General features: G+C 46.6%; 1 long non-coding RNA gene across 2 annotated transcripts; it reads left to right on the top strand.

Moving 5' to 3' along the window:
* Positions 1 to 33,286: 33,286 nt before the first annotated feature.
* On the top strand, positions 33,287 to 42,951 carry LOC112963255. 2 transcript variants are annotated; one of them, XR_003252548.1, is made up of 3 exons: positions 33,287 to 33,483; positions 34,031 to 34,301; positions 34,618 to 42,951. It is a non-coding gene; the product is annotated as an uncharacterized LOC112963255 (long non-coding RNA). The 2 variants fall into 2 exon arrangements; XR_003252549.1 differs by having other exon boundaries at positions 34,031 to 41,833; positions 41,922 to 42,951.
* Positions 42,952 to 54,975: the final 12,024 nt, after the last annotated feature.

The following is a 54,975-nucleotide window of genomic DNA, read 5'->3' as shown; positions in this document are numbered from 1 at the left end:
CGGGAGCGCTCTCGCATAACAGGGCGAGCGGCGCGGCGCGGCGCGGCGGCCCTCACTTCCTGCCGCCCCGGCGCTTGTTCCCGCTGCCCGGCACCTTCTCCGCGGGAACGGTGGTGGCGGGGCGAGGGGGCGGCCGGAGCGCACCGGCGGGCGCACCGAGGCAAGGCGCACCGAGGCAAGGCGCACGGCTCCCGGCGCTTCCGGCGGGGCCGCGGGGGGGCCGTGGCGGGGCCGTGGCGGCTCCGGCCTGGCGCCGTCCGGAGCGCCGCGCGGCCGGTAGCGCGCAGCTCTGTGCCCAGAGCCGGCTGGCCGCCCCCGGTGCCCGGCGCTGCGCAAAGGGCCTTGCGCCCCCGTCTCGGGCTCCAAGGCGGTACTCGTGTTTTGGGTGCTCGTGGGCCAGCCCCCCACCGCGGTATGGGCTCTGCTGATACGGGAGGGAGGACGAGCCCCCCCGACAAACTTAGTCTGCCCTGAGGAAAATAGACCATGTTTGGATAAGGGGAGGCCGATGAAAGAGCATAAGGAAGAAATGAAACAATATAAACCTGAGGGGTAGGTGGGCATCTCAGCGTACCAGCTGCCCAAGGGTTACCACGGTTCTTGTCAGCATCCTGGCAAAGGAAGGATTTGAAGGAACGGGGTCGTTTTGTGGGTGGTTGCTGGGTGTGCCTTCAGAACAAAAAGGACAGCATGGAAAAGAGTTCATAGGATCTTTGCCTTGGCAGAGATAGTCTAGCAGAAGCTGGAGGGCTYGGGCCAGATCTGATGCTCCGTTCCATCAGCTCAGATTTTTCTTTGTCTTACGGCATATTAAGTCAGACTGATAATGTCGAAGGTTGAGGCTCTCTCCCTAATGRTCCAGGATATGTGTGGAGATGGACAGAGGTTCACTGCCAGGGAGCAGACACCACAGCCTGTGCCTATGCTCTTGCCTGAATGCTGCTGTCCTGCGAGGGACTCTTGTCCTGAGGAGGAACTGCCAGATTAGGATCACCACCTCTGGAAATAGGGCAGTGCCCATYTGACTTTTGAAAGACAGCTGAAGACACTGTGACATTTGCAAACCCACAGTTTAGAAATGAACAGAGCAAAATAACAGAGGTGGATCTGTGCCATCTGCCTGTCGTCAGGGRTGTGTGTGCACGGGGGGACTTCCCCAGGCATGGTCTGCCCAAGTCCAGCCACCTTGACTTCATTCAGTGTCAAAGGCTGTGACCCCAGGAGCGCCAGGCGGCCTGCCCTCTCCGCTCCGTGAGCGCATCGCTGAGCAGAGCACCAGGGCTTATTTAAACATCTCGGAAACAAGCTGTCTGACAAGCTATCAGAGGTTTGCAAGAATTGCCCCTCGGGCTGCATGTCTTCTGACAGGCCAATGTCTGATCAACTACTGGCAGACCAATTTAGTTACTTGTCTAGCAGCTGAAAGGAAAGACTAAACTAATTTGTGTATCCTCTTGGAACATAAAATGAGATTTATAAGTTTCCTGGATTTTTAAATAAAATTTAAAATACTTTTGCAGCTGTTGATTTATTGGATAGTTAAGAGAGTTGCTTATGTTTTTAATGATCCATAAATTATCCATTGCATTTTTAATGTAATTGTTTTTGATCTATTTTATTTTCTTCATAACTTGATTCTATTTTAAGTTACTGGAATAAGCACAAATAATCATAGCAACCAAAACAACAATAATAGTTTTAAATATTTGTAATTAGGCCATCAATACATGGACAGGAGTAAAACAAATGACTGTGCAGTTATGCTGCAAATTTTGCTCTTCAGTGTTCCTCCTAGCTGCTGTTTGATACAGTATCATGTTACATTTTTTGTGCAGCTACACTTTTCTACTAACACTCTAGCATGTGTTTGAATTCAGTAGAACTACATGTGCACATAAGGTTAATTACATGCATAAATGTACATATAACAGAGAAAGGGGGGAAAGAAAACCCCTAACCTGCTCCCTTGTTTTTCATTTTTTCCCAAGGTTTTTTGTGGAAAAATTGCAAATTTGAAGGAAGGAGAACTGTAAATCATCTTTCATGCAAGTTTCTTTCTCTCAGAATGAGTAGACTGAAATAATTTTTAAGAGTAATATTGAAAGTGTTACTACTGCTGTACTTAAATCTTCCAAAATGCTTTTTATAATCAATATTATATGAAAGTTACTTCATTTGACAGCTTATTATGTGCCCTAAACATTGTGTTGTAATACATTAAAATGAATAAATGTACAGATGTTGTGTTCTTTTTCCAAGCTTCTTCTATTCAAACATGCATCATGTATCTGCATTATCGCATTAGTTCTCTACTTTTGTATTATTTCTAAGCTCTACAGACATAACTTTTCATCTTGTTTACAAGTCCATGATATTGATGCTTTCTATTTTAACAATATTTTTTCTCTGTTTTAGAGATGTCATGAGGCAAAAAATACACAAATGTACCTCAGTAGAAAGCACTACTACTGGGCATATCTGTCATTATTCAGAAGCAAAGAATGCATACTTTTTTATTTCATAAATATTCTAAGTCATAATTTCTGTCTGTTAAAGAAATTAAATATTTCACATGTCTAAAAAAGTTTGTAAAGTTTAATTTCAATAATCAGGTAAATACTGTGGATATTTCACCTTTTCTGCTAATTTCAGCCTTTTGGGTTCAATTTTCTAGCTTCTAACTTATGGTTCTGTATTATCAGTATGCCAATTTTTTGCTTATTTTTATTTTTTCAGACCCTTCCCCTCCCCAAAGTTGTATTTGTTCTACTGGGATTTAAAAATTATTACCTGCATAAGTGTTTGTGGGACTAAGGTTTTGCGCTGTGCTCTGTGTAGGGCAGTTATCATTTATGTTTCCTTGTCCTGCAGATGTCTAGTATATATAACCAAAAAGGAGTTGAATAAAAAATCCTACATCTTCCCATCTGTTATGGGACATAAGGAAATAAGTGTGGGGAAAAGGAGGGATAATGACAATATGTAACCAATGCTTAAAACTGGAATTAAGCAGTCAGAGAATTAAAGTGCACAAAAAGAGATGCAAGCTGCACAGAACTCGTGTGCTTCCAGGGCGTTCTCTTGCTCTGTGTCTGTCTCCCCCTTGGTACCCAACACGGTAAGAAGGATTGGGACAACAAATTGTCAGGGTGGGCAATTCCTCCTGAAAGTATTAGGTGCTCTTCCATAATGTGTTGCTTATATGTAACGGCAAAAGGCCTTTTTATTAACTAGAAGAAAAGTATCTTTGGAACCCGTCTCCTTTACATTTGCACAAAGTATACCTCACACCCCCTAAAAAAAAATTCTTTTCATGAGAGAGCCCCTGAATATCATATATAACCTTTCAGATTTTTCCACCTGTTGAATTCTCTTCCTACTTTATCTCAGTGCAGCTTCCAGTGCTTTTGATCCTTTTAGGTCTCGCCTTCCTCACACAAGATATAAGTGAGTCAGATTCTACTGTCATCTGCTTCATTGTAAAGTGTGGTTAATATCTGTTAAATCAATAGAGCTGATTTAGATTTGCACCAGAGAAACTGAGTAAGGCACGTGGAAACGTGTTTCTGACTCTGTTCTTTTTTTTTTCTTGAATCCTGTAGTAGTAAATCTCTGTTTTGAATTCCGCTGGGGCCCTGGTATTTTTTTCTTATCCCTTCTATCATCTCCCTCAAATCAGAAAACACTACTGATGTGATTACCTAGACTACCTTCCTCCTTTTCTCCTGCATGTTTTCTATCCTGCCTCTTATACTTTTATTTACTATTTCTTAGGTAGTTTTCCAATACCATCCTTGAAACAGCATGAGACCCTACACATTCATTTTCTTTACTTTGTCCCATTACCTCTAATGCTTCCCTGTAATCTAGAGCTACCTCGTAAATCAGTCTGTGTTTAGACTTGTCTGGTGCTGTGCAGCCTCTTCTCCTGTCCATTTTTTGTTCTCCTTCCCTCTAACAACCCTATAGACTTCTCCATCCTTTTTTCTACCACCTTAGATAACTCTAACCCTTCTTTGTGTTTTCACCCTCCAAAAATGCATTGATCATTATCACAATTGCCTTTATCTGACCTGTAATTTTCTGTATTAGTTTTTCTCTTTTCATCTTTCTTCATAAGTTCAAGCCACGTCAGCTGGCTAATTGCTTGTATTGCTCTTATTTTGAGCTCGCTGTGGTTGGCCAAGGTTGTTCTGCCCAGAACCAAGGAACTGACTAGGACAGTCTGGCTGCTGCCCGACCAGATTGCCACGGGAAATGAGTCTCTCCACGGCTTTTGCATATGTGCCCCCAAATTGCACTGGCCTTTTTGGCTGGTAATTGCAAGCCCAAATGTCTGCAAAGCACTAAATCAGTAGTTAAGTTGTGGTAAAGGATTAAGGGAGAAAAACATAATGCATACGTACATACTTATATATTTATTTATCTATTTCAGCCTGTCCCCTTCCCTTTAGTGATGAGTTGCTTCCTGTACCGTTTCCCCCTCTCTTCTTGATCTAGTTCTTGTTTGTGTCTTAGTGAGATCTACAGGGCAGCAGCCTGACCCTTATATTTGTAAAACACTCAGCATATTATGTGCCTGGCCAGAAATAACTGTAAGGGAATGTAACTGGCTTGTACCAGCCTTGCCCTCAGCTTGGCCTCCGCTCTCTGAGGAGGTCCAGTGCTTTGCCATTGCCACTCTTCTTTCCTGTACTCCTTCTTCTCTCCAGGCTGCCACTTTGCGTTTTGCCCAAGGATCAGCCCTTTGAGGTAGGTGACTCACCGCTCAGCACTTCCTTTGACTCATGCTTTGCCACCTAGGACATTGGTCAGCTCTTACTAAAATGCAATTTTTTTGTTGCTTATGACAACACTCCTTGCAGCTCATGTCTCAGATTCACTATCACTTCTTTTGGATCAGAGCTGGACTTTTTGTTTTACAGTTGGTCAAAGCTGCATTTTTCGTGTGATTTTTTTCTGAAATTCCTGTCCTCCCTCCCTAGGGTAAGACGGCTTTGCTTTTTCAGCCATGTCCTGCAGAATTCAGAGCCTGGCAGCTCTCTTGTCCCCGGAGGCTGGCTGATGGGGCTGCCTCTCCGAGGATGAGGGGCTGCTCGCTGCAGCCCGTCCTGCTGGCATGGAGAGGCAGCCTGGCCCTTTGCCCTCCCAGGCAGCATCGTCACCACTAATCAGCTGCTTGTCCGAGAGCGACGTGGCCTCTGCGGCTCCCAGTGGCATCCCCTGTGACACTCGTGTGATGACAGTGCGGTTGGTGGCATCGCACAGGTGTTGCTGATGAGAACGTAGCAAACATTTTGGCTGGTGCAAAACAAGTGCCAGAATCCAGGTCACTTCCCAGTAGCTGTGTTGTCTCCGCAGGGCAGGGCTCGCATGACTGGAAGTTACTAAAACCCCGTCCTTGGCACCAACATCAGCAGAAATGATTGAGCACATACAGGAAGTAGCTCTTGAGATATCGTGCTTGCCTTTTTTCACATAAGTATTTTTCAGAGAAGTGGTGCAGTGCAATCTTTAATGCATTCATGCATTAGTATCCTATTAAATATACTAGTCAGGCACATTTCCTTGGCTGAATGCAGTGTCTCAAACACTTACCCTATGCCCTTGGCCTGTCAGGCCATATTTACTGCTGGCAGAAGGAGGGGCGATATCATTGCTTTTGATGGGTTTCCAGCTTTAAACAGGAATGAGTTTGGCCTGGTGTTTGAAGATTATAAATCAGTAATGCAACTAATAACCCTAACGCTAAGGAGARACTAGGTCCCTCCTCAAGATCTGCGTCCAGTGTTATTAAAACGTCTTGGACTCGAGCAGCTCTCTGCAGCTGGTGCTGCTTTTCAGTGGAGCGAGTAGAAATAGACTTCAGCATGGGCAAAACACAGTCCACCCAGGCAGGTTGGCTGTAGCTATTACTGAGCTGCCGCCCTGTTTGTTATGTGCTAGAATTTCCTAGACAGTGGGAAAAGAAGCGGATCGGACTCTGTGCAGTTCCTAGCAGGGGCAGCTTCCACCTGGGATTTGGATTGTGAACTCTGAGGCAGCTCCGAAATCCCAGCTGCAGTTTTCTGAGCAGCAGAAGTAGGTCATACAGTTAGTTATGGCAAAGTACGAGTCCTGTTCAGTACTCCGGGAAGGGCAGTCCTGTTCTCTTCACTGTGCTCTCCTTGACTCATGGTTGGCATCGCTGCGCTTTGACATCATTCCCAGAACTGATACTCCCCAAACCAAGYGTTGTGCGAATTAAATTGCAGCATTGAAATTATTACTTTTACTGGCCCCTCCATCACCCTGTGTAACTGCTTTTATGAGACACAGCACATTATGAAAAAAGCATGGAACAAATAGATCTACCAAGTAAGCAGGACATGCATCACTTTATGATTATGCATAACTATACTGTTACATAAGTGCTTTTCTTGGGGAATCACCATTGACGAAAGCAGCTTTGCCTATCCTGTTTGGGCTAGCTAAGGCATTGGTTCATAATACTTTGTTTCCTGCTTCTTGTACAGTAAATGGATTACTGCCTACCATTTCTATAGTAATTAATGAAGATGAGAGACTGATGCAGTGATAAAACTGGGTCTTCTGAAGTAGAGGTCTGACAGACAGGACTGCTTTGCCCCGCATGTCAAAGCTCACAGTGCTACTGGAGTATTACCAGCTCGTTTGCAAACTGACTCGCTTCCTCACAGGCACATTGCTATCAGCTGGGGTAGCAGATCAAAGCGTACAAGCCATGATTTAGCTATTTTGTTCCTCCTCCATCTGAAGTCTCCACGTTTCTATTTGTGCCATTCTCCTCTGACTCATTTTTGCGATTCCATATTTCTTCTCCAACAGCCCCACCAACCTTCTCTGCTGACCTGATATGCATAAAGTTTATCAAAACTTGAGTACTGAAAGCACYGCAGCTGTGTTACTGCAATGCTCACTGTAGCTGAATTTACTTTCTGCTTCTGGCTAAAGTAGCCATATCACTTCTGGTACCTACGATAGCTTGTTTAGCTCATTCAGGGTGCTCTAGATAACACCACATTGTGTTGAATAAATGTACTTAGAGATGGGAGCAAAAGGGAGCAATGCCACTGAAGGGACAAGCCGGCTAGGCGGGGATCTCAGTTTATTCCATTCAAAAAGAAGCTGTGGAGGAGATGCCTACACTGATTTTTTTTAAAGCACAGTGTGATCCCCAGAGGAAAGGCTCTATATCAGTGCAAGTTATTTATTGTCAGTGGTATTAYAACTGGTGTTATTATGGCTCTTACTGTAATATCTTATTATAATACTTACAGAGGAGGCAAGAAATATACTTTGGCAGGTGGAGGGAGAGAAAAAAAGCTTGGGTTTGTTCAAGCAAAAAATGGCTAAACTTGACATTCAATCTGAATATAGTGATCTCAAAACAAAAACAGGTTCTTTGCTTCCTTGTGAATCTTTCTGGGTGTTTTTGAATTGACTATGCAAGTACTTTTTGCAGAGGTAAAAGGCATCCTGGATGGTAGGTGGATTAGTGATCTGTCATTAATGAGTAATTTATGAGGAGATTTTGTATAAGTTCGGACGAGCAAACATCTTTCTTGTTGGTGCATATTGCTAGTGAAAGTGCTGAATATTTATAGTGTTTCTCTGACAGGAGAATCTTGAGAAATGAAGCTTTGTGGCTGAGCTTAGTGGTCTGTGCTGCTTTTCCTGCATACATCAATGCTGGAGTCATTTGCTGAATCTCCTTCCCAGGTTTACGTAACTTTGAACTTACAGATGAAGAGTTCGGTCCTGCCCTAGGAATTGCAGAAGGAATGATGTTTGTTGACAAGAGGCAGATAATACCTTCCTTTTCGGGGAGACTGGATGTCAACAGTGATGGCTTGGACAGGAGTTGACAGGAAATTTAGGCTGAGTCCTTGAACTCTTCATTTTTGGCAGAGATATGAAGGAGTGAAACAGAGACAGAGAGGGAACCTGGATTCCCTCCCAGAGAGAAAGTTTACTTGAATTGCTTGGTCATGGGCTAGGTTATTTGTTTCATTCTTAGAAAACATTATGGATAGTATCATGAGAGACAACAGTATTCATCCCATAGACATTAGGGACCCGAGAAGGAGCAATCACATAATCCTTCCCTGGAATACTTCAGGAGGGTATAATTAATCTCTGTTGGGGCCAAATTGGGTTTTACTGAAGTCAAATAATCCCACAAATATCATTGAAACTTCTCTGGTGAGTTTTGTAAACAGGATTTTGCTATAAAGTAAAACCAAATATATATTATGAGTAGTCAGAACATCAGTTCATTTTATACTGAAACAATTTCTTATGATAGAGTTTAAACTTTCATTAGTTTAAAGAATGGACTTTTGTTTCATGTCTTCCAGATGTGCAGGGCTGCAAATCAATAGCCAGTCTCCTACAATAAATTTTTTGTTTTAGACAGTTCATAGCCAGGGTAAAGAGTACCTCTGTGAGTGGGCAGAAAGCAGACAGACTGCTAGAACACTAGCGTTGCTGCCTTTCCTTAGCAGGGCTAACAGAAGAATTACTTTGCRGGTACTACATTTGCTTCCAGAGTTTGGAACAAAGTGAGGAAAAGTCTTTTCCTCCCTAATCCTCCTTGCCCCCATTTTTTTGCGTTGGCATTTAGAGAAATACTGAACTGAATCCAAGCCAGGGTGTACGTCGTTTAACTCTGCTGAGCTGCTATGAGCAGCAGCGTGCTTATGAGACCAGTCCCGGGAAATTTTGGCTGCCATTTGTGCCCTCAATAGGATGGCAGCTGAGGGAGTTCGGGACATTATGAGAACAGAGTCTAAATTAAGGCAGACTCTGGCATGTGCAGTTGTGGAGAAATGCAATTTATTAAGAGAGTGAGGCTCGGAGGTGAGTGAACGCCACCTACGCCACTCCCAGGAGGTTCCAGTTTCTTGGAAATGTTATGGCAACATGTTGTAACATTGATATTACTTGTACTTGCCCATCTCCTTTGTCATTTTGATCAGTAACTTTCAGACTGTAACGAAACATACTAATACGTTGTGATATAATCGGATTAATACAAGCCTGTGTTCTCAGGAACACTGATTTGAAATAGGTGGGTAGCGTTCCTGCGCGCCCCCGTTCGGCTTCCAGATTTGATTGTGACAAACAGTTCTTACACTAAATGCTGGATTTCAACCATTATGAATAAATGATTCTTAGTAAACACAAAATTGTTCAAAGCACCGGTAATATGTACCACATTTCCATCGCTTTAGATGCACAGAAAACATCATGACTCATCACTCACCCATCAGGTTCAAAGGTAAATAAGCAACGCAAGCAAATTCGGATAGAAAAATCCTACTTTCTCTGCACTGCCCCATGGATGTTTTTTGCTTTGAAAAGTGCTCAGCTATGAGGCAGATACTCTCACTCACAGTGGCCCTTCTGAGCAGACGGGTGTTGGAAGGCTTATTTATAGCTCACATATACATAAGATGTTGCCCTCTCGTTTGCCAGCCCTCTGCTGCTCTTGTTTGACCTCATCTCTAGAAGGCTGAAACTTTATTGCTGTAATGAATCTTTGTTTCTCATTCCCTGCACCTGGGGGATTTAAACGTGCTTGTGCCAAGATGCTGTCTCCTGGCTTGGCAGTGTGTAAGCTGGGGTGCCTGAGAGCTGATTTCACCTGGGAATTACGTAGGATAGAAGAGATTGGTCGTGAAACATTTCCAACCCCTCTTGCATCAACCCTTATGAAGACAGAATATCAGCAAAAGATAGAGGCTTACCCGGTGATCATTAGCATCAATAAACAATGCTTTTAATAAACGCGGAGCTGGGGGTCAGGTTAGGGGCCTGAAATGCTGCAGTCATTTGGGACACTGAATCGTCGTATTTATCCGCACACAGGTTAAGGGTGGCGAAGGACAGGACTCCCTTCCTGACTGAGCACCTGTCCCAGCGCCGTCCGAGATGCCCCTCTCCGACGCCGCCTTTGTGGGAGAACTTCAGCCTCCTTTGAATCCTGGGTAGCCGACAAATTGCAGCAACTCGCCTCCTTTGTATTAGGCTGTTCAGTGCAGAGTTAGCTAATTTTCTGCTCCTTTCTCTTACGTTCCTACGAGTGCCTGCTTTTGATTTCACACTGCTTTATTGCGTTATTGGCTCCTGTCATGCTCGATCTGAGGCCCCGTGGCAGTGATAGCAACATCTGTGCATTTTGCGGGGAAGGACAGCAGACCCCTTCCTTCCTTCACTCTTACCAATGCTGTTTTATAAAGCTGGGTCACTTAAAACACGACACAAATGAATGTTTCCGTCCTGTTTTTGGAACTCAATTTAAATGCTTTTCGTTGGAGGTCCCCAGTGCAATCCTGTTTCTGCTTCGGTTGTTCTGGTTCCTCTTTTTTCCTTTAGGGCCGAACAGTTCAGCACGGTGTAACCCCAGGAAAACCAGGAAAAGCGAGTTAACCGGGGCAGGAAAAGAGGTGGGATTCCTCTCGCCTATCCTCAGCCCCCCAAAAGCTCGGCGTGCAGCTGGGGCCAGTGGTCCCCCTGCAGCTGGCGGAAAGAGGTGCAAGAAGCGTAACGCAGCTCGACAGCAGCAGGCACACAGGAGAGACGGAGGAGGAAAGGAGGCTGGAGAACGTGGCTAGTCTAGCATGTTGTCAACAGAGGGGTCCACAAAACTTCTGTTAACATCCTCTTGATAGTTTATTTTATACGTAATTATTAATTATATTTTATTACAATCTAGTTTTTAATATAGAACATTATAACTTTTAATATAAATTTTCTTTCCTTTAAGCTAGCATTTAAGTTTTGTTTGAGACCCGTCTTTCATTTTTTCCAAAGAAACCTCTTTTGTCTCTTTTCAATTAAAAAAGTGTTGAATCACGACTTTACCAACAAGACCCAGAAAAACTCCCAACAAAACTAACAGTTAAATCCATACAGCTCCCTCTGCATCCCAAAAGCCTTCAACATCCAGAGTCCAGTACGTCCACCTCCAGCTGTAGCCCTTTTCACGCAATATTAACTCTCGTCCTTTTCAAAACACATCACTGCACGTTTATTGTATGTAAATACAGACTTCGCTTCTTATTTATTTCACATATTGCAGAGTAAAAGAGCTTTTAAAGTACGTGTGTATTAAACATAGTTCTTAAGAAAATTACTTAGTTTATGTTTAAAAATCCAAACCAAACAGGACTTTTTATAATGTAGATCCTATATCACAATTGTTAATTGCTATTTGACCTCATAATTTATTTACTCATATAGCGCAATAAAAACCATGCACAGATTAACATTTTCAGTGGTTCTGCTTCTCTTGACATCTAAAACTTTCTATGTTTGTTTTGATTTTTTTAAACTTATATTCCAGAAGTCATGTGCCTGAGGAAGAATCTCAGTTATCTTTTTATTTTTGCTTTGTWTTGTTTTGATTTAAAAAAAAAAAAGCAAACTCCCAGCCTTTGTGATCAGACAGAAACTTGGAAACATAAAGACTCAAAACACTGAAGGCAAATGTGTACCCAAAACATTACTGTTTTTTAAAGAATACCATGACTTCCAAGTTAATGTCCTGATCTGCGATTTGTTAGTGTGTGGATGACTCCATGCTATGCGGTAATTTATGAAAACCATACTGCCATGTGAGTAACCAAAGAATCGGGATTCTTTGTAATTCCTGATCACGTTGAAACTCCTGATGGCTTTGTACAAGCAATGAGGATTTGGGGTGCAGACGGTGGGCTGCTTTGTGTGAGGGCCAGCCACTGTAGCCGAGGTGCCCCACGGTGTCTGTGCAGGAGCAGGATGCTCAGGGCTCGTCCGGGCGAGGGGCTGCTCCATGCCGGAGCAACGCTGTCCCATGCGGTGCCGGGCTGGCGGCAAGGACGGTGCTGCCAAAGGAGGGAGCGTCGTACATTGCACACTCCCCCGACGTTTAAATCATCCGCTARTGTCTGAAACATCAATAGCTGCTTTGTTAGTGGAAAGAAAGAAAATGAGCACAATAACATTGGAGCTGTAAATTAAAAGCCTGCTGCAGATGTGGATTTCATGAGTGAAGTTATTAAGAGCATTAGGGTGYGCATTATAAGTAATTGAAAACAAGCAAGCAGGAAGAAAGCCAGGCAGGAGCATGCAGGTTGAAGGAGAATCTGCCACTCAATTACACAAGTGCAAATGAATATCCTGTAAATGGATCCACCATGATTTCCATGGATGAAGTTACAATCATGCTGTTTATAAGTAGCCTAACCGTAAGTGTTTGGAAACCAGAACAACATCATACCAGTTTACGATAATGTGCAGACGAAAACTAAGTAGAGAGCAAAACAAGGGTGGCCGGCTCTTCCCAGCAGTGGCCTGGAAATGAGGTTATCCTCGCTGACGGTGCTGATCATTTGCCAAAGTCGCTGCAGCATTGSGACCCGGCTGATTTTTCTGAGTAATGTAATAACTGATCAGTCGCTTTAAGATATTTGAGAACCATTTTCTGACCTGGCTCACTGCTAACATTTTTGAAACAGCATTTACAATTATAGTCGCTCATCCAATTTTATTGATGAATTTCTTCCCCTTTGAGCGTACATAGCGGTCCCTGTTTTCTCCACACAGATTCATTACTTGCAAGTGCTCTGCCATGGCTGAGGATAACTTTTCATGTGACGTTTCAAATTTCTTTACTCCTTGTCGCTTGCATTTTATAGCTGATCTGTAAAGCGCGTCATTGCCCTTGCTCCTGACTGCAAAACGAAGCACTTTTAAAACCAGATATAATCAACAGCAATGCTCTTTTGATTAAATTAAATAAAGGGTGATTAAAATAAGTAAAGGGTTTAGAAGTAGTTTCATTACTATCTTAAAGTGGCCTGACTAGTCAAATAAAATATGACCCATAGATCATACTAGGAAAAAGTATTTGTCTTATTTACCCAAATGCCAGCCAATTTTTTAATACTATTCRGATTATTTTACTCATGTGAGAACGATAGATATTTCAAGGTGCTCCAGTATCTGTGAGAGCAAATAAGGTAATAACCGGGATGCACTGTACTTGACTTTTACCTTCCACCAGGTTCCCCAAGACATTTCAAATGGTCTGCAGTGAATAAGGGAAACAGGGACAGGTAAAAAGCCAAGCGCCTTGGCTCATCTGCTGCCGAGAACATTTCTGAAATGCGCCTGGTCCAGTCCTGCTAGGGGAGTAAATCTGACCTGCCGCTCTCGCCAGGTCGGAGAGCGCCTGCAACGCCCTGATGGYACGCAGCGTGCCACGGCGTCGGCTGTGGTGCCGGAGCCGCAAGCACGGATAGGCTGCGAAGACAAGTGCTCGGAAGTTCAGAAACACGAGAATTAAGGCAGAATTAAGGCAGATTACTCAACTGTGACTTGTCTCCCCGCGCGGATTATTTATGGTGCAATCCTTGGCCGCGGGATCGCCCGCCGGTGTTTCCCCCGCTCCTGTGCGCAGGACGAGCAGCTGGCCCAGCGTGTGCCCAGCCCTTACTTACCGCACGCGGCTCAGACCCTGCTTGGGAAACGGCACTGCTTGTTCTCACGCGGCGTTTCCGCAGGACGGTGCCTGTGGCCGGGACGTGGGAGAGGCGCAGGGAATCCCAGGCACGCTCCGGTCGTGCCGTCCCTGGCTCTGCGCCATTGCCATGGTGATCGCAGTAATGTTGCTGGGAGACCAAAGCGGCGGCAGTTCCCGGCCAAGCCCCCGACCCACCGGCAAAGCCGGAGACCTCCTGCACGTGCAGCCCGGCTCCGTGGGCAGCTCCTTGCCCCATGTCATGCTCCCTCCCGCGGATTACCTGCCCGTCTCCCACAAACCAGGCGCCAGGCTGCCCGCCGCCGGGCGGCCGCGCGAGCCCAGCGCCCCTTCCCACGGCGCCAGCACCTCGCGGCGCTGCTCGCCCCGGGCGCCAGTGACGGCCCGCCAGCCGCCCGCTCCACGCACCCCGCGCGCGGGAAGGGGCTGGCTGACCTCTCTTTCTCCCAGACTACAATATTTACCAGCTTTCCCTGGTTTTCATGCGTGATTGAGAAAAGCACCTCACTGGGAAGCAAGAGCGCTGCCACGACAGGCTTCTGGGTATAAAGGCATCAGACTTGCTCAAAGAAAAAGTTGCTGGTGTCTATTTTAACAAGGCAAAATGATAGTTTTCTTTCGCCTCACAGCTGGACACAGCTGAGCTGGTCTGGCTGAAATTTTCCACAATCATTCAGCAGGAGACAGAGATTTGGAATGAAAAAATTCAGCCCAGACAGTTAAAGTTTGACAAGACCATAAGCAACAGAAAACAAAGCTTCTAACAGGACACGCTGGAGACCTTAGTAACAGATGAAGTCGGCAGCCCTGCTTATAATAACCCTTGGGAACCGATGGTGTTCATTTTCAAATCACTTTGGCATTTAAATTTTGATGGGACTCATTGGCCAGGCACCGTGTGCCAGGCAGATAAAGCAAATAGCGTCGCTAAGCCGCCGCCAATCCCGCGGGAGGGTTTCAGACCGAGCTCCTGTGCGCTTAGCAGGAGGACGGGCTTTGCCTCTGTCCTAGCGGCAGATGCAGGGCACCTGAGTCTGTCTTCTCACGGGACTGTCCAAGCGGCTCCCCAGAAAGGCCAGTGCGGTGCTCCAGGGCTCACGGGATGGGCTTGCTCCGTGGGCTCGCGCCTCCTCCGGGCGCCAGTGGCCAAGGGGCCAGTGAGGAAGCCCCAGCATCCCAACGACAGTCACGGATTTGCACTTTCCCGGTGCCGGCTAGGCACGGCCAGGCTTCTCCTCAATGGCTGGAAGAGGGTTGTAAACCATTAGGAAGTGACCTCAGCTGACAAGTATATCATGTTCCTTCATTCTCCTCACTTACAGCGTTTACAACATCTCCCCATTATCGTTTAGACTTTTACAACTCTTAATGACCCTTTTATCAGAGCAGCAGTAACCAATAAATCCACTTTGGCATTTATTGCCCTGTCTCTAATACATAAAAGCCCCAATTTATAGCATCTCATGAATGCTGAAGATTATTTTTCAAACTGCTGGCACTGTAAAACTTCAAATCTTGTGACAAAAATAACGAGTGTGCTCTGGTAAAGGCCCCGTTGCTGTGGTTTGCCCAGCGTCAGTCCCAAGTGACATTCGGCAGTGACCCACAGGGAGCCCTGTGGGCTGGATGTGGCAGGGCAGAGAGGAGCCAGGAGGCCAAAACGCTGCTGCCCAAAGACTGTGCTCGCAGGGCGCGTACGGCGCGTCGGCAGGAAACCCCATACCCGGGAACCCTCTACGGGTCTGTGGCAGCGGCGCCTGGTCCTCAGCGTCCTCCTCAGGCTGCTGCTGCTCCTGCTGGGGAGGGAGGCAGGAGCTGAAGAGGTGGCTGAAACGGCGACACTCGCTTGGCAAAACCCACAGCCACGAGCCTCGTCCCGTGGATATCAGGGTTTGCCCAGCCCTTTGCTGGTGTGTTGCAGCCAGCCCGAGCTGGCAGGGCTGTGCTGGCCTGCGTGGCAGTCGGGGTTCCCTCCCAGAGGCGTCAGAGCTGAATTTGGGGACATGCAATATGATGCAGTGCTGCGTACAGCCACTGTGCGCGTCTCACCGAGAAAACTGAAAAAGCGGCTTTGTGTCCCGGCTGGCGGCATTGAAAGGCTTTGGAAAAGAAGATTCTGAAGAATTTTAAACACGAGGAAGAGCTGCTTGCCTGCGAGGAGGCCCCTGTCCAGCTCGCAGCTCCCGCCGGGAGGCTTTTGTCCACGGCCGGCAGGAGGGGCGACGGCCCGGGCACACGTGGCGGGAGCTCTGCGAGGGGCAGCACAGCTTCGATGCTGACAGCCTTCACGGGCGACGCGCACGGGGTTTGTACCCCTGGCTTCATCCCTTCAGAAGTCAGCTGACTTACATCAGTTGTCTAGGCTTCCTCTGTAAACAGCGGAGAGAAACAGGCACTTCCAGGAGATTTCACCCCATCCCGGATGGTGATGCAGAGACGGATGCCCCCCGTGGCCTGCTCGGCTCAGCCGCCCTTTTCCCTTTGCTACAGGTGGAGCTACCCCCCTGGTTGACAACAGTCATCCAWACAGCTAAAATTAGATGTCTCAGATCTCTCGGTCTTAGCTTGCTGTGATGACAACATAACTTTGAAGTCATTTCTCTATTATTGTAGGCAATGACCAGACTCCAGAGGTACTTTGTTTGCTCCTCATTGTAATTTTTGCCCAGCACACAGTAATGCCCTATACTCCATTTAATGAGTTACTGTTAATATCACTTGAAACTGTTTTTTGGCTTTATTTATATCCAGGTACAAAACAGATAGCTACAGGACACTGAAGGAAGCAGAAGGGGCAGAATTTCGGATCCTCCCTTGCTGAAGCTCCCCACGTATTTGCAAACCTCGGCAATCAGAACACAACACAACAAATTAGCCTTTAAGAGTCATTTCAGACTGAACTGTTAATGAAGGCAACACAAGCATACGATGTGTTCCTGGCAATGGTTCTGGTTTTACTGACTCTATTTCTAGACACTAGACTTGGGCTTGATTCAGAGCCCAGCGACGGGAAGACTTGACGTCAGTGGCTCTTGGACAGGCCCGTGGATATTTCTCCGTGGYGAATGCAGCTCTGTGTGCAGACTCCCGGGCGAGCTCTGAGCGACCTCCTGCCAGGGCTGGAGCTCAGCGCGGCGGCGTTAGTGAGACACTGTATCTGGGCTCATTAGCCTTGCCGAGAAGCTCAGTTAAGGCAGCGCTGCCCCTCTCAACCTGAGCTAGCCCCAGCATTGCCGTGAGTTACTGCTCAGCGCCAGGTGAAGGCAATTTCAGCGCTCAGCGCAGCCAGGTCGTGCTAGGAGGAGGAGATGGCCGAGCGCATGCTGCTCCCCGTTGCCTCAGCTGCCCGTCCGCCGCTCTTCCCTGCTGCCCAGGGCCATTGCCGGACCCTCTCCCTACTTGTGGGCTTATTTTCCTCCTGGCTGCTGCTGACCCTCTTCTCCTCTGCAGAACTATCAACCCAACAGCTCCCTGAAGAACTTTTCATTAATATAATTTATTAGTTAAATCATTCCTCTGACCTATTTCCCGCTCAACTAGCACGTCTCCCCGTCCACTCAGGGTAATTGGTACAGCACCTGAACTCCGCTGCCTGGGTTTAAATGGCCTGACATACATCACTGAGTCACAGGATATTAAGAGAAAGGTGAGAGGATTATTGGCACGCTGCCACCAGGATCGGATTGGATTTCTTGTCTAACCACTGAAACATGCAGTTATGTAAAGAGGGTTCGTGCCGGCTTGGTTTAGTCCCTGCTCGGAGCTCCCTTGGCTGCTTACTTGAAAGCAATAGGGGCTTTTCCCTAGGGACTGGAGGTTGCGTCCTGCGAAGCCTGGCCGGGTGAGGGAACCCTCCCTGCTCGCCTTGTCCCCTTCGCTAGGGACCCCTTTGCGGGAGGCTTTGCAGGATGAGGCCTGAGCTGTCGAGCTGACCGGGAGGGCTGGACCTACCCGCTCCGTTTGGGAGTCCCATTAACGCTCTTTCGCTGTCTGGCTGGGCCGGCCCGTTGTAAGAGCCCGTTTAGTCAGCTTGGTCTCGCTTGCCAGCCTGCACGCGGCTTGGGCCTCTCCCATCAGCTGTAATTTCTTGTTTGGTATCATAGTTCTCTCCCCATCGAGTCTCCTGTTTCTGAATTTAAGGAAACATGAAATTCTGGGTCACAGGTTTTCACTGATAAATTTTGTTGCACATCATTTCCACTTCTAAATTATAAAACGTCAAAGAGCACAAAACACAGCCGCTGTCTTTGCCAAGAGACATCCATTCTGCCTTCTTGTTGTTTTTCCCAGGGAAAAAAGGCTGCCGACGTCATCGGTGTTCTCCATGACCGCTGCAATTGGCTCCCACCTTTTTTTGGGCTCCTCCTGCTCTCCTCTCATCCTCCTGTGTCCCCACCCCATAGAGAGGGGGTAACCACAGAAACCAGAAACCATGGCAACCAAAAGTAGTCCAATTTGTCTCTGAGGAAAGAAATACAAGCATGCAAAATCCCTTTAATGTTTATACCAGGCTAGTTGGTCCAAATCTTCTTTTCCTTCTTCTTTGGAGAAAGGAAATTACAAGCCCGGCGCCTTCCCGCAGGGCAGTGCTGGGGCTGTGGGTGCCGCTCGCCTCCCACTGCTCGCAGCCGCCCGGCCAAAGCCCTCGGCCCTGCGGCTGCCCCACGCGGGACGTGCGGGAAGCGACCTCCCCGCGCTCCCGGAAAGCAGCAGGGAGTCCGTTTCCGCCCACGGGGCAACCGCTTCCCCGCTCTCCGAGAGCGAGCGGCGCAAGCAAGCCCCCTAGGACAGCGCAGCTGGCAAGCGCTGCGGGAAGAGCTCTCCTCACTTACAAACCGGAGGGTTCGGATGCAGGCGGCTGCTGCGTGAGACCCGGCCTCGGCGTCCTTCCTTTAGTCTGCTACCGCCCTGCAGCAGTGTGCTCAGCCTTGCTCTCGTAAGGACTTGGATGCCCATCACCAAGTGCTTCCCAGTCTTGGATATATTTTTCTACAGGCCTCCCATGGAACAGGGAGGTGCTATCACCCCTGGCTGGCAGGTGGGGAGCTCACGCGCTGAGGGTTTCTCCATGTCATACAGGATCCAGGCCAAATCAGACCAGAAGACAGAATCCAAGTTGTTAATACTATTTACTAGAAACTAATGAACATAAATAACTAAACCAGAACTCCCTCTGGTCCSTCAGTTACCCTCTCTGAAGATGCTGGGCCAGATTTAGCAGTGGCGTTTGCCGGGTTTTGCTGGCAGCAAGCCTCGGGGCTTGTGTTTCTCATCCCCAGGCGGCTGCGGGGAGCGCCACAGGACGTTTCCCCGCTCCCCAGGCCTCGCTGCCGTCCGAAGAGCTGCGGTGCTCCGTGCTGCGTCCAGAGGCTGCCGCAGTACATCGGGACCCATCGTCCGCCCCGTCCTGCGTAGCCGGGGCAGGAGGGGACACGACGGCTTCCACGTCTCTGCCCAGCCTTGACGCTTCTCCTCTTCCCCCCGACAGGGAGCAAGCGGAAGGCACCTCTCGATCCCCTCCAGCGGGATCTCGGGGCGATGCCGGGGCTGTGCCAGGGCTGTGCTCGTATGGCCCTGGCCCCCACCCACAGCCCTCAAAACCCCGCTGGCGGTGGCCTTATCCCAAGGGCACTTGGTGGGGTTACAGGACTTTTTTGGTACCCGCTGTGAAAGCCTCAGACAGCATCGCCCAGCGCTGCTTGGAGGCCAGCTCAGCAAAGAAACAGCTGGTGGGTTTTTGCTGCTCTAAAGGAGGGCAAAAGATGAACTGTTTGACTTCTAGACTGTTTCCAAAATAGAACGATAACTATAAGTTGCCTTCTTTAGGTGAAGAATGATGACAGTGGTAATAAATTGTACACATTTATTTTTGAGTTTGCAGATGGATGAATGTCAAGTGATGGTTGGGAAAAAAAACAAACAAACCCTGGCAAGCAGCTATTTTTATAGGATAGTTTTGTGTTGAAATTTCTATAAGTTGGCAACGGAGTCATCATGAGACCTTTTATCCAGATAAGACCATGCCAAAATCTTCAGGAAACATCTTGTGCATTTAATTTTTTATTTACAAAAATAGAGAGAGGGAGAGAGAATGAAGGCTCAGGGGAATATTTGCAGACTTACAGTGTCTGCTCTGCAAGATACCAAATACTTTTTACTCTGCAGATGTAAATGGGACTTTTTCCAAACCTGCCACTTGCTAAGTTCAAATCTGCTGTGGCTCCAAGTTAGACCTTCCACCGGATTTGTCTGTGGGCTGGTGGGGAGATGTCACCAGGCAGAGTAAGCAAAGTTCACGAACCTTAAGTCCAAGTCTGGGATAGCTTACTTTTAAGGTCAATGAGCCTGTTGAGAGAAGACTGGCTCTCCAGTCTCTGCAAGCACAGTCATTTCTAAGAGAAGAAGTCAAAACTTGACCAGACATGTTGATCCTGCCTCTGGCCTCTCCCTCTGCCCCTAGACAAGGTCTATTCATGAGAAGTGTTGAGCCAAGCAGGTATCTTCTGCCTCCACAACTGCAGTTCCAGGCTCAGTCCTCTGGGAAGTGACTTCTTTATCAATGTCTGCTGTTTGTGTTTAATAGATGGGAAATGTCTGGACTTTCTTAGATTTCATGCCACGTCATGCAAGTGTTGCTGTATGCATGTGTCCATCCCTAATATCTGCATGCAGAGGCACTACAAAGAAAACTTTTTATGTTTAAATAGCCCTCAATGCTGGCTCATAAAGACAAAAGTATTTTATGTTTAAAAAAACTCTAGAACACTTGAAACTGTCCCAGATAATTTCTGGTCGATAAGAAATGTCAAAATTCTGCTTATTAGAGGTGTTCGGCTGACAGTCTGCCTGCAGAGGGGAGGAAAGGGTTAGCCACTCTGCAAGAGCAGAAATCTAAGAAGGGAGCTTTATAACTGGCTCTGTGATTGGAACATTAGATAGTGATGTCTCAAAATTAAACTATTTAAGCAGCTCCAGTTTCTAGGTTAAATTGTCTTTAGTATGTTTCTTTAATTGAGGTTTGTAACCAAAGGGACAGCTGCTTCCCAAAGATCCTTTCTTAAAGTTTGTAAGGATTTTTGTGTTACTGGAATTTAACAAATTGAATCGTTTAATTCCGATCCAGTGTTGAGACCATCTTGATGCATTTGTCTGATTTTGATTTGATTGTTGTGTTGTTTTCTTTGTAATGTTAATAACTTAGCCTCAGCAGTATCTTTTCCTTGATTTTACTCTCCTTGTTTAAACTGAGTTTCTTTCAGCAAATAGGGGCCAGAAGGGGATCAGAAATGGATGAGAGCTGGCCATCTGAAAGCTTGACTAGCTCTTCCAAATTTGTCCCCAATTTTTTCTCTGAAGATTCATAGCAAATTCCACAATTTTTACACACGTGTGCAGTTGCAAGTAGCTCGCTGATGTTCCCGGTGGAATCTGTTGCACATTTGAACACTGAGGGAATTTTCAAAGCAGTTTGCTAATAGTGCCCAGGTCTTCTCAGTACATCGGAGGTTGTTTGCAGAGGTCACATCTGGGCCTGAGCAACAGGCTGGTCTCCATTCAAGAGTTCTCAAAGGACCCCACATGTTCACCCAGGAGCATGTGCCTTATTTACATTCAAGGCATGGCTACACCACCAGGTTCAAATTAAAACCCTGAGGCATCAGCCACTAATTATCCCCTGTGCTCATTGCATACCCAAGGAGCCTGCTCTAGGCAGATGAAAGACATGCGCCAAGCACTTTGGAGAATGTGAGAGAGGGAGAAAGCACAACGGAGAGAACAAAAGTTTAGACAGGGCAGGAAGAAGGAAAATCATTATAGCCAGGCCCAGGATGGGGAGGGGTCAGGAGCCCTGAGGGAGGGCCAAACTGTCTGAAACGGTCAGCAACCAGCAACCATCACTGTAACCCTTTCCAGCGTGAAGGGGCATAAAGATGGGTGAAGAAGAAAGAGGAGGATGAGGCAAAGAGCACTAGGAGATGCTCATGTGCTCCACTGAGGAGACAGAGTGTGCTCTTGAGCTTGGTGCTTGGGAGTCCCACAATACAGCTCCCCTCGTATGTGGTCCCCCATGTGATGGGATATGACTAGGAAAAGTCATGTCACAGTTGTGTCTCTCTGAGATCTTCTGGAAGATCATATGAGGCATTGCTGGCCTTAGTCAAATTTCTGTTACTTGCTGCCCAGAAGATATATTTAATTCCATGGGAGAGAGAAATTCCTCCATGAGGACGTACAGGCAGCTTGAAGACACACAAAAGCGTTATGAAGAGAACTGTTCTTCTTCAGGGCTAGGTGTTGGCTTCCATGTACAGCTAGGGGTTTCTGGGCAGGAACCGTTTCTGCTGCTGAATGAAGTCGGGGTGCGCATCTAAAAGAAGAAAACCCAGCCTTTTGCTGCAATTTACATTGCTGGATTTGTCAGGTCACAGAGTGACTACACGATGTCAACAATATGCGCCCCCCTGCAATGCAGATGGAGCTGTCAAGTCCACATTCATCTGTGGTGGGCAAAAAAAGCAAGCATTTTGCATGACATGCAGATCTAGACAACAAGGTTCATATGCAGGACACTGGGGTAGGACTCATAGTCCTGTCTCATAGTTATCCCTTTCTTCTCTTCCCATGACAAGAGGTCTCCTTTGACAACCTGAATTCTGACCTTCACAGTGGATCTTTAGATGAAGCTTCACAGCTCTAGCAGAACGACACCAAAAGACCATTTAATTTTGTAACACAGGATTTGTCTGCTTCTATTGGACTCATGTTTTAGGATAATATGCATCCTCCTAAGTGTCTCCCCTTGTTTTCTTTAGGATATCTGAACTTCTTCCTTTGAGCCTCCATTTCCCTTACAATTACCTAGTTCTATTATGAGCTGCATCTAATCATTCCTTAGGCTTGTGATCTCCTTGCAACTGGGGATAATGTATCTACATTATGTATCTACATACAACCAGCTGCAATAAGCGTGTCCATACATTAGCCTGTGGGTGTAATCATTGGCTCGGTGCTTCTGCCTGTTGGAAAAGCCACATGGACAAGACATGGGTGTTTCCCATGCAGAGGGCTCAACTGCATGTTTTTGAGGAGGAGGAATTCATCACCCTGATGAGAGCTCCTGGAGGTTTTRTGCTAGAGCTGGAATGCATGAGAAATGATATACATTGATTAGTCCTCTGAGTCAGCCACGGATGCACCCTTGCCACGCCACCAACTGGCCTATTCGCTCTCCCACTTGTTTGTTCCCTCACTTATCTAACTGACTCATCCCAAACCCAGCTGATATCTGAGGTAGGCAGACTGCACATCACGGCCCCACTGCCAGCCTGCAACGCACCTTCTGCAGGCATATCTCTTGCACCAGGAGTAGCAACACAGCAATGAACTTTTCTTTGCCAAATCAGAAGACAAAAGAGCTGAAAGCATTGGGTGTGTAATCAGGAGACGGGATCCTGGAGAGGAAAAGTGAGTTACGAGAGCTCCTGGGAGAGGAAGATATTTTTAAAAGAGGTGTTCCCCTTTCTTGTGCTTCCTCTAAAAAATATGTCACATTGGCACCAGTCTCACATTTCATTTATGGTGATGTGCTCACCATGAGTAAAATAGCAGCCTCTGTAGCAGCAAGGACATAATATGTGGTACAGTCTTTCAGACAAGTTATGATAGGGTTCTATTAATGCTTTTTTTGTTTTGTTATGTTTTAATGCCAGGGAGGTTAACATTTGTTAATCAACATTTGTTGATTGTGCCTGATTAGAGCAAAATGACCAGCATGGTGTCCACTGGCATCCCACTCCTGGAGATCTGTGAGCATCTCTATTTCAGCCGGTTCCTGTTCCTCACTGCTTCTGAGTTCACCCATTTGAACCCAAASAAGCCACCTAAGCTCCTCTACAATAATTATATTTTAACTCATGAGCTTTGAGCTTGGTGCAGCTATAGTGAGTATGAAGATAAAAAGGAAAAAAGGAATCAGGGAAGGGTGCAGAACACTTCCATTATCTCCCTGGGATTGTGTAGCTCTGAACAGCCATAGCTACCTTCAGAAAATCAAATCATTTCCCTCCTTTGAATTTGCAAGGGGAAAATAAGAGAGGCACAACATGCTGCTGATGATTGAGAGTAACTTGCTAGCTTGCAGGGGAGCAGTTTTTAGCTCCCTGCCTTGCACTGCTCCAAGTACATGCTGCAGGAGCCAAATGGGGTCCTGACCAGGTACAGAAACTAAGGGCAATACAGGAGATGGCATGGGCTTGGGTGGGACTTGACAGCAGATAGAGGTGGGGATGGGGCTGATCCAGTTTTGGTGGGGACAAGAGAGGACTCAGAGCAACTGAAATGTGCCTTATAGAGTGCATGCATGAGCATAGAAATGTCCTAGGGGAGTTGAGTAGTAGGAGGGTAGGAGCTGTGGAGGTGGGATCCTGCACTGGGAAACTGGAGTAGGAAGGTGGGAGTAGGAGATTGAGATCTCAGCAAGGGGGTGGAAGGCAAAGACTTAGTAAAGGAGGGTGAGGTGGACAGGGTGGGGTGCACCTCCTCCATGTGCACACATGGGCTGGCACAGACTTCAAGCTGCTGCTGCCTCCAGAGATACCCAAAACTGCTGGGAACCCCTGCCATTGTTCAAGAGCGCTGCGGCCAAATTCTCCACCAGTGCTTTCCCACCTCAGCCAGAGGACTCCTGGTGCAGTGGCACCTCTTGTGTACCCACTAGCTCTCCTGGAAAGAGTTTCTATGCTGTGGTGACCAGGAGAGAGCTGCTGTGCTCCAAGACACTGTCTTAGCCAGGAAGAGCAGTGCCCTTGGTGGGCCGAGCGGTGCTGCAGCCAGCTGGGACCTGCACCATGGTCCCTGGCATTGCCCAGCACTGAACTGCCGGTGGCACACACACACCGTCAGCAACACGATGCCTAATCCCAARCAATGCCTAATCCCAAGTAACACCTAATCCCAAATAATGCCTTGAGGTCTTTACTTTCCAAGCTAAATCCAGTGCCTTGGCCTGGTGCTGTGTCCGGCCCTCACCTGGGTTAGCGTCATGCACAACCGCCAAAGCTCCTTCTCTCCAAAAGTCATTTCTGCCTTCAAACAGGCATGAGGAGTGAATCTGTGCTCCCCAGGAGACCGGCTCTGCTGGGGTGGGCTGTGGAGGTGCTTCGTCTCTAAACAGAGGGGGATTACAGCTGTGTCCTGCAGGTGCGGATTATATATATGCTGCCTGTTAAATATCCAGGTTAATCTTACTGTTTGTCGTAAATTTGACAGCTCCCAGTTTTAATTCTTGGTGCAGTGGTCCCACCTGCTTTGTGAAGTCCCAGTGACCCGTCCGAGAAAGCCAGCTGGTGACCTCTCGAATGGCATCCCAGCGTCACTGAGGGGCTTTGCTGGTGTCCGAGGTTTTCACCCGGCAGCACTTGCTCTCAGAAGCAGGAGGGCTGCCTGCCTCCTCCAACAAGCAGTCCTCAGCATTTTACACTTGGGCACTGTCTGGCCATCAGTCTGTTCCTTCTAGTGTTTGCTTTTCTTGCCCAGGGCCAATTGCCTACAATTCTCCTTCCATGGTTGAATTTTGACAAGGAAACCCAAAGCAGCGTTGCTCCCTCCCTGCCGCTCCGGCTGCCGCCCTGCTGGCCTGCCTTGCACGTGAAAGGCCCAGCCCGTGGGAGCATGCGCCGCTGCTATTGGGCATTTGGAAACCTAATTCACTGCAAAGCAACTCCTGGAGAAAGATACCCGCTTTAATTTTTGCCCCCAACTGCTGCTCTTAAGGGAAGTGACATTCATTTGAGTTGAATCAGCTACAGGAGGAAAGCTGGAAGACTTCTGGTTTTCCTGCTTCCCAAATCACAAACCTAGATTTGTTTCTCGTCACAGGCTTTGCCTCCTCTGGCAGAAGCAGGTGCTGGCTGGGCACGGGTGAAATTTCAGCTTCAACTGCTTTTAAGGCACATGAGCTCTGCTTCACATTTTGCAGCTTCTAAAACCTAAGGGAAATCTCTGGTGGTTCAATGTCATTCCTGCTGTGGTCAGCGGAGGGGCTGGTCAGAGCCCCCTAATTAAAAAACACTGAAGGGGTTTTTAAGGCATGTGGCCCTGGACCCTTGAATTTACCACCCTGGATTTGCTAACTGGCCAGATTTTTTAAACTTTCCAAACATATTAGAAAGACCCCAATTTTCCACTCTCTCTGTGGCTGAAGGGGTGTAGGAACTCCCCTGGATAAACATTTAGGGACAATGTGATTTTTATTGTTTATTTAAATAGGCAACTATATCTTGCAGATCATTTGCTTTGCTGTGTTGCAAATGTTGCTGTTTATATTGTGTAGTGTGTGTTGTGGATACGTGTTGCATGGAGTCAGGGATACGCCATTACATGTCATAGATAGCAAGATCACACTGGACCAGATTTGCTTCTCATATCAGCAGTCATAATTCCTCAGTAGGGTTGGATTTGTTTGTGAAAGCAGTAAATTTGCACATAATTTCCAATTATGGGGATATCTGACCTAGAGCCAGACAAGAGGGAGTTGTCAGCACGATTGCTAAACTTCAAGCTCAGTCTTTATTTCCAATGAGCCTGAAAGAGGGGCACTTAGATGGCTGCGGCCCACCCTATTCTTCCTCACCTGCTCAGCTGTATTTGTAAGTTAACCACCTGGATCCAAACTATCCTACAGTCTAGTATGAAGGAACATGCAAAAGTCCAAATCCAGACTCAAATCCACTTGCAAAAGACAAGATTTTTTAGAAAAATGCCAAGCTAAAACCCTGTGTTCAAGGAACCTCTCCACTTGGACATGCAAAATCCTGGTGCAGCCTGGACCTGGCTGTGGGGGACTGAGCAGCGCTGCAGTATTTCCAGAAGGACCTTGACAAAATTTTCTTCAGCAATTGAAGCTGCGAGGTACCAGAGGATGCTGTGATCTGCGTTCTGTCCGCCCCGCTCGTGGTGTGAACCGCTGTTTAGCAGGATGAATCGGGCCCTCAGTGACTACAGAAAGGCTTTGGAAATAAAAGTTTATATTTACATAGTACATTTCATCCCAAAGGACCCTAAATCACACTGCACAAACTTTACATAAACAACAGAACTGAAAAGCAGCCAGGTCTGGAATGGAGGGTGGCAGCCAGCTGGCATGTGGTAGTAGGACAAAAATAAGAGAAGGGACTATTTTTGGCCAAGGACACCAGGGCAAACCCCTCTATTGCGAAAGTGCCTTCAAACCTTTAAAGTGCAGTTTTACTCTAAACAGTGATTGTGGGTAAATGGATCTTTTGTAGGCAATAGACTTGTTCCCAAGCACATCTGGGGAATTCACTCTCTAAAATAAGTTTTTGATACATTTTATTCCTGCTAATGCTGCAGAACTTCCTCACCCAAGATAGCACATTTCTATTCCAGCTCCTCCCTCATCAACAGCCGTAAGCCGCAGCCCTCACTGCTGAGGGTGGAAGACCCAGAAAAAGCCTTTCTGGCTTTCACAGCTGATCTTACACTCCGTTGGCAAACCTGGAAATATACATTTTCACTTGTCAGACGAGCAAATCTGTGAGTTGACTAGAAAGACAAATTTCTGCAATGACTGGCAAGGTAACTTCTCTGAATGCAACTGATTTTTCAATATCAGCGCAGAGCAGACAGGACCTTTGAAAGTCTTGCCCAAAAGCCCTTCACAGAAGAGGCAGTGTCCTATCTGTTTGGCCTGCACAAATACTTCACATCACTGGAAACTGGTTTGCACAGCGTAGTTTCTTACAGCGGGGTAATTAGTGAAATGCATGGTGTTTTTACAGACGCATATTTACGTAGGGGCAAAGGGGGAGTCAATATTTTACATAGCGTATTGCATCTCCATGGGACCCCTAAATATCCCTGCGAGATCTGCTGCCTTGCTGCCCACGAGCCTGGAGCTTCTGCAGGCCTCCAGCACCTTTCCACATCGCGTTGCAGCTGGCCTGCGGCAGCCAATCGCCGCGTTTGAGCTTTGCCCTGCTACGCTCTCCACCCTCCCCAGCCATCCCGCCACATCTGCATCACATCTGCACTAAGCAAGGCCAGCGCACGGGTGCGAGCACGGTCGTACCGTTTAGACACATACCAGGCTGACGGGTGCCACTATCTGCCAGCGTCTTGCAGCAAAGAGAAACGAGGGAGCAAGAGGCTGGCCAGGAGGCTGCTCCTTCCACGGAGCCATCCAAGCTGGGGCGCAGCTCTGTGGGAGCTCAGTTTGGCGTAATTTGGGGCTGCGGCCATCCTACCTGTCTCTCACCCCTGGCACCAGCATTGGCACCAGTGCAAGCATGCAGTGACTGGTTAAGGGAACTGGTTTGTCTGAACACTCATCTTTTTTTTCCCCTCATGGTGTTAGCTTTCAGCTAGCTCAGCTCCCTGTGCTGGCTCCCTGCCAGCCCTGTGGGCTGCAAGGGCAGAGAAGGCTGGAGGGGAAGGTGACCCATGGCAGCCCTGCTTCAGGCTGGTTTATGGGGCTGTGGAACAACCCCCAAGTTGCCATCTCCTTTTGCAAACGTGGGAATAMAACAGCCAGCCTGCCTGGCTTCGAGCCAGCTCCCCTGCTCCTTCCCTGCCTCCCTCTCCCACTACCTTGGCACCACACTCAATCCCAGTTTAGCTGGCTTGTGCGCCAGTCAGCCCACTGTTGCCAGTGCAGTGCAAGCCTCCCTGGGCTGAGCACTCACACACCACCGTGTGAGACCTGAGAGGGGCTGTGTCACCTAACACAGAGCCGTGAGCTCAGCTATGCGCCAATCTGACAAAGCGGGCARTGAAGTCAGTTAATTGGTGCAAGTCCATCACTTCTCTACTGATACAAAATCCAGGCTGGCTTCTTTGCCATATAAAACCAACATGAGCATTTCCTATCAATAAAAAGTCTTAAAGTGGCATCTCTCTGTCAGTACAAATGTATAAAGTCTGAGCAGGACATACACTGCAGGTGCTGTTAATAAGACTTTGATATGGTTAGTTTTCCCACTCTTGAAATTCTTTGCAAAGCAGCACTAAAGGCCCAGTAGACTTTGAGCAGGTTTGCAAGGGAGACAGGTGAAATTTCAGATGCTGGAAGTGCTGGAGTTCAGGCCTGCCTTCTCACGGGATCCCAAATCCATGGCTCTCTTCTTCCAGCCAAACAGAACATCTGGCAGTGCCATTCTCATGGCCTAGTGGAAATACGGATCTCGCTGGGTTTCCCCAGACCTTTGTAGAAATGTGCTTTCTTTATCCTTTAGTCATACACAACGGGAGGAGACCGTCCCAGGCTGGGCCTACCTGCAGAAGCACCCATGCAATTGCTAGCCAGGTTTCGCCAGGCTCCCTGCTCTTCTCCTTCTTCCAATGTCCCCAAATCACTGCTCGCTAGTGCTGCAGCCCCAGGCTCGCTGCCCCGTGCTGGCCCCATAGCTTGAAATGCTGAGCAGCAGGACTGCGATCAGTTGATCCCATACAGCAAACTCAGGGGGCCATCCCCCGCAAAGGCTGCGGGTCCCAGAGAAACCCTGGTCTGTGGGTCAAAATCACAGAGGAGGAGAGGTGGGAAGCAGTCACTATTTCCCGAGTCTCCCAAGAGTGGGGCAAGGCTCCAAGGATGGCATCTCCGAGTGGGGCTGTGACTCTTTCCTTTAACTTGGCTGCCCAGGAAAGTGGATAATGTCTGCTTGTTACTTTCCTGGCTTTACAGGATCCATGCCTGAAGCATCCTGAAGGGACCTGAAAGTGAAGAAGGGAAAAAAACAAAGAAGGAAATGTTTGGTGACCTCATTCGAGCTCTGAGAAATGCAGAAACACTCAGGAATGGAGAGTGTTTCTTTGGGAGGAGCAAAGGCCAGGGAATGCAGGAGAACCCTCATCGTGATCAAAGAACTGCTGGAAAAATGGTTCCTGGAGGTGGAGCCACCTTTGATGTTGTGAGCAGATTATAAAGCCGTGCCACACCAGTTCTCAAGATTCCTAGACAGGGAAAGCTGGTCACAAACACTGGGAGATTTTCCACTATGAGCCAAGAGCTCCCAGCCTTGTATGCTGAAATCTCTCCTGTCCTTTAATTTAAACCCCTTGCATTTGCTCTATTTGCATGACATCAAAGCATTGCATTTTCCAGAAAAATTTTGTTTTGCACTAATATTTGTCTTCACTTTAAAGCTGAATTTTATTTTTTTCTTGTACTAAAATAATCCAATTTATAGTTCAATATAGAAAATCGATTGAGATCTAGAATAGGCCTACAAAGTTTGTGTAAAGATGCTGCAGGGAGACAGCGAAGCCCCACAGACCAGCACGGAGGCACTCAAACTAGTCATGCACAAGTTCCACAATTTTATACATTCATGAGCGTATACAGACACTCCAAAAAAATCTCGCAGAGCAATAATACAGAGCCTCCCCCTCTTCTCCACCCCCTGCCTCCCAACACATGGCCCTGCAGGGAAATGCGCTGTGCTACTGTTGACGTTTCCCCTGAGCAGACTCACATCCATGAAAATATGAAAAATTAATAAAGGAGTACAGAGTGCATCAACAAACACTGACATATCTCCCACAGTTAATTGACATCCACCATTCTATTTAAAACTAATAAAGGCTTGCCGAGCATGCAGAACTCACACCTCATAGCAAAGGAAATGTCCCACACAGCTCAGCAGGTCATGTCACCRTGTCGGTGATGCTCTGTACCACAAATCATGACAAATATCCCAAGTATTATGTCAGGCCCCTATTCAAGGTGTTGCTCTCAGCATAGGTGTAGGAGGGCTGTCTGACGCATGCTCCATTGCCACTCTAATGGGTGCACAACACGGGCTGCTAAAACAGCCTAGGAGTATCTGAACCTCTGCTCTCCAGCCTGGGAGAGTCCCTCTTTCCTTCTGGTACAAACTCAAGACCGGTATTGCTTGGCTCATTGATCCAGTTTGTGTCTTCAGCACAGCTTTTCACAACCAGAAGCTACACTGCACTGCTGTCCTGTCGCTGGTAGTTAAATGGCTCTTTTCTGTGATCCAGATGTCCCATAAACATTTTGTTCAGCCATGCAGGAAGGGGACAGACAGGATCTTCTAGAAACTACAGGAGAAACCCCAGCACTGCTGATGACACTCTTAGTCGTGACCGCAGTCCACACTTCTTCCAGCAGGGGAAGCAGGTGGCAATCTGGTGAACTGCATGCTTTGTAAAGACCAAGACCTCTTAACATTTGTAAACTTTTCACAAGCCCTGAAGAACAGCAGAGAAGTCCTAGATGAAGCTTTATTGGAAAGCTGTGGGGTTGGGAGTCCCACCAGTGGTGGGGTCCAAGATGAGACTGCCCAGGCAGGTAGCAGTGACCCCGCAGCTATATGGTTTGCCCCATCTAGGTTAGGGCTGCATCCGGCTATGAGGACCTGTCTGTATTTGTTAACTCCAAGCCTTGGTTCAGGGAGAGTAACAGAAAGGCCTGTGCTGCCGGCCAAGCCAGTGAAATTAGGGACCCTAGTATGTGACATTAGCAATGTCACCATTTCCCTTGGGAACTGGGGACTTCCATGTTCTGTGCTGGCGACACCTTTCTGCATGGTGATGGCTGTTTGCTTTCAAACAGATCATTTCATGTGGGCAGGCTGCCATGGGGGCTCTCAGATGAACTGCGTGCCAAAAAGTGCCCTGCACTTTTTCTTCTTGAAAAGCTCCTGTGGGCCAGCGGTGGCCTGATGCATTCTCCTCTCCCATGGAGGGGAGAAAATGGTGTGATGAGGCATGAAGACTTTTCACGGAAAGTTCCTCCAGGAAAGCACCTTGCTAAGCCATGTTGAGCTCCCCTGCTCCTCATCTGCCTCCTTGTTCTTTTGGCACCACTGCAGGCGAGGAAGAGGAAGCTGGAAAAATGGCAGCCAAAACTGTGTGGGGGAGTTGTGGCTGGTTTGAAAACTTGTGGCTGTCCAGCACTGATATGCCAAATAAATTCACACTAATTGCTGCATATGCCCAATTACCAGCCCAGTGACATTGGGGAGAGCTGTTTTGTTCATAGTGATTTGTCAGGAACTTGAAAAATGATACCAGCTACTCCCAAAAGGTAAATCATAGGAAATTAATAGTTTGAACATCTACGTAGAAATCAGTGACTTCTGGCCACACTCTGTTACTCTGTCCCACCATATCCCACAGGAAGGATCCCACAGCCCAACGGCACCACAGGGCAGCGTGGGATTCCAGTGCAAGGTGCTGGCTGTGTCCTCCCTCCCTTTCTCCAAGTGCAAATAATGACTGGTAGTAAAGTAAAAGCTGTGTGTTCATTTGGAGACTGTTCCTGCATACTAGTTTGTATGAAGCAATTACATTGCAACACCACACTTCAAAGTAAACTCCTTTGTGTAGCGAGCCCTGGGAAAGAGAAAAGAGCTGCTCCCCAAATCTTGGCTGGGATTTGAGCCTGTGGTTCTGTGAGAGCTTCAAACTCTTTTCATTTAGGCCATGGAGTTACCTCCTTGAAAAAGGTACCAAAATCCACTTTGATTTTCAGTTTCTAGTCTATACACAGAGACTGAATCAAAGTAACTTAAATCATGGCTTTGATTCCCGTTCCCAGGGCCAGTGTAAGATGTAGTTTCACGGGCTTCCTGCTCTTCGTTATCAGCTGCTTGCTGGAGATTCGCACCTCCCCGGCAGGACTGGGGGACCTCGATGTGTGTGGGTGCATCGCTATGCTCTGATGCTCACAGCTTTCCAACGCAGTATTGAAACTCAAGCACTCGTGATCAGAAACAATTGTGAGAGCTGATCAAGTAACATATGCCTTGAAACACACTTATTCTGTTCTCCAGGATAATATACTTGCTATTCTGATTTAGCAGTGTTTATATATGCCCATACCCAGTTGTTTACATTAGACTTTGTAATTGMCTTCACAGAGCTGTTTTGTTGTTTCTGGGGTGAGGCAGTCTCTGTTTGTACTGCTTTGCTGACACACACTTTGCTGTATTAAAGGGGTTTGGAATACTCCCTTCTGATTTTATTGCACAGACCCTTTTAGAAAATGCCTTACCTCTTTTCTCATATAGCAGTGCCCATAACTGCTGTCTCAGTGCAAAATACGGTGACAGATGACTTTCTGTCATTAAAAAAAACTCTCATTGTACAACTGAAGTTGAGACAGGTTAATTTGATCTACACTTACTGCAAAATAAGATGGATCTTCAGCTGTGCTAATGCACTACAAATCAGAGGGGGGCCAAAGGTTTAAACAAGTCTTCAGGCCACCTTTCAGCTCCCTTATTTCTCAGAGGCCAGGGGGGCTTCACACCTAGCCCATGTGTAACATTGCCTCAGTTTAACCAAAGGTACCCCCTTGGCCTGGGATGGATAAACCAGTGTTCCTCTGGGCTCAGATGCTCCCTGTCAGGTCTAAGGTTATGTGGCCATATCAAGCACTTTGCACATGAGCTGGGTGATGGAAGGGTGTGGCGGAATGCAACTACCCCCCCCCCACACACACATCTCAGGCCCAAAGTGTGGCAGAGCGCAACTACCCCCCCCCCCATCTCAGGCCCAAAGTGTGGTGAAGCACGACTATCCCCCCCCCCACACAAACACCTTATCTCAGGCCCCAGCTGACCGCAAATAACTGACTGAGCCCAGGGCTGACCAGGAGGAACTAGGTGATACTGGTTGCAACTGGTGAGGCCAGAAATGGGCATGAGATCAGCAAAAAGGTATATTTTCCCCAACGTGGCATGAGGTCAGCAAAAAGGGTATATCTCCACACCAAATATTGTATGACCATGAGTCAAACTCCATGCCCATAAATAGCGCTGCAGCCCAGAGCCCTTTGAGCTCTCCTGCATGGCAGCAAGCTGCACGGCGGTGAATCTCCCCTTGAGCTGGGACGCCTCTCAAGGTTACTGTCCTGGAGTTAAGAGAACCTCTGACAAGAAACCATTGGAGTGGTAAGAAACCGAGACTCGGGCGCTAACAAATGTGCAGTAAGATTTGCTTGCTATGATTACACTGTATGGCCATCTTCAATAAATCTGTTAACTAATAACCAATAACCTTCTCCCCCCCCCTTCACCCCCGCAACAAAGGGGACCTAAGCAGGAATAGGCCAGGCTCAGTTCAAATTTGACTCTTGACCAAGGGATGGGAAGAAGATGGCAGCATTTAGCTATGGTCTGCCTCTGCCAGAGGGGTCCTGGAGGCACTGTAGTGATGTGAGTGGGTCCCTGGAAAGGGGCAAAAGGGACATTTATTCCCAGTCCTGTCATTTGCTTGCTAGGTGACCTACAGCAAATCATCCACCTACTTGATACTGTTGGTGGTGTGTCCATAGAGTGGGTACAAAAATATCTACCTCTGAAAACACTTTGAGATCCACCAACAGGAAGTGATATCTATGGTGTCTCTGCCTCTTTGCTCCTTGTGCATGGATCCTGATTTGTTTGTTATCAGCAGAAATTAAATCACAAGATGAGGCAGTGTCCCCTTCTCCTCCAGCTTTCCCCAGCCACGGGGCTTTGGCATGCTCCTGGGCCATGGGAGAAGAACATTTGAACTYGCCAGGGCCGTGGAAGCTCCTAGGTGCCGGCTGACAAAGGCTGGTGAGCCTTTCTGCTGTCCTTGAGGAGGTCCCACCCCAGGTGTTTACTCAGAGCTTGTGTTGGATATCATCACCACCGCAGTGACTTGGCAGGACTGAACCTCCCTGCACCCTAACCCCTGCAGGGCAAAAGTCCAGCGTCCTCCCCTAAGAGGCTGACGGAGGCAGGTGTGTGGGAAAGTGCCAGTTTTCGCAGCAAGGCGGCTGAGATGAGCACACATGCTGAGGGCCACCAGCTCGACTGGGAGGGACAGACCTTTGGCAGGGGGCTGAGAACAGAGAGCTGGAAACCCGTGAAACCACACCTTAAACTGGCTCTGGGAATGTGAATCAAAGCAATGATATAAGTTAAATTGGTTCCGTTTCTGTGTACAGATGAGCCCTCTAATCTTTGAGCTGTCAAAAGGCCCCTAGGGACCATTACATTAGTTAAAGGTTACCAAAGTGCAGCTTGCCTCAGCCGTACTTGTCTCAACCTTGGCAGGTGGGGAGAGGAAGCACGGGGATGCTGGTGATGTCTCCGATTCCCGTGTATGAGGGAAGCATTCAGATGAACCACAACGGCAGCTTTCCRACTCTTTTGTTCCACCAAACTGGTGCAAACAAGCTCAACAGCTCACCCATTTTTTTTTTAACTTTTAGAAAGATTAACACAGATTTACATCTAAGAAATCAGGCTAATTTCAGTCTAAAGAGCTGGACGATTCCTCCTGGTTCCCAGGAGGGTAGCATCACACCCCATTATTAGCTGTGCCAGTTACAGTTATTTCCTTCCCACATTTCCTTTCAGGTGTCAGACTAGAATGCTATTTCTTTTCTTCCTGAGAGCACTATTTTTAAAACTGGAGAATTGAACATTATTAATATAGTAGGTGTTGTACTGCGCAGCCCATTATATAATGGGGTGTTTATAGCTCTGATGCTCTTACCCAGTCCATTCGTAATCAGAAGTAATAGTACCACTTTACCATTTGCTCTGCTTGAGGATGCTGCAATAAATTCTGATGAGGCATAGCCTCACTGCAGCTGCTGTGTGATGTACAGGCTGTGTGCATTTTTACTTCTTTAATGTTTATAGCTCTTTTACATTATATGAATATCACCAGTCCTGAGGATTCAGCTGTCATGAATCAACACTCAAAAAATAATGAGATTTTACAAAATGTAAGCATTTGGAGTGTTTTTTATTGGTCTTCAAGTGTTTCAGCCTTTGTGTCATGCTGTCAGGCTTTCCTCTGCCAGTCTTTCCGCCACAAGCTTACTTTAAAAAAGGAAAAAGAAAACTGAGATTCCCATATGAATGTGTGACGCCAGCAGCTGGCCCCTAACAAAATCACCTGATATCATGAAACCTGAGAGGACGTTGTAAGAGTTGTTGGTATAGTCGGACAGATCCTCACCGGTGCAATGGGCCAACATAGCTCAGCACAACCAGACGCAAACAACAGTAAAACAATGTCATACGGAGCCTGCACACCAGTGTTTTTGTGGGGGAACAGCAGCCTTTACCTCCAGCTGGTTGCTGTGGTGAGCTCCCTCCACGGAAGGAGTGGCAAAGTGCTCGTTTTTGAGGAGACAGCGATAGAAGCCAATGGCTGGCGTGGCGAGAGCTGAGCAGCGCTGAGAGCATGGGTATAGGGACATTTTTTGGGGTGGCAAGGATGGGTTCAGCAGCGCACACTCTCCCAAGCCACTTGCTCGTTGCCGCTGCCTGCTCCATGGCGAGGTCTCAGCGTGAAGTGGATAAGGGAATCGATCCAGGTTAAAAATAGCCGTGCTTCTCCCTCCCTGCCCTTCTCCTCCCAGTTTTAAAGCATTACTTGAAAGCTGCACAGTTCCCTGACGCCATTCCTTGGGTGGCCCTGCAGCGGCAGCAATGGCACGGCTGAAGGGGCAGCGTGGCTGCAGCGCCGGCAGCGGGAGGCACGTGGCTGGGCGTYGGAGAGCTGTCGCAGGGCTGACCACAGGCCTAGGGAGGGCTGGTCACTATCAGCTCCTTCCTGGTGGCCCCAGAGCTCCGGAGCCCAGCCTCTACAAGAGTTTAAAACTTTGGCTACCTTTGGCTCTTCTGAGCTGCCATGGGCTGCTGTCCCTGCCTTAGGCTGCCCTTTTCTTAACTGCGCACCCTGCCTTCTCCCCACGCTCATGTTCTCCAYCTATAGGTTTTTCTGTTCCTATTGCCCTCCCTGTCTTTCTTTCCTTTCCTTCTTTATCCCCATCTCCCTTTGCTTTCTTATCTCCTTACTGATCAGCTCTCATTTCCCTCCATCATTTCTTCTCTGACGAGCCCTTCCTGACACTCAGGCTGTGTTCCTAAACAAATGGAGCACAACGAGCAGACAAGCTGAGAGTGACGAAGCTACCACGAGCGCGCTTTCCTTTACATGGCCTGCAAGCACGTGCAAGAGCTCTTGGCATTACTTCAGTGCACGCTGGCAAGACACAGCGCTCCTTTCCCCAGCCTTCATCACCTTTATCTTTTAAAAGTGTTCCTGGGTGACAGAAATTGTATTTCCCTATTAGTATGCACAATTTCTAGCACGTCTGATCACTCCTGCAATATAAATGCTGAGTAATAGTAAAAATAATACACAAAGCACTCACAGCCTGCAATCCTAGGCTGTCTGGAGCTGTGCGCTTTAGCAGCAGCTCTAATAATCACCCCCCACTAAGGGCCTGGGAGCATCCTCCAGAGGTGACYAGGTGTCCTTGTCCTCATGCCACGCACGAGCAACAGTGACTCGCCACGAGACACGTAACGTGTCCCTGGCAGGGGGAGGAACCAAGGTTTGCTAGATGCTTATGCTGTGCTTTCAGCATCTCACCTCCTCCTTCGGCCGTAGCAGTGGGGACCAGGACGTGATTTCAGAGTGGAAAGGAACCAAAAYCTGCATGGGATGAGTGATTTTATGAGTCCCCTGACTGCAGCCACAGCAGAGTCAGTGGATTGCGAAGCGATAAATGAGAAGGAAATATAAGGTCCACCTCTGTTTGCTAACATCCTTTATTCCTTTTGTAAATAACGCTCTCAGCCAGCATTTCCCAAAGGGGAGTCTGGAGGGAATCACACGGCCTCCACATGGGCTTATGCAAGAGAGGAAGCAGCTGGTCCCTGACATTTATTGCTGTACTTCAGCTGGCAAACTTTGGCTGAAACACTGCRCACAAACGCATTTCTCTGCGTTATTTGCATCCTCCCTCATTTTGTTCAATTAATTAACTAGCACTTTGAGAAAAAAAATTCCCCTGCGAGTTCGCCTCAGCCAGGCCAGGCAGGGCTGCAGCAGGGGCAGGGAAGGCTCAGGTGCTGCTGGGCACAGGTTTGTTCCTGTTCTTATTTTAGCTGAACCAGTTCACCCTCCCTGGCAAATACGCGATAGCGCAGTTTGTTTATAGCAAGTGTCATGCAYGGCACAGCTGTACTACGGATTACGTAACTTCATTGACTCATAACAGAATTATTGGGCCACCAAGTCCATTCCTTTGCTGGGGCAACAGCATTCGCCGTGTACCAACCTACGGGCTTCACGCACGCTAATTAATCTTCACAACTTTTCTCTGAGGTGAGGATAACCGTTGACATTTTCCAGATGTAGGAACTGAGAAACCAACCTTGCTGCGAGTGGCAGCGAGCGGCAGGGCTGCGCGGCAGCTGCACCACTGCTAACGCCGCCGCAGGAAGGGAGAAGCGGCCACGCGCGGCGGGGAGCAGGGCCGGGTCTCGCTCGCAGCCGAGGCCTGCGCTGGCCGGGCAAACGCCCCCGGCACCTCGTCCTTTTTCCCCGCCACTGTTCTCAGCTAAGCTGGGCGACCAGGACACTCTCTCAGCCATAGCTTTTTTTCCCTTCGGTTCAGATCCAAGGGCACATTACTTACTTTCATACCATTTTACATCGTCCGCTGTCACAGCAGAGACCAATAGCTGCTCTTGTAGAATAGCACTATTGCAAAACAATGGGCGAATAATGCAGGGAATGGGGAAAACCTCTGGGTACCCTCTTAGTACCAGCTTAGTACTGGAAACACTCTCAGATGGGAGCTTTATAATCAAGGTCAAAATGTAGGTGAGTTTTTGACTCTCGACCCAAGTCCATTGAAGTCATGGGAAAAAAATGCTCCCTGATTTCACTGAGACCAAGACTTGGGTTTGGAATAAGGGGCTTAATTATTGCTCACTGAAGCCAATGGCAAGAACTGCAATAACTTCAGCCCCTGGTTCAGCTTCTGGTGCCAGCACCGCTCTGAACCGGCTCAAGCAGTCGCTGTTTACYCTGTCTCCACCAGCGAACTACTCGTGCCTGCCGCCAGCCTCCTGCGTTGCACTGGCCCAAGTGTTTGTGTAACCAGGCAGTAAACTGCATTGGGAAATAATCCAGCAAAAATATGTATGTTCCCTGGTGCCATTCACGAGGTGGCTGCCCAAACAGGTGGGCACCTCGCCGAACAACGGCGAGATGGCACAGGGTCCAGGACGGGGGGGATATGCCCCAGCTCACCACCGCTACGGAGACGTTGCTCCCCTGCAGGATGCTCTCAGCCTGCCGTGATCCACGGAGGCCGAGCTACTCCAGTGGTGTCGCTGGGAAAAGCAGGGAGCCTTTGCTGCTGCTGTTTCTCTGCTGCTGGCTCGAGCATTTGCTGGATGCCTCACTGAACAGACTCAACGCACTAAGCCAGCAGAAAAATGAGCCGGCTGAAAAAAGGCTAGTTTTCTAACAGGCTGTTAGATAGCTCAGCTGTCCTGTATAATTTCAACCTCAGTGATCAGATCCTTGACCCGTGTCGCTTATACAAGGACACATGTTTGTGGCTGTGGGCCTCCCCATGCTTAACGGAGATGATCCACATTTGCAATGTAAATACCAGAGAGCACAAGGCAAGAACATGGTGACTAACGATATCCCTTCAGCATCACTACAGTGGTATTTTGTTTACTGAGCTTTTCCATGCCAGTTCAGGAATCAGCGCATGGGCCCACTCTCTGACTCTCCCAGGACCACTGCTTTGGGGAGAAGTTCTGCTGATGCTGCTTTGCATTTTCTTCACTTTTTAATCCAAAACTGTTACTGAGCTGGACATACCTGTTACACGCAAAACGCCCAAATTTCACTTTTATATCATTCAAAAGCAGCTTAGCCAGGGGTGTTTTTTCCCAGTTTCTCCCTTGTGACTTTGAACGCCAACTTTCAGCCTGGAAAAATATTTACAGCTGTGTTATATAAACTAATGAAAAGCAGTGTTTAAAATGAAAGTGCTGGCACAACTTTATGGAGAACAGCAGTGGAAATAGCCATATGGTAATAAACAGGCTACCTGATATGGTTTATTGTTTAACTTGTTGCTTACTTTAGAAACTTAGGCTTATGTTTCCAAATGTGTTCTCTAATTCTGAGTCCTCTGAGACATTTGCATGTATTGGTTTAGTCACCCAGTCGTGGGTATGTAGCCTTGGAGTAGTTCAGTGAGAAACAAGTCTTTCCAAGCAGGGACTGTCTGTCCTTCCATATGCTTCACAGCCCAGAACACACGGTAAATAAAGCTGGAGTTTCTAAGGTAAACAACAAGCAATCTTGTTTAAAAAAAAAAGGACAAGGAAACCTGTGGGCACAAACAGGTTTTCCTTTTTGCAGCTCACCATTAGAAGAACAAAACAAAACAAAAAGATTTTATATTACTGCAGCGTTGACTTTCTCATGTGTAGCTGTGATAGTTTCCTATCTTGTGATGGCAATGTCGTGATGAGATATTTATAACATGCTGGGAAAAATGTTTCCTTTTTAAAGCCCATCACAGTAGCATAATAACAAGCCKTGTAATCTGTCTTTCCTATATACTGAAATCGCTCGATGGAAATGAATTTTATAGGCTGACTGTTGGTGTGCATATTAAAGCCATTTCTAAGGAAAAGCTGTAAAACATACATCCATACGCTGTGCTGTGCACACATGACTGCACAACGAGATTAGGCCACACGGCAGTAAAAATGCTTGYGCCTGGGCTAACATGAGCTTCCGCAGTTGTTACTGCGACCAAAGCTGCTCTGGTACCAGTGCAAGGGTAGGAACAGTGCTAGTGCAGATAAGCCTTTACAGTAAATCAGCTACAACATGTTTTGGCTGCAGGCCCGAGTAATAACTAACCAGTTTTATGTTAATTATTTGCTTTCCTTCTACATATAGCAAAAGTTACGGGACAGTAATAAACATAAATCACTGCAGTGTGTAGCTGAGTTTCAGAAATTCTCTGCTTTTTTGACACACTGCATCGTYTGCCGATTGACAAGAGATGCGAACAATTCTGCCTATTCCTTTTACCGCGGCTTCTTTCTTGCACCCTCTCATGAAGTGATATTCTAGAGGGTGTTTGTAAGGATGAACAGTGGCTCTCACATGGCTCTCATCTGCTTGGATAGTTCATTCTGGAGTTCCCGTACACTTTTAATGTGGTAATTTACCCTTATACAGTGCCTGCAAAACAGACATGCTCTCCTGAAACCCCCAGAAAATGGGCTCCAATTGGAATATATTTCCAAATCTAGACTGTAACCACAAAGCAGCTGGGCAGCAAAACCACAGAGTCCCCCACCATCCTCCTCCAGCCATCCTGGCCACAAGTCCCCAGCGCCAAAATCACCGCCCCATCAGGAGAGCCAGCAGACCTCTCTGTGGGAGTGCCCAGCACTGGGAAATTGGTCAAACTTTAGAAAACCAGCACTGTTTTTTTCCCGGGGTTACTTTTTTAAGCTACCGTTACCAACAGGGCAGCATGCAGCAGCACTGGCAGCACTGGCAGAGACAGAGACAAATGTCACAGATGGGAATACCTTTAATCGGCATTGCCTCGGATGCTTCCCTTTGTGGATCCGCGACCTGAGATCTGTGTCCATCACAGAAAGGTCATACTGGGAAACCACTGGTTCCCAGGTGCCCTGACTCCCTAGCCAATTCCACTAAGTGACCATCTGCCCCCTTACAAATCTGAACCTAGTATGTCCTTTAGGCAAGAGACTTAGACACATAAACATCTCTTAAGTGATTTTGGAAGTGGTGYTCTCAATCTCATCAGCTTGGTCTCCGTTGATGAGAACTTTGATTCTCTGTTGGGATTTCTTGCCCAGTCGTTCAGGGCTGCTGTGCACTTGAAAGGGTTGCCAATATAATTCCCTGCTAGAGACATCCCAGTGATYCCTGCAAGGGGACCTTGGCTGAAGAGGTCTTTGGTCAGAAGCATGGCTTTGCCAGCATCACTTCTAAGTTGTCGTAAGTATTTTCAGGTGCAGGTAGAATACTACCAAATCCCAAATATACACTCCTTGATGTGCACTTTGCACAAGTATGAATGGCTAACCAGAGCACAAGACAGAAGAGAATTAGGCCCAAGAGAGATAAGCTTTAATAACTCTGCAGCCTCCCCAAGGAGATAATTTGTGCAGCAGTTAAATAAAGCAAACACTATTGGAATTTAACAAAAAACACAGACTAATAACAGGGGGAAACATTCTCCATTATCTGGGTGGGACATGCATTGTTTCATTGATATTGCTGCAGTGCAGGGACATTGAAATAAATCGTGTTTTAATTAAAATAAAATGTATATAGTGGAAGACAACGGGAACACTAATGTTCTTCCAGCCTGCTCCAGAAAGTGCTGTTCTTGATAATGATGGGCAGAACTCATCTGGGGAGCAGGAACGTGGACAGGTAGGCCATAAAGATAAAAATTGAATGGAAAATGCTTCGAGTCGGGCCGACAGCTTGGTTAATAGAGTTCTGTGCTAAYGTGTATTAGCATTTGCGCAGGCCCCCCAGCCTTCGAAGAGACTAGGATGGGGAGCGATGGTTTACAACGCTGCGGCAATTGTAACGCGCTCAGTGCTCCAAGCGCTCACTGATTTCAGCTCCTGCACACTCCGAACAGCTCCCGTACACTCCGAAACTTAGACCCAGGTGTGCAAACACCAGCAGCAGCCCCTGAGGCATCCAAAATGAGCGGTCCATGTCCTGCTCCAGCCTGGCCGAACTCTGTGACTCTGTCAGGAACGTGCTGGTGTCTTCAGCAGATRGTGCCACAAGGAGGAACGTAGCAGCAGCCGCAGGATGCGTTGGGCTCCGCTCACGGTCTGCAGTGCTTTCCGCGCTAGATCCCACCCCTGCTTAACGCTGTGGAAAGGGCAGTGCTGGGATCTCAAACTTGCATTCCTGAAAAATGAAATGATGACTTTGTCAAAAAACAGGAGAAGTGTTTGGAAAAAGTCCAGCTCTTGCAGTCCTCATTTTTTTTAACGCATTTGTTTGTTTTATTCTATTTGCAGCCGCCCGTGTTCTGGTGCCTCTGATTACATGTCACCTTGCRGGCGGCCGGCTGGCGCGCACAGGCAGGCGAGGCGGCAAGCCTGGCTGCCGCCCAGCTGGCCTCTGCCCGGTGCTCTCCGTAACGCAGGTCCCTCACGGGGCCAGCCCGGGCCTTTACATCATTAAAGGAAATGAACTCGAAATCACATTAAAATAAATAAATGAGATGGGCGTACAAGGGCATTAAGATCACAGGGCAGGCACTCTGCAAGGGCAGGAAGCGCGGCGCGTGGTGCCGCGGATTTGGGGCGCCCTGCGCCCKCTGGGCAGCAGCGTGAGCGACGGCGGGAGGAGGGCGGCAGCGAGGAGCGCGGTCCCGCGCGCTCGGCTTTCAAGGAAATCTGCAAAAGCCACTGTCTCAACAGCCGAGATTTACACGCAGCTTCCCAGAAAGATTTACTTTTCTCGGGGAAAGTAAGCGTCCCCTGCACTGCCGAGCTAATGATATATCAAATCACGCCGACGAGCCCGAGCCCCGCGGCGGCACGAGGCAGCCGTGCGGGGGACAGGGTTCCCAAACAAACTGTCAGCCACCAGAAAACAACTCGGAGCAGATCGCTCGCAATAAATCTTCACATGACGCTGAAGCCGGGCTCGTCTTACCAAGAGCTAAGAGTAGACAGAGAAATGCCGAGGACAGATGGCAGTGCCGTTCCCAGTGACAGAGCCGTAGGTGAACGTGTGCCATTGCTGACTACTGTATATGTCCTTGCCTCTCTCAGCGGCACACACAGCTGGTAAGGACAGCAATGCATTTCTAGGGAATGAGTCTTCATTGTCCTGTGGCTTAGAACCGAGGATTGTAGCTCTTTCTATTTAACGTGGCTACAGCTGCAAATATCCTACATTATGGAAAATCAGAAGCCAAACTGGAACTGTTTTACCTGCCAAGATCTGAATTTCCTGTGTAGTGGTTATCCTGCCATAGCTGGTGGCAGAACTTACCTAATGCAGCATCGCAGGAGGTTACATCCTTTACGTGGTTATATTTCTCTCTTCTGATGCTTATCTGAATTGCAGCTGAGTACAGGGAAATACATTCTCAATTCACATCTGTGCAAGTATGAATAGTAATAGCAACAGCAGCAATAGTAATGCATAATTATTGCATCTCCCTGTTCAAGGAATTCAGGAATTTTCTTCTTTTACAGGTATAGGTATATCACATTTTCCTCAACAGCTTCTGGGTGGGTAATCCATAGAAACCAGGAAATCTGACTTAATATTAGGAGTCTGTGAAGCTGATCATACAGAACATATGATCACATGCATAAAATGAACAACCCAAAACCTAGCATATATATTCTTTCTCTGGTATCATTTAGTTACAACTCTTTTGGGGGTATCTGCAGCAATAGGATCAAAAAAAATTTAAGAGAGTAGAGTGACTTACCAAAAATATATCTCCATATGATTACATGTGAATAAAACTTACATTTTTCTATACTATTTATGGACACATTTGTTTGAAAATCTATTTAAAACATGCTTTAAAATTTTTGAGGTTTACTTGCACCATTTCATTGTTCTACTGTAGAACAAAGCTGACATCTCCAGATGGCAAATATAAACATCAAAAGATGAACTGTCACTCAAAGACACATGGGAAACATTTGCGAAAGCTGAGTACGGCGTTAGAAGAATTTCAGTAGCAGAGTAAAAGTTCTGAATATGCCGTTAATACCGGTGCGATAGATCTAACTGACACACTGGAGGTGGTGAGCTGCACTCAAATGCTTTGCTACCCACAAAATGGCACTTATTGCTGGAGTGCTGTATGCCCAGGAAATTATACAGTAAATCAAAAGTAAAAATTAAACAAAGTGTGCTATAAAATGTAGCATGTCCTAAGTGACATACAAGAAATATGCACATGTGCATGGCTAGGAAAGCATGTACAGGTCTCAGCCGCTCTGCTGAATCAATATTTGAGAGTGTTACAGYTTTTCAGTATCTCCTTTTGTATAATCAGATAACTGCAACTACAAATTTTACTTGARGACTGACAGTTTTACATTACAATGGCTTCTTTGTTGCTCCAAGCAGCAATATATATACAACAAATCAGTTCAGAAAGAAAATGCTTTCCATCATACCAGTGTTTGCCTTATTATTAGAATGAGGAACTATGTGCATGAAAAAGTTCTTCTTTATAATTTTTTACCAGCACTATTAGTCTCTTCTACATATTGGCAGGGGTGGGAGGGGATCTGCCAAAATACATTACACATTTTGTCTCAGCTGTGGTGACAGAAGGCATTCAGTGCGAGCTGTGCAATTCAGAGCATCTACGGATGGGAGAAAGAGTTCATTCAAAATAGTGAATAGTTAGTTTGAACTTTGCAATATTCCCCAAACAGAAATGGTTTTATAAATAAAATATTTGATGAAGTTTCTGCAGCAGGAAAGGCTCAAAACACTCGCTCTTCCCTTAGACCAGCCTCAACAGAGACAGCTGTAGGTGGTGCCTGGCTCATGCCTCAGACACCAGTTCTGCAAGTCACGGCTGCATCAGGATCCCATTGCTTTTAYGGACTTGCCTGAGTACAAACTCCCAGCAAAATAGTGAGACTGCCTGTGAAGACCACACTTCCAAGCACTTTGGCCCAAGTCTACATATAGGCATTTTTGTGGGATTTTTTTCCCCAACATAACTATACCATGGTTTACTGCCAGCTTTGGAGTTTTGTTTATTCCTAAATTGTAATTAAAGCATTGGTTTCTGGAGGGCTGTAACATGAGCTAATGAGTCACTATCAAGTGGATCCACATGGTTCCACTCTGCAAAGGAGATCTGTGGCAATGGAGAGCCCTAATAACTGTATTGCAATTGTATTGGGGTTGTTTCTGCAACGTCTGTCTACGCAGCAAGACTGAATGATGTACAACCGTGGTGTCGTGTACAAGCCCAAAATAGCTATAATGCTGCTAGCAATTAGCCATGCCATGATAGCTGTGTGCTAATTTGTTCCCCTAGCTGAATATTTTCTGTGGTGAAAATGGAACCTACTACTGTAGCTGCCACACAGTAACTTTGCTGATGTTAAAAAGCACGGAGGAACTTCAGGAGTGGACGAGCTCAGGATGTGACCCACTGAGGTCCCTCCAGCTGCGGCTTCCCGAGAGGCTGGCTCCACAGCTGCGCTGGTGCGGCAGGTCCTGCCCTCTGCTCTCCCGCTGCTCTTACACCCCAGCTCAGCACCTTGCTGCTGTGCCAGGAGATCCCAGTGCTAGGCTGGCCCTATGGACAACTGCCCAGGCACAGCGGAGGAGGCTGTGAACTACAGCTGGAGGCCAGGAGCCACCACCTAGGGGTGGAGGGGTGCAGGGATAATTCTCTGTGGAGAGCTAAACYCATATGAAGCTCGTTGCTTTTTCGTAGGCTTGCTTCACTGCTGGTTTAGCCCTCCGTGGCTCTGGCGAGCACCAGCACCGGCACGAGGCGCGGTTAGAGACGGGCACCGGTGGGGAGGGCTCACCATGGGGTGACCTTGGCTGTGTTATCAAACAGCACCTCCGCAATGAGGTGCTGGCCAGGCTGCTCACAGTTACACAAGCCGCCTTCCAACACTGTAAAAGCGAGGCTATCTCAGCACACAAAATACTCACGTGGTCACTCAGTTCAGCTTGTTACTGTCAAAGGGTTTCTTACTGAGCACCACAACCCTCTTCCTCTTTGATGTCTGAGAGGAGTTTTTCTCTGGGGCTTTTGGGATTGTATGGTTCTTTTATACCAGAATGATTTTATGGAGGAAGAACAATTTAGATTTACATTCACTTCAAGAAAAGCTGTCTTCAGTTTAATATTCTACCCACTCCAGTTGCAGAGACATCAATGAGCACAGCATGGAGAGTTCAGCAGCTGAATGATGCTGGCAGTGATAATAAGAGTGCATATGGGAATCCCGGGAAAACTTCATCATCAACATTAACATTTTATTTTTTGTAGTGCAATTCCTGCTCCAGTGTACCACAGTTCGCTGTACCCGACTATGCAACGCCCGACGCTGATAAGGGTCTGCACGAATATGAAGAATAGCAACTGTTGCAAGGAAGAAATTAATCACAAAACCAGAATTGCCATAGGAGTTTTTCCTTTTGATATTTTGAAAGTATTTTGTATGTGTTTCAGGTCAGGTATGCTTTTGAGGTAAAAGGAAGGCAGTTCAAGCATATAGACAGATTATGTCTAGCTCTCGTTGTTTCTAGCTTTGCTGCTTATTTATAAGTTTGCCTCTTCACAAACCACATTGCAGCTTCTAATTTTATCACTGCTTCGCCCAGCTTACTATCTTATTCTGCTGAATGTTAAATGAAAGTAGTGAAACCCAGCAGGGTGAAACAACAATGAATTTTGGCAGAAGCAGTGGAGAGCTTTCCTTTTGAAGCTTGACTTTCAAGAAACACAGGCTTCAAATAGGGACCATTTTAAAATGGATTGGGTGGGTACGTTTGTGAAAAGAGCAAAGGAGGGAACTTCTAAAATATATGAACTCATAATGCTGATGGTACATAACTAGAGCGATGACTTACTAGCTGAAGGTGGTGATCTAATGTGTATTTTATAGGAAGATTATAATGAAAGTTAATATTATTAAGTGCTTTATGAAATGGTTCATGAACTGAAAAAAGGGTGTTTCTTCCTTGGACAAATTGCCATAGAAATGTTAGCCTTCAGGGTCCTGTCTTCATTGTTAAAATAAATTGTGTCTGCAGCTCTACTTTATAGAGTCTTAAATCAATTTTGCAATCAGGGCTTTTGTTGATAAACTCTTTGGGCTTAATTTCACTGCAAAGTTAACCTGAGCTATAACTTATTCCAGTTCTAATTGGAATCCTTTCTACACAAAAACATATTAAGCCTGGATCTGTGGGTGCTTTTGATTTGAGGCAGTGAGGCTAACAGGAAGATATAGGCCAATATTAAGGTGAGTCTATCTTGTCAGCTACTCTGTATTTTGAGCACAGTTTTGTACCATTTGAATGCTGCTGGTCTTCCAATGCCTTCCCATTAGTCCTTTCTTATTCCTGGGAGGGATCCTACTAATGCCCGGGACAGAATTAATAGCACAGGCAGCTCACGGTGCTGCTAAGAACCATTAAGGTTCTCAGAAATCTCGGATCATGGTTTCACAGTATAAAGTTTTTATGGGTAAAACTGACGTTAATGGTTCCTGTCCCATCATCCTTCCTTAGCCATGCCCACCCCCAGCACTGCGCATTTCTGCTGATCCAACATTTTTAAAAAGCCCTGAGAAAGATATATTTTTAAAGAACAGCTCACTGGCTTACTACACCGTTATGCTAGTACACTAGAGGGGCTCCAGCACAGGTGCGGAAGGCGGCATGAGGGGTCAGAAACCTTAAACCAGCGCTGCTGCTAAACAGTTTGTATTCTGAAGCTGTGGCTGCTGCACCAGACACAAGTGAAGGTATAAAGAAAGTCTGGGGGCAGAAACTGCAGATGTCCCCTTATATACTAGCAAGGGTCTTGAAGGAGCTACTACCAGAGCAAGCAGATCACTTGTAAATTCATTGCTCAGCAAGGAAGTGAGAGAAGCTTGGGGAGGACTAGCTGTAATTTTCCTAATGAAATCCCCATGATTTACACCTCTGAAATACAGTCACATCTTTTAGCAAAAAGGACATAATGCAGAAATCAGAATGTCCAGTAGCAATTATTACAGTGTTATATCGGTCAGTCGGTCACTGATGGGAAGAGGAAACACAGGGTGAGGCAAAAAAGCTGCTGCTGTTTGGCTTTAAAGTATTGAAAAAGTTCCTTCATAAATGTCAGGAATTTTGTTGCTCTTAGCCTGAATGATGCTCGCAAGAGGGAAGAGGGGGTTAATTATTCCACAATGATGAATGTCTTCCACGAGGGGAGAGCACATGCACTGATAGCTACAGCGAGGGTCCAGTAAGCACAATTCATAGCATGTCAAAAGTGGTAGCTCCCATAGCACTTCACCTGTAAAGCTTCCTTCTCCAGGTCTCCGTGCTGCCACGGCACAGTGCTCTGATTCCCAGGTGGGAAATGCTCACCCTGGGCCAGCGGCAATGTTTCCCCCCGCTCGCTTCCCCTCTGTCTGCTCTTCCTGCTCCAGGCACAACTCAACCTGCTCCAGTGCAGCTACCGAACAGCTACAGACCAAAGCCTGGCTGTTAAGGAAAATCAAAATCACAGCCAGTTTAGTTTGCTGCCCTTGGCTGTGAACTGTGGCAGTTCAGCAGGACCCTGAAGAGAGGAAAAGTGAACAGCTGGAGACAAGAACTTCTCCATGCATTCTACTGTAAGCCAGAGCCTTTTTTCTCCAAGCATGTTGAGAGTCCTATATTAGAAGGAGATATGTGACATGACCTTTGGTACTTACTCTAAATTTTGCATGTATAATAGCACCCAAGGATCTCATGAAATCTTTTACATTGGGCATTGTACAAACACAGCAAAAAGGTATTCCTTCACTGGAGGGTTTGCAGCCTAAAGGGCTGTTTTTCATTACCCACCAAGGGTGAATTTAGCTCTACACAAAATATAAAGGAAAACACAGTTGCTAATGTGATGGAAATTATTACTGTGCAATAATTTATGGATCTTGTTTGTTGACTTTGCTATTGGGAAATTCACTGTCTAAATATATTGGCTTGATTTAATAAGGGAAAAGCAGGCTGAACTAATAGGTGGCTATAAGAAAAAATAAGCAGACAATGTAAATGAGAGCTTGAAATAAGCCACTGCTTCAATAAATGCTTGTGGATTTTTAAAAGTAATGGGGAAAAAAAAAACAGAAAAGAGGAACACAAGCAGATCAAAAGGACCGTATTAGCTGACAAGGGAGTGGTGCAGTGGAATCAGGCTGTCACAAGCATAATCTTTTAGAGGGAGGAAGGGAAAGTCTTTAAAGAAGCTACACCTACCTGTCTTGTTCTTAGGGGCTAATAAGACTTTAGACAAATGAATATGAAGTTTGCTGTTTTTAAAATCTTTTGCTAATTACAGACCCCTGCAGAGGAAAATGGCATGGATCAAACTTCATACTTACCGAGCAGGTACCACTAACGGGCACCATAGTGCTGTCCAGGACTAGAATAAGAGCAGGAAAACTGAGGCACGCGGGAGGTGTTCGTAACAACACAAAGGTTCATATCTGATGAGCAGTAGTAAGAGAGCAGAAGGCAAGAAATGTAACCACTATCTATAACCACAGCAGCTTCCCCAAAATGTTTCTAGCCCGAGGGTTGATCGTGCTTCTGTCAGGAGCACGTTCAGGCCCTAAATTACACAAACAACACAGCTCAGATTCAAAACACACCAAGTGGTAATTGGGTCTCAGGTGGTGCCATGTTTTTCTTTAATAAAGTTCATCTTTTTCTGATGGCCTCTAATGTCAAAAGCAAGGTTGAAGGAGGGATTTCAACGAAGGAAGCTGGCAGTCTTGCCCAGGTTGCCTTGATCCCATGGAATTGGCTCCGGTCCTTGTGGGACAAGTGCTCCCTTAATTTTAGTCAAGTCTACTTCAGACACAATTAGACAAAGAAGCTTTCTTCTGGCCTACATATTCAGTGAGACACATTACTAGTCATCATTATATACTAGTTTATTGATTGTGGCTCTTCCGTACTCACTGTAGATAGGCTTGTTTTAACAGAACTCTCAAGAGACAGGTCTGGTTAACAAACAATTACTGATTGAAAGTACAACAATAAGCAGGGGTATTTTATCAGGAAGTACAGAGATGAGCAGGGAATTTGGACAAAGCATGAACAGGACTTTCTTTTGAATCTGAGGCATTTTTCAAGAGATGGGGCAAAAGTCTTTTTTCATAGAATTTCAAGGGTGGTTTAATATTTAGTTGTCATCTCTGCTTCACATATTCTAATATTTGAAATGAGCAGACCAATGGAAATTATTCACAGGCATTACATATATGGAAAATCTACAAGATCCCACATGACTGATTACATCAGGCCTTTGCTTTGTATATAATGTTGCCATTAAAATGTATTCCGGTTATTAGGAAAGCTGGAAGTGAGTCAATTATTTGAATAAACAAACAAAGGCCTGGTTGCCCCGTAGCTTGGTGCATCACTACGACGTCTGCAGACTCCTTTCCCACGCCCGCTGCCTCATTCCTAATCTGGCAGAGGCTGTTGTGCAAGGCAACCTGGCAGCTCCTAACAAACAGGTAGCTCAGCACGCTGTCGTGAAGCAACCCCTGCAAGCTGGGCCCGGCTGCGCATTTGGGGCATGGGGAATCCACAGCGTCTTTGCCTTATTAGAGGAGGAAGAGGTTTGGCAGCTTAGGCAAAGGGGAGGATTGAGGCAGCGGGCTGAAGGAAGCTTCCCGCAGTCCCTCCAAAGGGGACAGAAAATGCTCGTCCTGAGGGCGTGGAAGAACTGGGATGCAGCAGTTTGATTTGTCAGACACTAGAAGAATGTGTGTAGCTAAAGACCGCTTTCATGCCTAAAAAGTATAGGGAACAGAAATAACTTCAGCAAAAAGAAGTAACTCCCCCTCACAATTGATGATATAACACCTAGCCTTGATAGTAAGCAGTATTCGTAAATTAAAATTCATAGGTAATTAAGCAAAGATAAACAAAAACAATACATAAAAGAAAACCTGTAGATTTGAATTGAGGTTCTTGTGTTGTGACAAAATAAGCTTATTTCAATTCCTTAAGAATGACAGCCTACATTTGCAAAAGCAACTAGTATTTTCCATTTCCATTGAGGTCTTAAACTGGACATTACAAATCGCATAAGACTGTTGGCCAACATATTTATATTTACTCTGGGAGGCAGCATAAGGCTCAAGACTTTTCTACTTATTAATTCCCCTGCTTTAATGTGTTTGGATTTTTCAAGTTATGACATAGTAAATACATTTGTGTCACTTAGCAACCCGAGCTGTTTCTCAAGGAACGTCTTTTGTTCTTGGAAATCCACTATAAATGCAGGTTACAAAACAAATATTGGGGAATCTAAACTCACCTTATTTGGATGGTATTCTGGCCTCTCCCCATTCTGCATTGTAAAGTGCGTGTGTAGGAAATTAATTTACTTTGCACCAGCATCGTTCATTGACACTCTCTATTGTTATGAAGAGAAGCTCTGCATATTTAATAGATATGACAGAAGTTTCTGTTGAAAATAAAAGACATGAGAGATGGCTACAGAGACAAAGGACTAGAAAGGACCTCTTGGCCCTGGGTTCACAGGGTTCAAAGCCCTCTTGCTGTTTTATAAACAACACTATAAATACTTTACTATTATGATGCAACACTGCTTAGCCTCTTTCATGAACTTATCAATTTGATTTATTTTAATACACAGCACTGAAGTCTGAGATCATACATCACACAGTTTCAGCATAAGGTTTTGAAAATGTAAATACCTGCGCAACTCCTAAGCCTTATGCCTCATTTCCCTGTGACTGCGTTATTGTTTTTGCACACAGGTTAGAACGTACGCATGATCCTGAGTATATACATGCAGTGCAAGTACTTCTGCTTCTGTACCTGAGTTTGCACTTGATTGCAGAATGCAAAGGTTTAAAGCTGAGAAGTCACATACACTTGTTTACCTTGTCAGGATCAATACGAAAGATAAGATATATAAGTTGATCTTTAYATTTTGAAATCAAATGTAACCTTAGGAAACCCTATAAAAATATGTGAAAATTCTACAGATGGCCACATAATTAATACAATTAGTACTTGTTTATGAAGCTTTCACATTACACCCTCAGGGAGAGGGTATCTGAAAGTTAAGTCAACTAACAAACTAAAGTATAAAAACTGTTTTCTAAAAATGTGAGCAGGTAAGTATAAAGCGAGAATGCAAATTAGGAATAATAATATACAGAAAGGAAGCAACTATTTCTTGCAGCTGTAACCTCCTGTTAATAGAATAGATAACATTTTGCAGCGGTAATTTTGGCAATCCCAGAACAGAAACAGACAATACAGAGAAATGTATCAATCTCAGGGGAAAAAAAAGGGCACAGCAAAGTTCATCATCAGACGATCTGTCAGGAAAATGTTGTCAACGCTTTTGCAACTCTTCTCATCCTTACCTTTGTTTTTAGAAGACCCTGACCCTACCCTGTATGTTTGGGAGAGGAGGGGGGTTGCCTCAAATGCTCATGGTAAGCTGCTAAAGTAAAAGCCGTGCTCCAGAATTCATCACCAGCAGCAGAAGACAACGTATGAAAATTAACCCCTGATTTTTTTAAGTGAGAGGACTGTTTTCCAGGTACACTCCCAAATCTTGCCATGGCAAACTCGGGACACAGCCAGATGACTTACTGGCTACAGTTCAGGAAGTCACAGCCTCTACCAGGCAGTTAACCCTTGCTAATGGTTACAAAATCCGCACCATGGCTCATTTATGTGCAACAGCCACTTTATTGCAAAATCCGCTGTTCAAGCTGTTCCAATTTCTACTGGCTGAGAGGCACCGGCAAACAGCTCATAGCTAATAAACCTCTGCAGTCATTCCTGCTGGGAAGATCCGACCACGGCTGCAGGCAGGTGAGGCCGACTCCTGGGACTGACTTGGGTCGACTCCGGAGAGGAGCCTGGGTGCTGCAATGCTGAGGCCCGCTCCGCAGAAGGGAGTGCAGAAGGGAGTAGCTTCGCACTGAGCCCACTTCGAAGCAGTTTTCCCCTGTAGGCAAATCTCTGAAGGGGAACTTCAGACCTGACATGGGATATATCGCCTTCTCAAGCATTTAAGCTTCATCTTTTCGTTCACTATTATTGTGAAGAGAGCAGTTAGAGCACCAAAATAATGGCTGAGATTCATGAATTTCACCAGGAGAACATAAACTGAAAAGTCCTTCTGTGAATAACTCCTAACAATACTCAAATTTACCACATTCATTTTGTTGAGGTGGTAAAACTATTAACCCTGATTAGCAGCATTCAACAGAAGTATTTTCAGTGGGCTTAGTCCTGAAATCCTCAGCAGATACTTAGTCACTTGTCTATCAGTCGTCACTGAAATTTTGCATTAGAAAAGATCTAAGGACATCGGGATTGTGTTAATGACCGCACTCGCATCTCCCTAACCGTGGCAACGATCTGTCACACACTGCAAACTTTTCCCAGCACTGCTGTTGACCGGGGATGCAATGAAGTGCGATTTGTGGTTATCATTGCTGGGCTCCTGAAAGCCTCAAGCACAGATGCAATCACCAGCAACACTGAGCTTTTGCTGGTATAGCTTATTTTGTTTTGTGGGAGGGGAAGAAAAGGCTGGAATAAGCTGTACTGGCTTATTGCAGTTTTGCTGGTACAGAATACCAGATTACCTATTCCAAAGTGCTCTGAATGTAGATCGGACTTGGAAGTGAAGTCGAACCACCCACTGCATGTATGTAGGCCTTTCGTTATTCCACTTGAACAGATACTGCATCGGCTAGTGAATAACAGTAGAAAAGTTTTTAAAAATATATTTTTGACATGGGGAAACAAGATCACATCCTTTCCTTATCTGTAGAACAAGGAGATCCAAGTTTTGATTGCCTGTTGCCAAGAAGGTAGTGCATTAAAATATATGAATAAATAATATGCAATTAGGTAGTATATTTCATGCCAAGTTCACATAAATGCAGCCTGGATATGTAGCAATGGCTTGGGACATCTAGGTTGGAGAGGCCAGTAAAATTTTCACATGACAGGTATCATTCACAAACACGTGCACATACACGAGTCTCTTTCAGTTTGTAAAGCAAGTGAAAGTAGCTCAGAAAAACATTGACAAACAGATCAAAGGACATTCCTTCCCCTTCACCAAATGTTTACTTATTAACCTAGGACGTGGTGCTGATAACAGTTACGTGTGTGAGCAACTTCCACTGCACAAGTCACTCCGCCGATGCCAAGGCGATTACTAGCACACAGTTATGTGAATGAGCATGTGCTGGACTAAGGCCCTAACAGTGTTTTGAAATCCAGAAAATGTTATCTAAGGCTCATCCTAGAAACTCTAGCATTTGTTTAAACGATAGGGTGACAGATTCAAGGTAAGGAACAGGACTGGAACAGGAAGAGGATGACGTAAGGCAGAGCCAGTCTCGGCCTGGTTTATTAAGTAGACCCCGGATAGAAAACCTGAGAAGACAACCGTACAGACTCGTTTTGTTTCTGCTAATTCTAATAATGGAAAAAAAGATCTCAAAGGCATTTCTATGCCATGGAATTTTTTAAAAAAAATCAATACACCACTGGAGGTAAGGACATTGCCCGCATACAGAACGGGTGAAAATGCAAAAGGCTTGAACGAACGGGAAACAGTAACGTGGAAATGTGGCAACCTCGACATTACACTTTGCGGAGGACGCCTGCAGAGGGAACCGCGCTGCAGCAACCTGCCCCCGGAGGCCAGCGCACCATTTCACACCTCGCGGAGCAAAGCGCGGGCAGCGCGCGGCGTTAAGCGGCGCGCAGGAACGGTGCGCAGCCCGCGGGTGCGGCCGCGCACC

This window comes from Apteryx rowi, unplaced genomic scaffold (assembly GCF_003343035.1).
Source record: "Apteryx rowi isolate R43461 unplaced genomic scaffold, aptRow1 scaffold_165, whole genome shotgun sequence".
In the NCBI taxonomy this organism is placed as follows: Eukaryota; Metazoa; Chordata; class Aves; order Apterygiformes; family Apterygidae; genus Apteryx; species Apteryx rowi.
This window is presented reverse-complemented; position numbering and strand designations above follow the sequence as displayed.